General features: G+C 40.9%; 1 protein-coding gene and 1 pseudogene across 4 annotated transcripts; one reads left to right on the forward strand and one right to left on the reverse strand.

Moving 5' to 3' along the window:
• Positions 1-6,731: 6,731 nt before the first annotated feature.
• On the reverse strand, positions 6,732-8,478 carry LOC140195673 (AP-1 complex subunit beta-1-like; annotated as a pseudogene).
• A 4,826-nt stretch (positions 8,479-13,304) lies between these two features.
• On the forward strand, positions 13,305-58,508 carry guf1 (GTP binding elongation factor GUF1). 4 transcript variants are annotated; one of them, XM_072252771.1, is made up of 17 exons: positions 13,305-13,478; positions 15,699-15,810; positions 17,693-17,841; positions 18,608-18,688; positions 19,509-19,584; positions 19,717-19,802; positions 20,423-20,487; positions 22,216-22,419; positions 23,166-23,305; positions 28,260-28,383; positions 31,728-31,860; positions 32,001-32,144; positions 36,489-36,622; positions 43,405-43,506; positions 50,635-50,754; positions 51,755-51,791; positions 58,025-58,508. In XM_072252771.1, exons 1-17 carry the CDS (start codon positions 13,320-13,322, stop codon positions 58,160-58,162), a joined length of 2,004 nt encoding a protein of 667 aa, XP_072108872.1. In that variant the 5' UTR covers positions 13,305-13,319; the 3' UTR covers positions 58,163-58,508. The 4 variants fall into 4 exon arrangements, with proteins under 4 accessions (XP_072108872.1, XP_072108873.1, XP_072108875.1 ...); XM_072252772.1 differs by having other exon boundaries at positions 56,891-58,116; XM_072252773.1 differs by lacking the exon at positions 13,305-13,478 and adding an exon at positions 13,625-13,935.
• Positions 58,509-60,948: the final 2,440 nt, after the last annotated feature.

Genomic DNA, 60,948 nt, shown 5'->3' on the forward strand with positions numbered 1-60,948 from the left:
CATAAGATATAGGAGCAGAATTAGACTATTTGTCCCATCGAGTCTGCTCTGCCATTTCATCATGGCTGATCCAATTTTCCCCTCAACCCCAATCTCCTGCCTTCTCCCCATATCCTTCAAGCCCTGAACAGACAAGAATCTATCAACCTCTGCCTTAAGTATACATAAAGACTTGGCCTCCCCAGCTGCCTGTGGCAACGAATTCCACAGATTCACCACTCTCTGGCTAAAGGAATTCCTCCTCAGCTTCGTTCCAAAAGGATGCCTCCCTATTCTGAGGCTGTGTCCTCTGGTCTGGCTTTCCCACCAGAGGAAGCATCCTCTCCACATCCACTCTATAAAGGCCTTTCACCATTCGATAGGTTTCAATGAGGTCACCACTCATTCTTCTGAATTCTAGTGGGTACAGGCTCAGAGCCATCAAACATTCTTCATATGACAATCCATTCGATCTTAGAAACATTTTCATGAATCTTCTTTGCACCCTGTCCAGTCTCACCACATCCATTCTCAGATAAGGGGCTCAAACCTACTCACAATACTCCATGTGAGGCCTCATCAGTGCTTTATAAAATTTCAACATTACATCCTTGCTTTTATATTCTATTTTATATTCTAACATTGCATTTGCCTTCCTTACCACAGACTCAACCTGTAAATTAACCTTTCGAGAATCCTGCAGAAGCACTCCCAAGTCCAGTTTTTTTTGTATTTTCTCTCCACTTGGTCAACTCTTTAATTTCTTCTCCCAAAGTGTATGACACTTCCCAACACTCTATTCCATTTGACATTTCTTTGCCCATTCTCCTAACCTAAGTCCATCTGTAGCCTACTTCCTCAAAACTACCTGCCCCTCCACCTATTTTCGTATTGTCTGCAAACTTTGCAACAAAGCCATCAATTCCATCATCCAAATCATTGATATACAAGGTAAAAGAATTGGTCCCAAAACAGACCCCTGTGGAACACCACTAGTCACCAGCGGCAAGCCAGAAAAGGCTCCCTGTATTCCCACTCTTTGGCTCCTGCCATCAGCCACTGCTTTGTCTAAGAGAGAATCTTTCCCTTAAACCATGGGTTCATAACTTGTTGTGTGGCTCATGTCTGGCTCCTTGTCAAAGGCCTTCTGAAAATCCAAGTAAATGTAAAAGGCACAATACCACCTCTTTCACCTCAGACGGTTGAGGAAGTTTGCTGTGGGCCCCCAAATCCTAAGAACTTTCTACAGGGGCACAATTGAGAGCATCCTGACTGGCTGCATCACCATCTAGTATGGGAACTGTACCTCCCTTAATCGCAGGACCCTGCAGAGAATGGTGCAGACAGCCCAGTGCATCTGTAGTTGTGAACTTCCCATGATTCAGGACATTTACAAAGACAGGTGTGTAAAAAGGGCCCATAGGATTGTTGGGGACCACGGTCACCCCAACCACAATCTGTTGCAGCTGCTACTATCTGGGAAGCGGTACCACAGCATAAAAGCCAGGACCAATAGGCTGATTTGAGTGTATTCTATATTACACTGACTGCTCTATTTATTATAAATTATTATAAATGACTATGAATGCATATTTAGATGGAGATGTAACTCGTAAATACTTTTACTCCTCACGTAGGTGAAGGATGTGAGAAATAAAGTCAATTCAATTCAATCAACCAATTCTCCTTTGTCTATCCTGCTGTTATTTCTTCAAAGAATTCCAACCAATCTATCAGGCATGATTTTTCCTTGAGGAAACCACACTGACTGTAGCCTATTTTATCATGTGCCTCCAAGTACGCTGAGACCTCATCTCTAACAATCAACTCTAACATCTTCCCAACCATTAAGGTCAGATTAACTGGCCTATGGTTTCCTTTCTTCTGCCCTCTCCCTTCTCAAAGAGTGGAGAGACACTTGCAAATTTCCAATCTTCCAGAACCATTCCAGAATCTAGTGATTCTTGAAAGATCATTACTAATACCTCCATGATGTCTTCAGCCACTTCTTTCATAATGCTGGGTATACACCATCTGGTCCAGGTGACTTACCTACCTTCAGACCTTTTAGTTTACCAAGAATTTTCTCTCTAGTAATGGCAACTCCACACATTTCATGCCCGCTGACACCTGGAACTTCCACTGTACTATTAGTGCCTTCCACAGTGAAGACATATGTGAAATACAATTTCATTGTTCCCCATTACTACCTCTCCAGTATCATTCTCCAGTAGTCCAATATCCACTCTCGCCTCTCTTCTGCGCTTGAAGAAACATTTGGTATCCTCTTTAATATTATTGGCTAGCTTGCTTTTATATTCCATCTTTGCCTTCTTAATGATTTTTTAGTTCCCCTCTGTTGGTATTTGAAAGCTTCCTAATTCTCTAGCTGTCCACTAAATTTTGCTCTATTATATGCCCTCTCTTTAGCTTTTGTGTTGGCTTTGACTTCTCGTTAGTCACTGTTGTGTCATCTTTCCTTCTTCCTCTTTGGGATGTATATATTCTCTGTCTCCTGAATTGCTTCCAGAAATTCCAGTTATTGCTGCTCTGCCATCATCCCTGCCAGTGTTCTTTTCCAATTAACTCTGGCCAACTCCTCCCTCATGCTTCTATAATTCCCTTTACTCCACTGTAATGCTGATACATCTGTACTATACAATGAGTACATAAGCTATCTTATGCATTTATAAATTGCTTTTATTATTATTATTATTATTTATTATTATTGTGTTCTTTGTGATTTGTGGGTATTTTTTGTGCTACATCTGATCTGGAGTAACTATGATTTCATTCTCCTTTACACTTGTGTACACTAAATAATTTTAAACTTGAACTTACATTCAGACAAACCTTAGAAGGAGATAATAGGAAGGATTGTAAAATTGCTTCATCAAAGCAAATGGATTTACAAAGGCCTTAAAGAAAAGGAGAAAAGTGACAAAGAAAGATGTTCCAAGGGGACTGCAGAATTTAGTTTCCAAATAATAGCCAATACACTTTGCAATGATGTGCTAAACAGCCAAAGAACTGGGGAAAGGGGAAGGAAACAGATTATCCAAGTAAGATAGCTTGATGGAGAATATTTGATTTCAGATTCATTGATCTATATGCTCTTTCTCCATTATCTTACAATATACTTGCTTTTAATAAAATTCTATATTTTTTAATTATACTGATTCAATATCATCTCTAGAGAGTTCCTGGATTGTTTTTCAAATAATGGTTTATATATGTTACAAATATGCTGATCAAAATTCAGTGTTTCTAATTATACCAATGACAAATATCAACGGCTTCGAAAATGCTGGAGTGGAGGCAAAGCTGTAACAATCAGTGACGTGTGGAAGCTGACCCCACATCTCATGTGATTTGTCAAAAGCCAGTATATTGATAAGAAGGCGGCTTCTTACAAGGCAAATCCATCTTTAAATTCCAAGCAACTCGGTTCTATTTTTATCTTTATTTTTGATTTGCTGATTTCTCCTGTTTGTGTATAGTTGCCTTGGAGATCTGAAAAGAGCTATTTTTAGTAATGTTGTATATTCACAGATGAAGCCTAAATTAGAATTCCGTGATGTGTTAATGTCACAAATTAGTCATGTAAGGCCCACTATGGAAAAAAAGATTTCATCTGTGTATTCACTGAATACTAACTAACAGTTCAAAGACAATGGTCTAATTCTCAGAATGGCTAGGATTTACTGTTGTGATTTCCCACATTTCTACTTGGCTGACCTGTGATTTCTAAACAATGCATGAAGACACAGCAAACATATATCTAAAGAGGCAGAGGTTTATTTTAAAGTCAGCACATTTATTATTTATATGTTGAGTGATAAGTTGTTAATGTAAATGGAATAATTCAGATTCTCTGAAAGAGTTGTATAGTTTAAGAAGGTACAGCACATGAATCAGTTACACAATATAATGGCAATAGATACGGAGAAAACAGCTGAAAGGTGCATCACACTTTGGTCCGCTTTATATAGCAGCAATGAAACACATTAATATGTACATTTTTATAGCAGGAGATTTACTAGGATGCAGCCTGGACTCGGGGGCATGCTTTATGAAGGTAGGTTGAGCGTGCTAGGGCCTTTCTCTTTGGAATGAAGGAGGATGAGAGTTGGCTTGAAAGAGGTATACAAACTGATAGAAACACAGAAACAGAAAACCTACAGCAGAATACAGGCTCTTTGGCCCACAAAGCTGTGCCGAACATGTCCTAACCTTAGAAATTACGTAGGGTTACCATAGCCCTCTATTTTTCTAAGCTCCATGTACCTATCCAGGAGTCTCTTAAAAGACCCTATAATATCCACACTCCACCACCATCACAGGAAGCCCATCAGCACTCTCTGCATAAAAAACTTACCCCTGACATCTCCTCTGTATCTACTTCCAAGCACCTTAAAACTGTCTTCTCGTGTTAGCCATTTCAGCCCTGGGAATAAACCTCCGACTATCCACACGATAATGCCTCTCATTATCTTGTACACCTCTATCAGGTCATCTCTCATCCTCTATTGCTCCAAGGAGAAAAGGCCGAGTTCATTCAACCTATTCTCTTAACACTTGCTCCACAATCCAGGCAACATCCTTGTAAATCTCCTCTGCACCCTTTCTATAGTTTCCACGTCCCTCCTGTAGTGAGGTGACCAGAAATGAGCACAGTACTCCAAGTGGGGTCTGACCAGTGTCCTATATAGCTGCAACATTACCTCTCGGCTCTTAAATTCAATCCCTTGATTGATGAAGGCCAATGCACCATATGCCTTCTTAACCACAGAGTCAACTTGCGTAGCAGCTTTGAGTGTCCTATGGATTCGGACCCCAAGGTCCCACTGATCCTCCATACTGCCAAGAGTCTTACCATTAATACTATATTCTGCCATCATATTTGACCTACCAAGATGAACCACTTCACACTTATCTGGGTTGAAATCCATCTGCCACTTATCAGCCCAGTTTTGCATCCTATCAATGACCCACTGTAACTTCTGACAGCCCTCAACACCATCCACAACACCCCGAACCTTTCTGTCATCAGCAAATTTACTAACCTACCCTTCCACTTCCTCATCCAGGTCATTTATAACAACTCACGAAGAGTAAGCGTCCCAGAACAAATCCCTGAGGCACTCCACTGGTGACCGACCTCCATGCAAAATATGACCTGTCTACAGCCACTCTTTGCCTTCTGTGGGCAAGCCAGTTCTGAATCCACCAAGCAATGTCCCTTTGGATCCCATGCCTCATTACATTCTCAATAAGCCGTGCATGCATTACCCTGTCAAATGCCCTGCTGAAATCCATATACACTACATCTACTACTCTACTTTCATCGATGTATTTAGTCACATCCTCAAAAAATTCAATCAGGCTCGTAAGGCACGACCTACCTTTGACAAAGCCATGCTGACTATTCCTAATCATATTATGCCTCTCCAAATGTTCATAAATCCTACCTCTCAGGATCTTCTCCATCAACTTACCAACCACTGAAGTATGACTCCGTGGTATATAATTTCCTGGGCTATTTCTGCTCCCTTTCTTGAATAAAGGAGAAACATTCACAACCCTCCAATCCTCCACAACCTCTCCCATCCCCACTGATGATGCAAAGATCATCACCAGAGGCTCAGAAATCTCCTCCCTCGTCTCCCACAGTAGCCTGGGGTACATCTCATCCAGTCCCGGTAACTTATCCAACTTGATGTTTTCCAAAAGCTCCAGCACATCCTCCTCCTTAATATCTACATGCTCAAGCTTTTCAGTCCACTGTAATTCATCCCTACAATCACCAAAATGCTTTTCCACAGTGAATACTGAAGCAAAGTATTCATTAAGTACCTCTGCTATCTCCTCCGGTTCCATACACACTGTTCCACTGTCACACTTGATTGGTCCTATTTTCTCACGTCTTATGCTCTTTCTCTTCACATACTTGTAGTGTAAACTTAAATTCGCCGGACCAATAACCACATCACACAGTTCTTTACTTTATCCTTTCACCAATATTCGTTTGAGCTCAGCCGGCGAGAAGCTCGGAACTGAACATCAAAGAGACAGAAATTCTCTCTCTCTGGCGGCTCGTGACGAGCTTCTGTGTAACACTCAAAAACATGACAATTTATAGAACTGGAGAAACAAAGAACACTCAGTTGAACAGATATTCCTGCCAAGTTAGTTACAGCAAAACTTAATTACTTAGATAAGAGAATCCACTAAATCAAGGTTTTAATTACAGACAGATTCTTGCCTTATCAGTGAGTTCTCCCTCAACAAACCAGGGAACTTAGATTAGAGACGTGAAATTGTAAGGCATGATGTATGCAACCTGTGCGAACTCAGCCCCCATGTCATTCTCAAGGGAAGTCGTCAAGCTGTGAGTCGTTAATCTAAACAAGCTACAAGCAGTACTGCAGTGAAGGACACTATCCAGAACAGAGCACACATAAGTTTGCACTTAAGTTTAACCCATTATTTACATGAGTCCAAGAATCCTTTCTTAAATCCCCCAATATCCTTAAAACTTCATCATTCCCTCTTTTTTATCATTACGTGATAAACTTACACAATAGGTGGTCACTTCTACAACAAGATACAAAACATGGCCAAAGGCATCTTAAAATGCAGACAACAATCAAAATTAATATAATCAGACTTCCGAAATGCAAATCATCACTATCAACCAATACATTTTCCTTTAGTCCAAGAGAGCAAGAGAGTCCTCCTACTCAGTTCCTTCAATAACACGTTTGCAGTCTGTTCGATTGCCCCTCCATAAATGCACTGCGTGGCTTATGGTACACAGGGGCTGGAGTTCCAATATGGCAGATTAATTCATCAAGGAGCACTGCTCAATAAGATCAGTTTCTTCTGAAATCAGAGGTTTTTTTACTAACACAACTTCCTTCGCTGCCACTGAATCTGTAGAAAGTAGACATCAGCATATATAGCCACGGTCCTTCAAGTTAGGGTTGTCGGAATCCTGTGTCGCCAAGCTTAGAACTTACTGCACCAGCTCGTGTCTCAGTCGTTTCTTTTAAAGAATAGTTTCACAATAGCAGTCAAAAGTTGTAGTTGAACCCATGTGCTCTCATCATGGAATTCTTCCAGGAAGCTCTCTAATAGCTCATCAGCATTGTCAATTCTTTCTGCATACTCTCCAACTATCCATATCATTGCTGCTCTTGCTTCTGATTCATCCAATAAGTCCAGATTTTCACAAAGTGTTGCAATAACCCTTTCATACTTGTTTGGGTATTTACGGAAAATGTCCTTTATTACTACAATAGCTCCTTGGACGACATGAATTTACTTTTGTCTGAATGAGGTCAAGTAGCGTACTCACGCAGCGTTCTGCTGATTGCTCAACTTTAATTGCACATCGTCCAATTGCACGCACAGCTTTTTGCACAAAGTCAACATCTACTTCAGTGGCATACTCCTTCAATTCTGCCAAAACCTGTGCAATGTTGGCTTGAGAAGCCAATCGAATCATAATATTTTTCCAGTTTCACTTATATTGGATCACTGTATTTTACAAAGAAAACCTTCGTTTCATGCTTAAGAATCTCAGATCTTTTCTGTATAATGAGGTTGATATTTTGGATGGCAACATATTGGAATTCTGGTTCTGCAGACAACAGCGTTACCAGTGGGGGAGCCAGTTTCTTCAACAAAGTGCCATAGTAATCCAAGCCCTTTGAAAACATTTCAATGAATTTCATCAGATCCTTTACAGCCGACAGGACAACAGTTGAGTTGGTGTGAGATAAACGTAGCGTCACACACTCACAGATGCTTTTAGCTTCTCGGTCATCCTTTGGGCTATAATTGGCCAAACAATCAAGACTAAATATCTGGCCCCATAAAGTACATTCATTTAAGGCTGTTAAAAGCTTGTTGATTGTCTGAAAATTGAGGTCTAACAAGTTGCTGTTTGGATGAGATTTTGTAACGACCATTGGATTAGGGTCAGATACCAGATCCTTTAGAGTGTCCAGAAATCCCTGATCTTCTACCAGCTGTGTATTGATATCATGTAGCTTGGCTACACAGACAGCAGCAGTTTTTCATACACAAAGGTCTTCATCCTTTAGACATTTTCACAGGGGCTCACTCAAATACTCAGTAATTTTATCTACACGGATGCAGCCTATTGTGCTCATGGCCAGCACTCTGATGAGTGGATTGGGATCTTCACAGTCCTTAACAAAAGTGTTGACAGCCATAATTGCCATATCTGGTTGGCTCTTTGCATAATTCATTAGGTAGAGGTACACCAGCTTCTTCAACTCCAAATTGTCTGTCTGCATAGTTTACGACATCAGGAAAGAAGGCACTGACATCTTTGCCAATGGTCATTGACGCAATCACTTTCTTCACTGCTTCTTTCTTTTTCTCCTTCTTGTCACTGTTGAGTTCTGCTTTGAGTTCAAAGATTTCTCCTTTCTTGGTTGTTCTGAAATATTTAGAATCAGTCATGGTGAGTGTATTGCTCTCCATCGAGATCCGAGTTTCCCTCAATCCCAGTTCTTGATCAGGCAAAATCTCTAGGTTCAATCCTGGGGTAGTCACCTTTAGGCTGGGTTTTGTCCTCTCGATAGGCCTGTCATATCTATGAATGCAAGCTTTGGAGAGTTTTAGTTAATTTGTATAAGTATTTTCCCATCTCCTTCCCCAAGGTATGCATACTAATTATGCAGGTAAGCTCTCAGGGAGGAGCAGCAAACAAGGTCGGGTTCCCCATGAGGTTCTCAAAGGATTCCCGTAGATAATTTCTGCAGGTGATAACCCCGTCTTACTTGATGGCATGATTCTCATGTGGAATAGGGCTAAGGGTAAAATCTTCAACCAGGTCAATCCAGTTTCTTGTGTAAGTTTGGCCAGCTTATCTTTCAAGGTACCATTGGTTCATTCCACTATGCCAGCTGCTCTCGGATGATGGGTGCAGTGGAACTACTGTTTTATAGCAAGTTCTTTACAGACTTTCTCATTTATTTTGGTCACAAAACATGGCCCATTGTCCGAATTTAGCATTTCTGGAAGTCCATAGCGAGGAAATTTCTTTTAGCAGTATCTTTACCACGTCGTAGCAGTATTGTCAGTCATGGAGATAGCTTCAATCCATCTAAAAAATACATTTACTATTACTAAACAATGCTTATAACAATGTACTCTAGGTAATTCTATAAAATCAAGTTGCAGACAAGCAAAAGGCCCACCAGGCAAGGGGGTGGTTCCAGAATCACAGGGCATCTCTTTTCCAGCATTTGTCTTTTTACAAATTAAGCATGCTTTAGCTCATTTTTCAGCTGCTTTCTGGAAATCAGAGAGCCACCAAGTTTGTAATAAAGTATTAACCATTCCCTCCTTGCCCAAGTGTGTACAATTACGTACATAATCTACAAACGTATCAAGATAGGTAAGAACACAGAGGGAACACAGACCTGTCCCACAGGGGCATCCATAAATTGCTCTGAAGTTCAAGGTGGCAACCCATTTGGGACTATAGCTTGCGCTCTCCTTCAGGGGCGTCCCCCTGGAAGTTACGTATTTCCCCCATATCTGGCATACCCATCCTTAGATTTCGTCTAATGGGAGCTTGCTGGGTTCTCAAGGGGACTAAACGTGTGGGGTCCAAGGCTGTCTGTTTTGCTGCTGCATCAGCCTGAGCATTACCCTTAAATATCTCATCAGATTCCCCCGTACAGTATGGGCTGCACATCTAATAATAGCCAAAACTCGAGGTAGCTGTAGAACGGTGAGTAAGTTGTTTACAAAGGTAGCATTACTAATGGGGTGGCCAGAGGAAGTCAGGAATCCCCAAAGTTCCGTAGTCAGTGCATAACGGGAGTCTGTGTAAAATTTCGCACTTTAGTCTGTTGCTAGGATACAGGCATGAGTCAGAGCAAGCAGTTCAGTCTTCTGGGCAGAGACAGCTATTTGAAAAGAGGCTTCCTCAATTACTTCACTGTCCGTCATTATCGTATAGCCAGAATATCATTTCCCTGTTGGATCCACAAAAGAGCTTCCATCTTCATAAAACGTTGCCTCAGGCCTGAGGGGGTATTGCGGAAGGGATGGTAGAGTCCCTCCTTCTTTCACGGTGATCCGGACAGGGGTGGGGCAGTTGGTGCGGCCGTCATCATGGCCTGAAATTGCTCAGGGATGTGGTACAATGTCTTGGGTTCCGTCAATATTAAAAGTGTGTCTTACCAGGTGTCCCATCTTCACCTCCGACTCCTTCCAGTATCGGAGTTGGCCCGCGGCCAAGTCTTACCAGTCTCCCTCAGTGCTGGAGGCTTGTTTCGTCAGGCTGTAGGCAAGGAACCCTAGGCTCTTTGGCTTGAACCCAGGGCCAACTCTAACGGTAATATGGGGAACCACCAGTCCTGTCTGTCTGTTCATTCTCATTATGGATTCCCACCTGTAACTCCTGATAGGTTTGGTATCTTAATTCTGCCTTCCATTTCTGCCCCTCATCAGCTGAGAGAATCATGCAGCGGAGACTGAATAAATCTTGTGGTGTCGCATTAAACTGTGCTGGTTTTTCTTTTCTATCTGGGGCCTGATTCATGATCATTATCATTTCTTGAGGCTTCCAGGGTGCATGGTTTTATTGGATTCTTCCCCTCCCCCCACCCCCCATCTCAGAATAATCCTCAGTATTCCCTTCCTGGATCTCAGGGTATAGAGAGCCTCCCCTTCCCTGCCGCCGCTGTTTTACCTGAGCGGCCACCGTATCTGAGCACTGGGAGGATTGGGGTTCAGGCGCACTGGGTGCACTCGGCCCCTGATAAGGTGGGGGATACAGTGGATGCTCAATCCTCATCGCGGTCGCTGTCCTCAAACAGGGTCGGTATGCCAGATCTAAGTTCACAATCCCATATTGGCTCTGGATCTCACGTGCGGCACTACCAATTTAAAACTTCCTGTCTGTCCATATCTGCCCTTGCCTGTTTTCTTTGCTTTTCTCAGTTTCTTAAATGTCCCTTAATGTACCACTAAGCCAGCAGGGCATTCCCCACACCCACCACTTTCTGTGTAAAGAACATATCTCTGACATCCCCCCCCATACTTCCCTCAAATTACCTTAAAATTATGCCCCCAATACTGACTGTTTTCACCCTGGGAAATAGCCTATAGGACCTGATATTTTTGTGGTGTAGACTGAAGTCTTGAAGGGGCAGGATAGTTGGAGGAATTTCTTTAGTCAGAACGTGGTGAACCTGTGGAATTTACTGAATGGTTCTACACCAGTATACTTCAGATTCAGTTTTATAGCCCAAGTCTATGCTACAGTCTCTGACAGTATGGAGGTTGAATTTCTTCATATACCAGCCCACATAAGACTTATCATACAAGGACTGGCAAAATTAAAGGAGAAATTATGTCCATAAGCCAACTACAGATAACATATCTACCCATAAATGAGACAAAAACAAGCCACCAAATTAATTGTAAAAAATGAGTTTTCAGCACTAATCTCCATGATACATTAAACATTACGTTTTATAACCAGAAGACCCATTTACACCTAATCAAACACCTAATCCTATATCAAAGCCAATATCAAACTGAGTTTTTTTTCTGCAATAACCTTTGACAAAGCATGTTATTTGTAAATTTCCTGGTTATCCTTAAGTCACAGCATATTACATCCAAGAAAACAAATACATTGCTTATGTTGATTGGTCATTTGCTTTCACAAATCAATTACCTTGATTTTATTTTTATAAATACTCTGCTAGATCTTTAATGATAGCATCTAATATTTTATCTTTTATAGATGTTAAGCTAACTGGCTGTAATTTCCTGTTATTTGGGAACTCAGTGGGCCCAAACCATTCCTCCCCTTTTGTGGGATATGCAAAACAATCCTTGTTTCAGTCCAATTCAGGCCACTTCCCTCAACTCTCTTGTTGATACAATACTGACTCTATTGGTGTTGCTTCCTATACTCATGCAGATTCTGAGTATTTCTCTGTATTTCCCTGTATTTCCTACCAATTTCCAGCTGAAATGTATGTGCTCTTAAATTTTAAACCTGCACTCTTTTCATACCTCCAAGAGGACCACAATCCTGTCATAGCATTTTAGGCTTGCGTGCCTCAATGACCCAGAGAGCTACGTTGGCTGGAGACAGGGCCTTGTGCTTTGGCTCTTGGCAGGGTCACCCATGCCAAACAGGTCAAAGGGTAGAGGCCAGACTGTGTGGTTCACCAGTCCTCGAGGTTTGGGGGGTTCAGTTTAGGATTAATTCCAACTGATCAAAAAAAAACAATTGTTACAGAAACAGCAATGAAGAATCCTTCTATACAAGCTGAGGTGGGGGACCTTCATTGTTGCCCTAAACACCAGCAGTGTAACAGGCAGTAAGTAATAAGTACTCTTTTCACAGAGGCTGGTCAACAGAGCTTTTTTTTAAAGATATTGTAAAGCTGTTGCAGCACTTGGAGTCATAGCAAGGCAGGATAGTCCCTACCCTGTGGCAGTAAAATTAATGCTGGTAATCCCTTGCAACTGCCCAAGCAAACACAAAATAGCCCCTAGGACCAAATTTGTTCAACTTTACCCACATAATATACAACTAGGAGCATAGTCAGAGAATAAAGGTTCCAGTATCCAGATTCAGCTTTAAATTTTATTCACAGGGTTAGAGATTCCCAAAAAGAGCAAGAATATAGTCACTTGTTTGTTACGTACAGTAGATTAAAATCTCTGACACCAAGAGAAGTCCAGAAAGTCAATGCTCAGCCATAACCTTCTTCAACATAAGGAGCTGCAATTCGGAGTGCAAATCGGTAACACAGCATGGAAATAGACCTTTCAGGCCAACGTATCCATACCAACCAAGGTGCCCACTAACTAATCATATATACCTCCTCCTATCCGGTACTTACCCCAGTATCTTTACAATTTTGTTATTATACCTGCCTCGACCACTTTCTCTAGCAGCGTATTCCATACAAGGGCCAAGCTTTGAGTTTAATTCCCCCTCAGGTCCTTTTTATACCTTTTACTAATGAAGTTCAGTTTTTAGTTAAAATTTCCAAGAGAGGACTATGCACATTCACCCTATCTAAGCCCCGTATTACAAGTATGCAACCTGAAAAGTCTCTAATTCTTACTTCCCAAGTAGTTATATCAGCGGGAAGAAAAAGCAAAGCTTTGTTCAAAGTGGGGAAAATGTATTTCCTTTCCCTTCTGCAAAAACCCAAGCACGCTCAAATCCCGTTCGCGCCAGTTCTAGCCAGGGAATACGCATGCTCAGACGGCTCGGCTCCAGTCAGGTGCCGGGTTAGCCCCGCCCCTTTTGCGCCGCCATGCTGAGCCCGTTCGGCCGGCTGCCGGTTCCAGCTGTTGCTCGCCGTATTCTGCACATTAGCTGGAAGCGGCGGCAGTGCGGACTGAGGGCGGCCTCACGGGACAGTGGAGGTGTCGAAGGTCAGACTCCAGAAAGAAATAATCTACAGCGGGAAAAGGTGACTTTGGGGCGGCCTGCGGTTTAGAAGCAGCCCGGAACGATGATCGTTGTCCTGCTGCACCCCTAGAAACGGCGGCGCGTGCTCCGGAGCCCCACCATCGTCACAGTAACGTCATCCTTTATTGTGACGTCGTCATTCCCGGGGTCCTGTGGTTGTGGGTTCCTCTGCAAGTTTGTTCTCCCTGTTGCAGTTTTCATGAGTAAAATGCCATTCATGACCGTGCATCACTCCGTATTTGAAAATTCATATTTCCTGGGGATTGTTACTATAACAGCAGATAGTATGGAAAAGTATTTATTTGGGTGGAGGACGAATTATGATTCTATTAGGCAGAAATTTGGGAGTGTAAACTGGGAACAAATTATCTCAGAGAAGATAAGGAGGAAGAGTGAGTGGACAACAGAGACTTTTTCCCAGGGTGGAAATGGCTAATATGAGGGGGCATAATTTTAAGGTGAGTGTGAGATGTCATAAAGTGCTAGTTGTATGGAATATACTGCAGGGGTGGTTGTAGAGGTGATATATTAGGAACATTTAAGAGACTATTAGGGAGGCACATGGATGAAAGAAAAATGGAGGGCTATGGGGCAAGGAAGGGTTAGATCAATCTTGAAGTAAGTTAAAAGATTGGCATAATATTGTGAGCCAAAGAGCCTGTACTTTGCTCTACTGTTCTGTGTGCACAAATTGTTGATTACAATGACGGCTCTCCTCCATTGCAGTTATATTTACAGAATGCAAAAAGAGTGAGATAACAGGAGGGAAACTATGATGCATTACAAAGGGCTCAAGGATGAATATGCAGAGAAAGTAAAAATCCATCACACAAGATGCATTTTGAAAGTTCATGCATATTTTGTGAAATGGAGTACATTTTTGCACCTAGGCCTTACAACTTTAAAGCTGCAGCTTCAAGATCTGGTGCTGAACGTTGTGTTAACAGAATCTCCAAATCTATTTATACAGTTTAAGGTATAGATTAGCTGAAGTTGTTAATAATAAAAGGTCAAATGATGCTTTTTTAAAAAATCAATGTACAACAGTTATCCGGATGCAACATTACTCAATGTCTGCTTAAAATTGCGCAGCTTGCATTTACTTTTTCTGTATTGATAGAAAGGCAATGTACATCCATAGTAGTTACGCTTCGGCAGCCTGAGCTACAATATAGGCGCTGGAGTAATAAAATTATTTCCTTCAGTTTCCGTTCCTCCTTTAAGATTTTCTTTAGACCGAGTTAATTATTACCCAAGCATAAAGAAAGACAACTAAAAGAAATCATACTGAAAGGTATTGGTCAGGTCACATTTAGAGTATTGTAGGTTGTATTAGGACACTTCTCTAAGAAAGGATGTGCTGGCATTCCAGAGGAGGTTCATGAGAATGATCCCAGAAATGAAAGGGCTACTGTATGAGGAGTGTTTGATGGCTGAACTTGAGTTAAGCATAATGAGGGGGGATCTCATTGAAACCCACCAAACATTGAATAGCCTGGATAGGATGGATGTGGGGAGGATGTTTTCAATAGTGGGAGAGTCTAGGACCAGAGAGCACTGCCTCAGAAGAGCAGAACATTCCTTTAGGACAGATATGAGGAGGAATTTCTTAAGCCAAAGTGTGGTTGATCTGTGGAGTTCATTGCCACTGACTGCTGTGAAAGCCAAATTATCAGGTATATGTAAAGCAGAGGTTGCTGGGTTCTTGGTTAGTTAAAGTGTCAAAGGTTGTGGAGAGAAGGCAGGAGAATAGGACTTAGAGGGATAATAAATCAGCCTTGATTGAATGCTGGAGCAGGCTCGATGGGCCAAATGGTCTAATTGTGTTCTTGCCTTACAGTCTATATCACAAGACTTCACTTTTTACCTTGTGGTTGCAAAGTAAATTTGTTATCTTTTTCAGCATGTATTCGTTTTGCTTCACATAGTATTTATTGGATATGTTTTCAAAATTTATTCTTGCAACAGGTTGATGATTCCTCTCTTGGTTCAGTAAGATGAGTAACAGTGAGTTTGGGCTGTGGTGTATTTGAACAGCTCAATACAAAATTTTCCATTCCAGCATTATTTTAGTTGAATTTAAATAATCTGAGCCCGTGTAAATAAACGTACTTGTTTTATTAACAATAGAAAACAAGGAAACAACTAATTTTGTATTGTAGGAAGAATGGTTCCCTTTTTAGCTCATACACATAGTCATAATTGCCATAATCTTTTCCAGGAAAACTACGACCTGTCTAAATTTCCAGTAGAAAATATTAGAAATTTCAGCATCATTGCTCATGTAGACCATGGAAAAAGTACACTCGCAGATAGACTCCTGGAAATAACAGGTACTTCTTTTTTAGTAATACATACAGCAGTGAAATCCACTTCATAACCTTTTTTGAAAGCACATGGAATCATGGTGTACATTTCATTTTCCTTTGTTGTTCTCTGATCTTTTATAATTATTTTAACCAATTGTTCCCTGCATTGTGGGCAACAGGTTGCTTTTGCACCCTGTATTTATTGAAAAGTGGCTCTTGCTGTCTGTATGATCTCTAATGATTTCAAGGAGGGGATATGTCCTGTGTGAAGGAGTCAACTACTCCTGTAAGTGAACAAAATAATATAAAAGTAGGTTTAATACTGGAATAAATGCATAGAAAGCAAACATCTTTAAAAGTAAGCATTTTGCGTGTGTTGCTTCTATTTCCAGCACCTGCAAATTTTCTCGTGTTTATCTTTAAAAATAAAATTGACAAAAATAAACTTCAGTATGAGGGCTGGTCACTTTATTGAAATGTTTGAAGCTTTAACCTGAAGTTGAGTCATAGAGCACTACAGCACAGAAGCAGACCCTGTGACCCTTCTAGTCCATGCAAACTATTAATGTGCCTAGTCAGATTGACCTGTACCTGGACCATAGCCCTCTGTATCCCTCCCATCCACGTAGCTATGCACTTTTTTTTTAATGTGGAAGTCGAACCTGAATCCTCCACTTCCACTGTAGTTCGTTCCACGTTCCCACCACCTTCTGAGTTAAGAAGTTATCCCTCGTTCCCGTTAAATAATTCACCTTTCACCCTTAACTTATGACCTCTAGCTCTTGTCTCACCCAGCCTCAGTGGAAAATGTCTGCTTGCATTTACTCTACCTATACCCCTCATAATTTTGTATGCCTCTGTCAAATCTCCCTTCATTCTTCTATGCTGTAGGGAATGAAGTCCTAATTTGTTCAACCTTTTCCTTTAACTCAGGTCCTCAAGTCCCAGCAACATCCTTGTAAATTTTCTCTGCACTCTTTCAATCTTATTGGTATCTTTCCTGTAGATAGGTGACTAAGACTGCACGCAATACTCCAAATTAGGCCTCACCAATATCCTATACAACTTCAACATAACTTCCCAACTCCTGTACTCATATCAACACACATCAAAGTTGCTGGTGAACGCAGCACGCCAGGCAGCATCTCTAGGAAGAGGTACAGTCGATGTCTCAGGCCGAAACCCTTCGTCAAGTCCTGACAAAGGGTCTCGGCCTGAAACGTCGACTGTACATCTTCCTAGAGATGCTGTCTGGCCTGCTGCGTTCACCAGCAACTTTGATGTGTGTTGCTTGAATTTCCAACATCTGCAGAATTCCTGTTGTTTGGTTCTGTACTCGTATGTTCTGTTTTATGAAGGCCAATGTGCCAAAAGCTCTCCTTATGACCCTGTCTACCTGTGATGCCACTTCCAAGGAATTTTGGATCTGCATCCTTCTGTTCCACTGCACTCCTCATTACCCTACTGCTTAGCACTCAAGTCCTACCCTAGTTTGTCCTCCCAAAGTGCAACACCTCACACTTGTCTGAGTTAAATTCTATCTGCCATTTTTTCCCAACTGGTCTAGATCCCACTTCAAGCTTTGATGGTCTTCCTTGCTGTCCACTATACCTCCAATCTTGGTGTATTCTGCAAATTTGTTGATCCAATAATAAGCACATTTTAGTTGAATAAGTACATTTTGACTCATTTAAGGTATGTTGGCAAAATTATATATTGAATTGCGTTTACTGCGTCTTGAAATGTACTCTATGCTTTTTGTTCGTAAAAATTTTTTCCTTCTCTCTAAAGTAGGCCAAATTGAAAACAGTAGCATTTTTATCTCTTCATTTTCTATAGTATGGTATTTGAAATACGTCTGATTGGGGAAGAACATGTCTTAATATTTTAACTGATACATTTTCAGGGGCAATTATCAAATCTGGACACAACAAACAAGTACTAGATAAACTGCAGGTGGAGCGTGAACGAGGTATTACAGTGAAAGCGCAGACAGCAACTCTGTTTTATAGTCATGCAGGAAGGACCTACCTCTTAAACCTGATTGACACACCAGTAAGTTCAGTACAACTCTCTTTGTTATTATCTTCTTCTTGAGGCCTGGAAGTTAACTGACCTTAAGCTGATAATATATGAGCAATTTTGATGAAAACTGTCCTGTTGTTTAAAAGTGTTCAGAAAGTTGCCCATAATCCTGACTTTCCATTGCTCTGTTATTGTTGGAATCTCAGATGCTTCAAATCAGTTGAAGTCTTTTGCTATATTCCCAGTTCAGAGAAAGATACTGTGAGCTTTGGTAGATTTTTATTTTTCAAGTGGGACATATTGGCAATAATGTACATTGACTTGGGTTTACCATATCTTGAAATTGTGCTTTATATTACTCTTTGTTCATAAATAAAAACTATACTGTATATTTACACTCTAAAGTGAGTCTGGTGTTGGCGTGTGGCCAAGTGGTTAAGGCGTTCGTCTAGTGATTTGAAGGTTGCTAATTCGAGCCTTGGCTGAGGCAGCGTGTGTGTCCTTGAGCAAGGCACTTAACCACACATTGCTCTGCGACGACACCGGTGCCAAGCTGTATAGGTCCTAATGCCCTTCCCTTCGCCAACATCGATGGCGTGGAGGGGGGAGACTTGTAGCATGGGCAACTGCTGGTTTTCCATATAACCTTGCCCAGGCCTGCGCCCTGAAAACGTTCCAAGGAGCAAATCCATGGTCTCATGAGACTAACGGATACCTATTTAAAAAAAAAAAATTTAATGTTTTGAAAGTGAGTCTTTACTCAAAAAGAAGTTTTTCATCTCTGCATTTTTCACAGGGTCATGTGGATTTCAGCTATGAAGTTTCTCGTTCATTGTCTGCTTGTCAGGGTGTGCTGTTGATTGTCGATGCCAATGAGGTAAATTAACCTGGTGGACCTTTGATATTTATTACTCTCTTATTGGTGCAGAATAATTTAAAAAATCTAATATGCAAATATTGTACAATGGGAATGAAGTGACCTGGCCTCCACAACCTTCTAGGGTAGGGAACTTGAGAGCGGATAGTGAGGTCAGCTGAGAAGATTATCAGGGTCTCTCTTCCTACCATTACAGACATTTACACCACATGCTGCATCTGTAAAGCAAACAGCATTATGAAGGACCCCACGCACCCCTCATACAAACTTTTCTCCCTCCTGCCATCTGGCAAAAGGCACCGAAGCATTTGGGCTCTCACGACCAGACTATGTAACAGTTTCTTCCCCCAAGCCATCAGACTCCTCAATACCCAGAACCTGGACTGACAACAACCTACTGCCCTCTACTGTGCATATTGTCTTGTTTATTATTTATCGTAATGCCTGCACTGTTTTGCGCACTTCATGCAGTCCTGGCTAGGTCTGTAGTCTGGTGTAGTTTTGTATTGTTTTACGTAGTTCAGTGTAGTTTTTGTATTGTTTCATGTAGCACCATGGTCCTAAAAAAAACGCTGTCTCGTTTTTACTGTGTACTGTACCAGCAGTTATGGTCAAAATGACAATAAAAAATGACTTGACTTGACTTGAAATTCATCAGCCTGTGTGAGAACAACTTCCTGTGCACCTCGGTTCAGTGACTGCCCCACAATCTTATGCCCATTAATCCTGGTTCGAGATTTAACTGCTACTGGAAATATCTCAATATGAACTCTGTCATCCTCTTGTATATTTGTTTTAAATGTATTTTTATCCCCCTTAGGGCATTCAAGCGCAGACTGTGGCAAACTTCTTCCTTGCCTTTGAAGCTCAGCTCATGATAATTCCAGTGATAAACAAGGAAAGTGTTTATTTTTCTCTTTGTGTTTGTTTTGTTGTATTGTCCCTTAATAATTTCAAATGCAGCTTGCTTTTGTTCTCAACACAGTGCCAATTAAAATCATGCAAAATATTCGTCTGATTACCTCTATAGATTGATCTCAAGCATGCAGAACCTGACAGGGTTGAAAAACAGATTGAAAAGGTCTTTGATATTCCCAAAGAAGAATGTATCAGGGTACGAATCTTGCTTGTATTCTTTTGTGTAGTTGTTCAATTACCCTACTTAATGAGAAACTGCAGTTTACCTACATTAATCTCATCACAACATGTCTATTAATGTTTCTCCCCAAGGTGTCTGAGTGTTTCAATACATATTGTAACTGTTTAGTAGCTGTTCCATTAATCAATTGTTCATATTTTACAGACCAAGGATGTTTATATAAAAACAGATGCATTCAAAATTTATAGTAAAGTAACATTTATTTGTTCCTCATGTTACCGAAGTAAACTTCTAAGGTATGGTGATACTGATCATCATAAACATTTTCACATTTAAAATGTTATTTTGTTTAAGTGTTCCAAAATAGAATTCAATTTATGCTACAACCCTGTGACAATATAATAATTATTGATATTGAAAGTCAACACCATTGCTCACATAAGCTAAAATAGAGATCAGAATTTGTCTTGTTCTATGAACTGTACCGTAATCTACGTTACACAAAAAATAGCTATAGACTCCAGTTGATTGTATTTAAAACTAAGAGTTTGATTCGACTGTGAGAAGCACAGAGTTCAGGAACTCTGAAAGTGGTTTGTGATATCTTTAGTGAATATTGTAACTTTTTTTTACAGATTTCAGCCAAACTAGGAACAAATGTTGATCAGATTTTGAAAGCAGTTGTTGAAAAAATTCCGCCGTAAGTATGGCTTAAGCCATTTCATTTATAATAGTTCACTTTCCGTGTCCTTATTGCTGAAGTGAAAATGGGTCTCTCATCATGATAATAAACCCGATGTGGATTCTCAGCAGCAGGATTGCTTTCAGAATGTCTCCACATTGAAATCTCGAACCTGAATCTGCTGTGACCATATTTTAATAGCATTGTACAATTTGATACTGATTTGATATTTCAGCAGACTGTGTTCCTTGTAATCAGTATGACTACACCAATTTTCATAAATGTAGCAAAACTATCAGTGAGAGCAGCAATGTGCTCCTCCCAGAAGCTATAATGATGTATTGTAAACTTCATGTACTCGCAACTTGCATGAAATAGCTTAGTTCAATTAAGAAAAGGTTGAGCTGTTACTGTCATAATTATCAATGGACAATCTCATTGGAAAACTACTTAGAGCAGGGTTTCCCAACCTGGGGTCCATGGATCCCTCGGCTAATGGTAGGGGCCCATGGCATAACAGAGGTTGGGAGCCTTTCAGCCTTAAAGTCTCATACCCACAATAGGAAAAAAATTAAATGGTAGAACTTTAATAAAACTAAAAAAATTCTTATTCTGATATTTTTGCTTTTTGTTAACATTAGGATTGAAAAGATCTGTATTCCCTTCTCTGTATGCTTTGCCCTCAGTAATATTTTTTTAATTTGATTGGCTGATTAGCATGTCTTTCTTGTTACTGAATGTCACAGGTTATTTCTAGAAAACTGCACTTGAAAACATTGGAAAAGATCTATGCACCCAGCACCCAACAATATTTTGTGTATACCTTCGATCAAGGTTTGCAGCAAGCCTCATTCCTATACTGCTGATAATAAAACTTAGATTATTCTTTGTCAAGTGATCTGATGCATTGTGTGGTTTAACAACAGGAAAACCTCATTCAACAGCTCTGAGTCTGTGGCTATCCTAGTTTTGTATGTCTATGATTGTTATAAATATGTTTCTTATTTTAGCATTTGAATCAAAATTGTCTGAATAAAATAACTAAGAAGCAGACTGGGAGACCGCTTTGCTGAACATCTATGCTCTGTCCGCCAGAGAAAGCAGAATCTCCCAGTGGCTACACATTTTAATTCCACATCCCATTCCCATTCTGACATGTCCATCCACGGCCTCCTCTACTGTAAAGATGAAGCCACACTCAGGTTGGAGGAACAACACCTTATATTCTGTCTGGGTAGCCTCCAACCTGATGGCATGAACATCGACTTCTCTAACTTCCGCTAAGGCCCCACCTCCCCCTCGTATCCCATCTGTTACTCATTTTTATGCACACATTCTTGCTCTCACTCTCCTTTTTCTCCCTCTGTCCCTCTGAATATACCTCTTGCCCATCCTCTGGGTCCCCCCCCCCCTTGTCTTTCTTCCCGGACCTCCTGTCCCATGATCCTCTCGTATCCCCTTTTGCCTATCACCTGTCCAGTTCTTGGCTCTATCCCTCCCCCTCCTGTCTTCTCCTATCATTTTGGATCTCCGCCTCCCCCTCCAACTTTCAAATCCCTTACTCACTCTTCCTTCAGTTAGTCCTGACGAAGGGTCTCGGCCTGAAACGTCGACTGCACCTCTTCCTACAGATGCTGCCTGGCCTGCTGCGTTCACCAGCAACTTTGATGTGTGTTGCTTGAATTTCCAGCATCTGCACAATTCCTGTTGTTTGAACTAAAAAGTTTGTTCTTTTTTGCATTTCAGGCCACGTGCAAACGTTTCAGATCCAATGAGGGCGTTGGTGTTCGACTCTACCTATGACCATTACAGAGGAGTCATAGCCAACATTGCACTCTTTGATGGATGGGTGCAAAAGGGAGACAAAATTATGTCGTCTTACACAAAGAAAGTGTATGAAGTCAATGAAGTTGGAATTCTGAGGCCTGATCAATACCCGGTAGAAAAGCTGTAAGTAATTTACTGTATCAGTTTCATGTTTATAAATATTGGTAATTTTATAATTAGGACTAGATGGGGTGGATGTGGAGAGGGTGTTTCCTATGGTGGGGGTATCAAGAACTAGGGGGCATTGCCTCACAGTTGAGGGGTGACCTTTCAGGATAGAGGTAAGGAGAAATTTTTTTAGTCAGGGAGTAGTGAATCTGTGGAATGCTTTGCCACAGACTGCAGTGGAGGCCAAGTCCATGGGTATATTTAAGGCAGAAGTTGATCGTTTCCTGATCGGTCAGGGCATCAAAGGATACGGCAAGAAGGTCAGTGTACAGTGTTGAGTAGGATCACTGTACACTGTGTAGGAGCAGGTACACTTCTCCTATGTCTTGTGATCGTATAAAAAGATTAGCTTTATGTTGTGCCTGTTACAACCTTGAGGTGTTGTAATGTAGGGGTTGAAGTCCCTTCAATGGTAGTAAAGTGATCATTGTCAGTTGATGACTTGTAATGAAGTTAACTACGGTATTAATGTTGGCTGGGGCATGGAGGGTATCCCTTGCCCTTTTTTGTAATGCTGCCACTGGATCAGATTTGCCTGAAGGAGCAAAAATCTTTAAAGTCACATCTAAAAGTCTTTCTCAAATAAAGGTTCACCTGAGTAACTATACTGGAATGTGGTTTTGATAAACTTTGCAACTCAGTTGCCAGAATGCTACCAACAGATCCACAGTTCTGTAATCATGCTTTATTGTAACTTGAAGGTGTGCTGGACAAGTGGGCTATTTGGTAGCTGGAATGAAAGAGGTAAAGGAGGCAGAGATCGGAGATACCCTTCACTTACAGAAACAACCTGTGGAGCCACTAGCAGGGTTCAAACCTGCCAAACCAATGGTCTTTGCAGGTATGAAAAGTGATATTTCTGCATCATAGCCAAGAAGGTTTAAATGCAACAAATGCATAAACTTCCATTGTAGAATCTCTTATTAGAATCAATAGCTCTTCTTGCTCATTAAAAGAGTCAGTTGTACTATGCATTTGATTATATTTTTTTAAAACATTAAAACATAAAGTTGTGGTGGTAGGGGATTTTAATTTTCCGTACATTGATTGGGACTCCCATACTGTTAGGGGTCTAGATGGTTTAGAGTTTGTAAAATGTGTTCAGGATAGTTTTCTAAATCAGTATATAGAGGGACCAACTAGAGGGGATGCAATATTGGATCTCCTGTTAGGAAACGAATTAGGGCAAGTGACAGAAGTCTGTGCAGGGGAGCACTTTGGTTCCAGTGATCATAACGCCATTAGTTTCAATTTGATCATGGACAAGGATAGATCTGGTCCTAGGGTTGAGGATCTGAACTGGAAGAAGGCCAAATTTGAAGAAATGAGAAAGGATCTAAAAAGCGTGGATTGGGACAGGTTGTTCTCTGGCAAAGATGTGATTGGTAGGTGGGAAGCCTTCAAAGGGGAAATTTTGAGAGTGCAGAGTTTGTATGTTCCTGTCAGGATTAAAGGCAAATTGAATAGGAATAAGGAACCTTGGTTCTCAAGGGATATTGCAACTCTGATAAAGAAGAAGAGGGAGTTGTATGAAATGTATAGGAAACAGGGGGTAAATCAGGTGCTTGAGGAGTATAAGAAGTGCAAGAAAATACTTAAGAAAGAAATCAGGAGGGCAAAAAGAAGACATGAGGTTGCCTTGGCAGTCAAAGTGAAGGATAATCCTAAGAGCTTTTACAAGTATATTAAGAGCAAAAGGATTGTAAGAGATAAAATTGGTCCTCTTGAAGATCAGAGTGGTCGGCTTTGTGCAGAACCAAAGGAAATGGGGGAGATCTTAAATAGGTTTTTTGCATCTGTATTTACTAAGGAAGCTGGCATGAAATCTATGGAATTGAGGGAATCAAGTAGTGAGACCATGGAAACTGTACAGATTGAAAAAGAGGAGGTGCTTGCTGTCTTGAGGAAAATTAAAGTGGATAAATCCCCGGGACCTGACAGAGTGTTCCCTCGGACCTTGAAGGAGACTAGCGTTGAAATTGCGGGGGCCCTGGCAGAAATATTTAAAATGTCGCTGTCTACGGGTGAAGTGCCGGAGGATTGGAGAGTGGCTCATGTTGTTCCGTTGTTTGAAAAAGGATCGAAAAGTAATCCGGGAAATTATAGGCCGGTGAGTTTAACGTCAGTAGTAGGTAAGTTATTGGAGGGAGTACTAAGAGACAGAATCTACAAGCATTTGGATAGACAGGGGCTTATTAGGGAGAGTCAACATGGCTTTGCGCGTGGTAGGTCATGTTTGACCAATCTGTTGGAGTTTTTCGAGGAGGTTACCAGGAAAGTGGATGAAGGGAAGGCAGTGGATATTGTCTACATGGACTTCAGTAAGGCCTTTGACAAGGTCCCGCATGGGAGGTTCGTTAGGAAAATTCAGTCACTAGGTATACATGGAGAGGTGGTAAATTGGATTAGACATTGGCTCGATGGAAGAAGCCAGAGAGTGGTGGTAGAGAATTGCTTCTCTGAGTGGAGGCCTGTGACTAGTGGTGTGCCACAGGGATCAGTGCTGGGTCCATTGTTATTTGTCATCTATATCAATGATCTGGATGATAATGTGGTAAATTGGATCAGCAAGTTTGCTGATGATACAAAGATTGGAGGTGTAGTAGACAGTGAGGAAGGTTTTCAGAGCCTGCAGAGGGACTTGGACCAGCTGGAAAAATGGGCTGAAAAATGGCAGATGGAGTTTAATACTGACAAGTGTGAGGTATTGCACGTTGGAAGGACAAACCAACGTAGAACATACAGGGTTAATGGTAAGGCACTGAGGAGTGCAGTGGAACAGAGGGATCTGGGAATACAGATACAAAATTCCCTAAAAGTGTCGTCACAGGTAGATAGGGTCGCAAAGAGAGCTTTTGGTACCTTGGCCTTTATTAATCGAAGTATTGAGTATAAGAGCTGGAATGTTATGACGAGGTTGTATAAGGCATTGGTGAGGCCCAATCTGGAGTATTGTGTTCAGTTTTGGTCACCAAATTACAGGAAGGATATAAATAAGGTTGAAAGAGTGCAGAGAAGGTTTACAAGGATGTTGCCGGGACTTGAGAAACTCAGTTACAGAGAAAGGTTGAATAGGTTAGGACTTTATTCCCTGGAGCGTAGAAGAATGAGGGGAGATTTGATAGAGGTATATAAAATTATGATGGGTATAGATAGAGTGAATGCAAACAGGCTTTTTCCACTGAGGCAAGGGGAGAAAAAAACCAGAGGACATGGGTTAAGGGTGAGGGGGGAAAAGTTTAAAGGGAACATTAGGGGGGGCTTCTTCACACAGAGAGTGGTGGGAGTATGGAATGAGCTGCCAGACGAGGTGGTAAATGCGGGTTCTTTTTTAACATTTAAGAATAAATTGGACAGATACATGGATGGGAGGTGTATGGAGGGATATGGTCCGTGTGCAGGTCAGTGGGACTAGGCAGAAAATGGTTCGGCACAGACAAGAAGGGCCAAAGGGCCTGTTTCTGTGCTGTAGTTTCTATGGTTCTATGGTTAATATTTTCAAACTACTTTAACTAGTCACTGAGTGTAAATGTTAAGCACAATAACTGACACCTTGAAAGCCAATGAACCTCGGGTAATGGACTTCTCCAGCATTCAAATAATTCTGAGAATGCATCAGACTGGCCATGTTGTTCTGGGTAACTGAAGTACTAGAGCCATGCTGAAACAACAACACAGCAATTGACCAACAGTTGTAAACTAATGGAAGTTCTGCTGCAGTATATTTCACCCAGGATTTTGCTTTGATATATGATGGTCAGAAATAATGTTCAGGTACTTTGTTCAGCTGGGTCTCCCAATTGACAGACACTAAGATCATTTTAAAGAAACAAAATAGTATACGACACTTGTGTTTGGACTTCTGAATGTATTAATTAAAAGTTACCAAATGCTATATGTTGGTCAGCAACTGATTCTCTAAAGCACAACAAAACCTACATTTTTGTACCAAACATTGGTTGGGCCACATTTAGAGTATTATGTATTGTTCTGGTTGCCATACTACAGGAATGATCTGATAGTAACAGAGAGCATACAAAAGGGATCCACCAGAATAATACCTGGAATAGAGAGCTCTCATTGTAAGGAAAGACTGATTAGGCTGGGTTTATTCTCACTGGTATGTAGGAGGTCGAAGAATGACCTTATAGAGATTTATAAAATTATGAGAGGCATAGATAGGATCAGTACTCCTGATGAAGTGTCTCAGCCTCAAACATAGTCTCTTTATTCCTCTCTGTAGATGCCTAACCTACTGAGTTCCTCCTGCATCTGTAGAATCTTTTGTATGTATCAATAGTCATATTTTTTTGTTTGCAGTGTAGGGGAATTTAGAACTGGAACATACCAGTTTAAAGAGAGGTGAAAATTTAAAGGAGAACTACACCCAAGTCAAAGTTCATTTTATTGTTATATGTACAATAAGGGTCAAGTTCAATTTTCATTCAACTATATATATATATATCTATCTCTAAATGAAACAGTGTTCCTCCAGGACCAAGGTGCAAACATATTACTAGTAGCGCACAGCACACAGCACACAGCACACTGTACACTGCGCACAGCACAAATAGCACATATGGTTACAATTTCAGAAAAACTTAACAGACACAAAGAAAAAAAACTGAATATAACCCAGGTCTCTGAGTGGTGTGACCTGTAGAATTGATGTTAAGTTGGCCTGGTCCTGCTTGTTCTTCCACTGAGCGAACACCAGAGAGCAGCATCAACAGAAGAGGCCAGCCTCCAACTCAAGTACAGGTTCCAGTGTGCCCCACAGCGACTCTCCCACACTGCCTCGGTGTGTCCTCTCCTGGTCGACTGCAACAGATGACCTTGCGGCCTCGGCCTAGTCCTCGCCACAGCCAAGGCGATGTAGTTCCCCCACTGTCAGTCTCGCTAATGAACCAGTGAGCCGGACTTGCAGTATTCTATGTTACCAATGTCCAACAGGGTCTTGTGATCACAATAAAAATGGCCAAGACAATCACTCACACTGCTTACCACCCAATGGGATAGGGTAAGTCCAGGCAACAACACAACAACGCTTTGCAGTATGTCCAGCTCCATCGCTTTCAGCAGCTCACTGATGGGACAGTCCTGCAGTACTTGATGTTGTTAGTATCCAGTAGTGACTTGCAACATAATAAAGGCAAACAGGACGAGCAAATACACCTTTGATTGGACCCGGAGTGCTCTGTCATTTTACTGTGTACGCACAGGTGCAATGAAAAACATACCTGCAGCAGCTCACAGGCATACTGTATCATATAAGCAACATTCACAAGAGACAGTCAGAGCTAGTGGGGACTGATACAATCACAAAATTGTAAAATCACTTGGATAGGAAAAGCATAGACTGTGGAGGAATATAGGTCTATTGTGGGCAAATGGAATTACCATAGATAGGCATCACAGTCGGCAGGGTGAAGCTGGACTTACAGGGCCTGTTACTGTGCTGTATGTTTCAGTAATTATATTGAGAAACATTAGTATGTGATTCAGCTTTATGCATTTGTTCTTTTTTCCTTTACCTGTAGATGGAAGTGGTATTCTGTTCCAAGAGAATGATGCAAATCTTTATCAAGTGTTTATGCTTTAATATCTGATTTTTGCTGCTGTAGAGAGAAGTTATGGGATTTAATAGCACTTTTTTTTCCGAATTACTGTGTTGACTGTTGAGGTGACATTTATTACAAAAAATGTGTACCTACTGTACCTCTTAAATAAATTCAAGTCATTTGAGTGCAGAATTGAGTTAAGTATTTTTACCCTGTAACGGTTTAATTTCCAAGGCATGTACCCTACTGACCAATCTGAGTATACCAACTTAAGGAAAGCTGTAGAGAAATTGACACTGAATGATTCCAGTGTGACAGTTCACCGGGACAGCAGTCCAGCCCTGGGTGCTGGCTGGAGGTAAGTGACAAGACTATATGCCAATCATTAGTTTTCATGATTTTCAGTTCAGTGGTGTTCTCTTCATTTTTTTGTGTATGAGTTCCAATATTTACTTAGGCAGAAAGTGCTTATCAATACTAAGAAATGAAGAACTCATTTTGGGTAAATTGAAAATGAACAGAATTTTGCACTAAAGCATTTAGGATTTTTAGGATTTTTGTTTTCAAAGCATCCTCTTAATATTCCATTTATTGGACAGTCTCTTTCTCATTCATTAAGGACAGTAATTATGATTTGAAGAAAAAATGACTTAGTATTATGGTTCTTATTCAAATTTTATAGAATGAGCAGTTTCTCCCAGGCCCAAATCATTATTTTATTTCAATTGAATTGCGGGACCGGATGGCATCCCAGGGCAAGTACTCAGGATGCACATGGCACAACTGGCAGGTGTGTTTACATTTTTAATCTCTCCCCCACCCAGTATAGAGTGCCCTCCTGCTTCAAAACATCCACTATTGTCCCTGTACTTAAAAAGAAAAAGGTAACATCTCTGAACAACTGGTGTCCTGTTGCACTCACTTCAATAATAAGTAAATGCTTTGAGAGGCTGGTTAAGGACTACACCTGCAACATGCTGCCATCCACACTGGACCCCCTACAATTCCCCTACCGACACAACCGAACGACAGAAGACACAATAGCCACAGCTCTACACACCGTCCTTACACACCTGGAGAAGAGGGATGCTTATGTGAGAATGCTGTTCTTGGACTACAGTTCAGCATTCAACACCATAATCCCGTCCAGGCTCGACAAGAAGCTCAGAGACCTCAGCCATCACCCTACCTTGTGTAGCTGGATCCTGGACTTCCTGTCAAATCGCTGGCAGGTGGTAAGAGTGGGCACCCTCACCTCTGCCCCTTTGACCCTCAAAACAGGTGCCCCTCAGGGCTGTGTCCTAACCCCCTCCTTGACTCTCTGTACACCTATGACTGTGTCGCCACCCACAGCTCCATCTGCTAATTTGCTGATGACACTACACTGATTGGCCTAATCTCTAATAATAATGAGGCAGCCTACAGAGAGGGAGTCATCACCCTGACACAGTGGTGTCAAGAAAACAACCTCTCCCTCAACGTCGCAAAAACAAAGGAGCTGGTTGTGGAGTACAGGAGAAATGGAGACAGGTTAAACCCTGGGATTGAGAGGGTGAACAGCTTTAAGTTCCTCGGCATAAACATCACGGACGATCTCATATGGTCTCTGCATACCGGCTGTGTGGTGAAAAGGGCACAACAGCGCCTCTTTCACCTTAGACGGTTGAAGCAGTTTGGTATGGCCCCCCAAATTCTAAGAACATTCAATAGGGGCACAATTGAGAGCATCCTGACTGGCTGCATCACTGCCTGGTATGGGAACTGTACTTCTCCCAATCGCAGGACTCTGCAGAGAGTGGTGCAGACAGCCCAGCGCATCTGTAGATGTGAACTTCCCACTATTCAGGACATTTCCAGAGACAGGTGTGTAAAACAGGCCCGAAGGATCACTGGAGGCCCAAGTCACCCCAACCACAAACTGTCCCAGCTGGTACCATCCGGGAAACGGTTCTGCAGCATAAAAGCCAGGACCAGCAGGCTCCTGGACAGCTTCTTCCACCAGGCCATCAGACTGCTTAATTCATGCTGACACAACTGTATTTCTGTTATATTGACTAGCCTGTTGTACATAATATTTATAAATTACTATAATTGCACATTGCACATTTGAATGGAGACATAACGTAACGATTTCTACTCCTCATGTATATGAAGGATGTAAGTAATAAAGTCGATTCAATTCAGTGCTACAAATAGCAAAACTAGTTTTCACTCGCTATTTAGTACCTGTTCTTTCTGATCAGTTACGTTTTTTTTGTTGTCATTAATTATAATACTGTGGAGATATGGTTGCCATATTGATCTATTTTTGTTTGTTTTCTGACTAATGTACAAAGTCAACTTAAGGATGTTTGTAAAAAGAACAGGGAAAGGCCTGTATTGCCGAAGCAGTGAGACATTGTAAATTATTGTTGCTCAGAGGGATCTGAGTGTTCTTGCATACATAAATCACTAAAAACCAACACATAGGTACAGCATGCATATAGAATGGTGGCCTTTATTACAAATTGATTTCAGTACAAAAGTAAAGATTTGTTACTATAATTACCTAGTATGTTTTTTACAGTTTTGTCTCCATACCTAAAATACTATATATTTGTTATAAAGAAGAATAGCAAAGATTCAACAGACTGGTTCTGGGGTTTTTGGGGTGGTACATAGAGCAGAGACAGAGTAGGCTCAGCTTCTTTAGAGTTTAGAATAGGGAGAGATGATCATATTGAAATGTGTTTGTTACAGATAGGACTGGAATGATGTTACCCTGGCTGAGGAGTATAGAACTTGGGCCTTTGTCTCAAAATTAGTATTTAGGACAGAAATGAGAACATTCTTTCGGTGGTGAATCCTACCAATTTTCTAGTACACAGAAATTTGCTGATTGTATTCATAACTGAGATCAATAGATTTTGAAATATTAGGTGAATCATGAGATAGAGAGATAGAACAAGATTGCTTTTTCCTTCATTATGGAAAAGGTCCAATTTCTTCACAGTCATTAAATGTCAGAAATGTTAAATGTCTTATGGCAAGCATGGAACAGAAGGATTACCTCTTTTCTAGTGTCTATGACCATTGAAGTAACTTGCTGGTGCAAAACTACCATCAAATTTATATTTCCACACTGCTCAAAAAACTTAATGTGAATTATTATATATTTTCCTGTATTTTGGAGAAGAAAAATGTTTTGTTTCCCTTTGTAACTTCTAAGTAAGCTACAACATACTGATCTGATCTTGTTGTTACTTAGGTCAACATTAAACCAGTTATAGTTATTGTGGAATTCATTTAACATCAATAGCACTGCATGTATGAAGCTGGATAGCCACATATTAGTAATATGTGGCAGGATAAGGCAGGAACTGGATACCGATTGTGGATGATCAGCCATGATCACAGTGAATGGCGGTGCTGGCTCTAAGGGCCGAATGGCCTACTCCTGCACCTATTGTCTATTTTTTCAGGGAAACATTGCTGGGAAAAAACCATGGATTAAAGCACAGAGTTCATACCCATAGGATCCTACCAGTTCAATGGTTTATTTAGTTAAAAACTAAATGTAAAGTGCCTTGATTCATGGCTATCTTTTTTTTCTAGGTAATTAGCTAAAGGTCATACAAATCCTAATATTTGTATTTTGCAAATATGGTTATATCAATGGATATTACACTAAAGTTAAAGGTAAATTAATGTTCTAATTGCCAGGTTAGGTTTTCTGGGACTTCTGCACATGGAGGTATTCAATCAACGTTTGGAACAAGAATATAATGCATCAGTCATTCTCACTGCCCCTACTGTTCCATATAAGGCGATTCTATTGTCCAGCAAATTAATTAAGGTAGTGTGTCTATAAATCATTTTTCACATTGAATACTTTGAAGTTTGAGACCACTGTGAAATTATCTATGACTGGTTTGCTTTTATTAATAACATTTCTGAAAAGCAAAAGCAATTGATGCAATATTGTTTCCATTTTAGCAATATGGAAAAGAAGAAATTACAATTTTAAATCCATGCCAATTTCCTGATAAGCACCAAGTTAAAGAATATTTGGAACCAATAGTCATCGGCACTATCCTCAGCCCTGCTGATTACATTGGGGAAATAATGTCCCTTTGTCAGGTACAATCAATCTTTTGGAAAACAATAATCTTTTTTTTATTTAATATAACATAATATATTTGTAATCAACACATTGTTCAGAACTGTTATCAGTTGTTTATGTCGTCATAATAGGCCCAAAAAAGAAAATACTGGCTTTGAGAAATTGCAAATGGTAGTAATGTTGAAACGTAGAATAAACTTAAATTTGTATGCTCATTGTGAGGTCCTTTCTACTGAGTTCTAATTATTCTGTGGTGAACTGGTGAATGCCAATGGAATTCACAGCTGAAATTTTTGTACTCTGATAGCAGCTTGCTCTTGTAATTTTCCACATCTAAGGTCATCTGTAGTTTTTTTCCACTTCTTCCACAGAAGTATCTCAAGCACTGTTTTGTGCCTTCCTTTGGACCTGTGCCTTCAGATCAGCTCAGTTTATTGGTATAAATGAAGTCTCAAGATGTCTACAGAGTCCACTGCAGGCATAAGTAGAATGAGATTGAAGAGGTTAAACTTAGTGCAGTTAGAAAATCAATCAACAGGAATCTGGTGAAATAGCAGCAATAGGCATAGAAAGAAGCTTGGAATGTAGAAAAATAAGGATGTTATGGGAAAAATTATGAATGCTAATAGGGAGAAAAATGATAAGTTAATTGTAAAAATGTTGGACAGGAAATTTGTGAGACACAATCGCTGATATGTGAATGATTTGCAGAAGAAGAATGGAAGGCTACAGTTTGCTACAAAAATGAAAAGTTTGTTGCTAGGGCAGACCTGAGAATTTTTCATATCACTGGGTAAACAATGCCTCATCCAGATACATGTTCATTTTCGATATCAGCAACTGGTTTCACTGCTCTTCATTAGCAAGGGGCCCAGAGGTTAGATAGTAATATCCCTCCAAAAAATCCTGGAACAACTACAATTGTTCCCTTCCTTCTGCATGTGAATATAAGACCATAACATATAGGAGCAGAAGTAGGCCATTTGGCCCATCGAGTCTGCTCTGCCAATCATGGGCTGATCCAATTCTTCCAGTCATCCCAGCTCCCCTGTCTTCTCCCCATATCCTTTGATGCCCTGGCTAATCAAGAACCTATCTATCTCTGCCTTAAATACACCCAATGACTTGGCCTCCACAACTGTTCGTGGCAACAAATTTCACAGATCCACCACCCTCTGACTAAAGTAATTTCTCTGCATCTCTGTTCTAAATGGACGTTCTTCAATCCTGAAATCATGCGCTCTTATCCTAGATTCCCCTACCATGGGAAATAACTTTGCCATATCTAATCTGTTCAGGCCTTTTAACATTCAGAATGTTTCTATCAGATCCCCCCTCATTCTTCTGAACTCCAGGGAATACAGCCCAAGAGCTGTCAGATGTTCCTCATACAGTAACCCTTTCATTCCTGGAATCATTCTCATGAATCTTCTCTGAACCCCCTCCAATGTAAGTATATCCTTTCTAAAATAAGGAGCCCAAAACTGCACACAATACTCCAAGTGTGGTCTCATGAGTGCCTTATAGAGCCTCAACATTGCATTCACCTTCTTCACCACCATCTCAACCTGGAGGTTAACCTTTAGGTTATCCTGCACAAGGACTCTCAAGTCCCTTTGCATCTCTGCATTTTGAATTCTCTCCCCATCTAAATAATAGTCTGCCTGTTTATTTCTTCTACCGAAGTACATGACCATACACTTTCCAACATTGTATTTCATTTGCCACTTCTTTGCCCATTCCTCTAAACTATCTAAGTCTGCAGGCTCTCTGTTTCCTCAACACTACCCGCTCCTCCCCCTATCTTTGTATCATTGGCAAATTTAGCCACAAATCCATTACTTCCATAGTCCAAATCATTGACATACATCGTAAAAAGCAGCAGTCCCAACACTGCCCCTGTGGAACTCCACTGGTAACCGCGGCCAGACAGAATAGGATCCCTTTATTCCCACTCTCTTGTTTTCAGCTGATCAGCCAATGCTCCACCCAGGCTATTAACTCCCCTGTAATTCCATAGGCTCTTATCTTGCCAAGCAGCCTCATGTGCAGCACCTTGTCAAAGGCTTTATGAAAATCCAAGTACACCACATCTATTTCATCTCTTTTGTCTACCCTGCTTGTAATTTTCTCGGAGAATTGCAGTAGGTTTGTCAGGCAGGATCTTCCTTTCAGGAAACCGTGCTGGCTTTGGCCCATCTTGTCATGTGCCTCCAGGTACTCCATAATCACATCCCTAACAATCGATTCCAACAACTTTCCAACCACTGATGTCAAGCTAACAGGTCTATAGTTTCGTTTCTGCTGCCTCCCACCCTTCTTAAATAGTGGAGTAACATTTGCAATTTTCCAGTCATCCGATACAATGCCGGAATCTATCAATTCTTGAAAGATCATTGTTAATGCCTCCGCAATCTCTCCAGCTACAGGTACTTCCTTCAGAACCTGATGGTGTATTCCTTCAGGTCCAGATGATTTATCCACCCTCAGACCATTAAGCTTCCTGAACACCTTCTCAGTCGTTATTTTCACTGCAGACGTCTTCCACTGTGAAGACTGATGCAAAATACGCATTCAGTTTCTCTACCATCCCTGCGTCTCTCATTACAATATCTCCAGCATCATTTTCTATTGGTCCTATATCTACCCTCAACTCTCTGTTACCCTTTATATACTTAAAAAAGCTTTTAGTATCTTTGATATTAGTCGCTAGCTTCCTTTCATAATTCATCTTTCCCTTCCTAATGACCTTCTTAGTTTCCTTCTGCAAGTTTTTGAAAGCTTCCCAATCCTCTATCTTCCCACTAGCTTTGGCTTCCTTGTGTGTCCTCTCTTTTGCTTTTACTTTAGCTCTGACTTCACTGGTCAGCCACGGTAGTGTTCTTCTTCCATTCGAAAATTTCTTCTTATTTGGAATATATCTGTCTTGCACCTTCCTCATTTTTCACAGAAACTATAGCCATTGCTGCTCTGCTGTCCTTCCTGCTGGTGTCCCTTTCCAGTCAACCTTGGCCAGTTCCCCCCTCATGCCATTGTAATTTCCTTTATTCCACTGAAGTAACAACATTGGATTTAATTTTTTCCCTCTCAAATTTCAATGTGAACTCAATCATATTGTGATCACTGTTTCCTAAGGGTTCCTTAACCTTAAGCTCCCTTATCACCTCCAGATCATTGCACAACACCCAATCCAGCACAGCCGATCCCCAAGTGGGCTCAACAACAAGCTGTTCTAAAAAGCCATCCCTTAGACATTCAACAAATTCTTTCTCTTGAGGTCCATTACTGGCCTGGTTTTCCCAATCCACTTTCATGTTAAAATCCCCAACGATTATCATGACATTGCCTTCTGAGACGTCTTTTCTATCTCCTGCTGTAAATTGTAATCCACATCCCGGCTGCTGTTTGGAGGCCTGTATACAACTATATAACAGTCCCCTGACCTAAACATCATGGAGAAGCTGTGGATAGACCTCAAAGGAGCAGTGCATGCAAGACAGCCCAAGAATCTCACAGAACTAGAAGCCCTTTGCAAGGAAGAATGGGCGAAGATCCCCCAAACAAGAATTGAAAGACTCTTAGCTGGCTACAAATAGCGTTTACAAGCTGTAATACTTGCCAAATGGGGTGTTACTAAGTACTGCCATGCAGGGTTCCCAAACTTTTGCTTTGGGCCTTTTTCCTTTTTTGTTATTTTGAAACTGTAAAAGATGGAAATAAAGAAGTTTTCTTGCTTAAAATATTAAAGAAATGTGTCATCTTTAACTTTATGCCTTTTGGAAATGGGTTCATCTTTTACTCGCTTAGCTATTCACAGTAACAGAAATTTTGACCAGGGGTGCCCAAACTTTTGCATGCCACTGTATAAAACCATAAAAACATTAAATGTTTATTGGATTTTACCTATACATGGCAGAAGTTGAATTATATGGCATATAAGTTAAGTTTGTGATTTCCAAATAATGGTGACCCCGCACTCCATCACAGAGGCACTTCTGATTTAGTATTGTTACTCACACAGGAAATGTTCCTCTAGAATTCATTGAGTGAAATTTGGTTTTCCAGGCGTCTTTTGTATTTAGTACATCAGTATTTTAAAACTCCAATTCAAATGTATTGCAATATGGCAGATGGTAGCATCAAGCAATGTATTCTAGATTTTTCAAATTTATTGCACTGCAACAATTCTCCTATGTGATAATGTGGTTCCATAAATATTATTTTTAAGATGTGAATTATTCTTTATAAATAGTAAAAATGAATGCAGACATTTTAAACTAAACTTTCTTTGAGGGTATTTCAGATCCAATTCATGAGCTTTGAAATGTAATGCTTGCTTACTGATCACTGATTTGTTTTAGGGTCGAAGAGGTGCTCAGAAGAATATGACTTACATTGATGATCAGAGAGTTATGATGCAATACCAATTTCCATTAAATGAAATTGTGGTAGACTTTTACGACAGTCTAAAATCTCTTTCTTCGGGATATGCCAGGTAAGACTATATAATACTCATTTTCTCTCTACGAAGTAGAAACAAAAATCTAAGGAGGAATTATTAGTTAAGTGGAAAGGACGTGTGCGTATCAGTTGAAGGCAATGCTGGGAGAATGAGGAATAGAATGCAGATATGACTGATTTCTCAGCAAATTGAAGACATTGCTGAGCAATCATGAGTAAAACAGATGTAGTAAAAGTTTAAACTGAGCTAAAAAGTGAATTAATTATGAAATTCCATTCATTTCTTCATATACATGCCCACTAGATTTTAATGAGTATTGGATTAAAGTCCAAAATTGTTGTTCTCATCCACATCCCATAACCTCTTGCAGTTCAGAAAATAATCTTGTGTTTTTTTTTATTAGTTCACCAATACACAGTCTCACAGTTTCCTATATTCCACTGCCAGATTTTCCTGTTCACTGATTTTTTGCTGCTTTCTGTTCCCAGCTTCATTTACTGCAGCGGTAAATTTGGTACTTAAAGAACAGCGCAATATGTCGAGCCTTGTTGAATGCCTCTTGGAAATAGATACAATATCGATTGGCATTCCTTTATTTATAAAATCTATCAGCTTCTCAAGTATCCAATTGTTCCCGCTGCTGCCTGTAAGGAGGTTATACGTTCTTCCCACGAACGCATGGGTCTCCTCTGGGTGCTCTGGTTTCCTCCCACAGTTCAAAGCCATACTGGTTGGTAGGTCATTGTAAATTCTGCCGTGGTTAGGCTCAGATTAAATCACGGGATTGCTGGGTGGCACAGCTCGAAGAGCTGGAAGGGCCTATTCTGCACTGTATCTCAATAAATAAATGTCTGTTCAACGTGCCCTTTAGAAATCCATGCCAGCTCTTTCTGATTGGATTATTTGGAGCAATATGTAAATTAAGTTTGTTCTCCGTGAATATCATTTGATCACAGTTTTAAAATTAGAAAATACCTAGTTAATGTAAACCACTGGAAACTACTTTTGAAAAAATGAGAACCAGAGTACACTGCTTGAAAGTAACAAATTAAAAATGTATCTATAGAAGTAATATTTCACTGTGAAGTGGGGCAGGTGGAGTTGCTCTGATAGGAGATGGCCTGGACCCATTAGGCTGAATGACTTGCTTTTGTACTGTAATAAATAAACAAATACTTAGAGAATCTCCCCATGGAGATCCTGGGAAGAAATTGTGTTGAATTATTTGAATGGAATTATAAACACAAGAGATTCTGCAGATGCTGGAAATCCAGAGCAACACACACAAAATGCTGGAGGGACTCAGCAGATCAGCAGGTCAGGCAACGTCTACGGAAATGAATAAACAGTCGACATTTTGGACCAACTTTGATTTTGGACCAGCAGCTTTGATGTGTGTTGCTTGAATTTCCAGCATCTGCAGAACCAGCAACTTTGATGTGTGTTGCTTGAATTTCCAGCATCTGCAGAATTCCTGTTGTTTGCGTTCTTAAATTCACTACTGCGAAGTCCCTTCCGGTGATGCCTACACCGAAGAAGTTTAGATCCTCTCTTCGACGGGAGTTTAGTGAAACCATCTCTCACTGCTCCCCATCTGAATTTCTTCGGCTCTTCAACTTTTCAACCACATTTTGACTCAGACTCGCTATCACAGCCATATATCCTTTCTTGGAACGTGCCTCCGTCGCCAAGTTACTCCAGTCGGCTTTAGGATTCGTTTCCAAGCCTCTCAATTTGGACCTTCTGAGGATCCCACGTACTCACGTTTTATTGACTCTGCCTCTCGCCGCTTCTCCCGTCAAGCTCTGAAGGCGACTCTCTCTGCCATGAGGAGGTACTTGGTGTCCCTATCCCAGACCCTTCCACACCTTCGGGACACTTTCTTCGCTGTCTGTAATGGTCCTACCCGTTATTTTTTCCTCCGTCGGATTCACACCTGCAATCGCAGTTTTTTTGACTTTGTCATGTTAGGCAAAGATCGCAAGATCCTACATCTACGGACTCCAGAGCCTGCTGGCCATGAAACTAGCAGGCATGAACTTCAGATTGCCTCTGCCATTGATCTCGCCGGCTCCAACACCTCAGGGCATATTCAAAACCCGGACTCCAGCAACGACCATGGACACCTTCACAGCGATTGCGCAACCACCAACTGCAGCTCCAGCCTTGAACTCCAGGCCGGGTCTTTATGTGCCGCTATTGTGACTCCCATCTCCCCTTCCCCCACCAATAATCTGCAATCCCGTCTCCCTCAGATCCCATAGTCAGCTCCTGGGTACCCAGGGGCTCCATCTTCCTCTCACCCCAACCATCCCCTCTCCACTGACATCCCCAGCCTCCCCCCTCCCCCCTCTGATCCCAGCTCTCATCCGTGCCGGGTCTTTACCATCCCCTCCGACCTTCAACTGTCGGAGGCAGAACGCTCTGTCCTCAGTAAGGGCCTCACCTTTGTCCCCCTTCGCCCACACTTCAGCGAGTTTTGCATTCGCCATGATGCGGAACTCTTCTTCTAACGTCTCCGAGCCTACTTCTTCGGCAAGGACTCTTCCACCCCCACCAATGACCCCTTCTCCCATCTTCAACCCCCCTCCTCTTCATGGACACCCTGCTCTGGTCTTCTGCCTGCTCTGGATCTCTTTATTGCTAACTGCCGATGGGACATCAACCATCTCGACTTCACCGCACCTTGTCCCCATTCCAACCTCACTCCTTCGGAACGCTCTGCTCTCCACTCCCTCCGCACTAACCCTAACCTTATTATTAAACCCGCTGATAAGGGGGGTGCTGTTGTAGTCTGGCGTACTGACCTCTACCTTGCCAAGGCACAGCGACAACTCGCGGATACCTCTTCTTATTTACCCCTTGATCGTGACCCCACTAAGGAGCACCAGGCCATTGTCTCCCACACCATCACTGACTTTATCCGCCCAGGGGATCTCCCATCCACTGCTACCAACCTCATAGTTCCCACACCCCGCACTTCCTGTTTCTACCTCCAACCCAAGATCCACAAATCTGCCTGTCCTGGCCGACCTATTGTCTCAGCTTGCTCCTGCCCCACTGAACCCGTTTCTGCATACCTCGACACGGTTTTATCCCTGCTTGTTCAATCCCTTCCTATCTATGTTCGTGACACTTCTCACGCTCTTAAACTTTTCAATGATTTTAAGTTCCCTGGCCCCCACTGCTTTATTTTCACCATGGGTGTCCAGTCCCTATATTCTTCCATCCCCCATCAGGAAGGTCTCAAAGCTGTACGCTTCTTTTTGGATTCCAGACCTAATCAGTTCCCCTCTACCACCACCCTGCTCCGTCTAGTGGAATTAGTCCTTACTCTTAATAATTTCTCCTTTGGCTCCTCCCACTTCCTCCAAACTAAAGGTGTAGCTATGGGCACCCGCATGGGTCCGAGCTATGCCTGCCTTTTTGTTGGCTTTGTGGAACAATCTATGTTCTGTGCTTATTCTGGTATCTGTTCCCCACTTTTCCTTCGCTACATCGACAACTGTATTGGCGCTGCTTCCTGCACGCATGCGGAGCTCATTGACTTTATTAACTTTGCCTCCAACTTTCACCCTGCCCTCAAGTTTACCTGGTCCATTTCCGACACCTCCCTCCCTTTTCTAGATCTTTCTGTCTCTGTCTCTGGAGACAGCTTATCCACTGATGTCTACTATAAGCCTACTGACTCTCACAGCTATCTGGACTATTCCTCTTCTCACCTTGTCTCTTGCAAAAACGCCATCCCCTTCTCGCAATTCCTCCGTCTCCGCCGCATCTGCTCTCAGGATGAGGCTTTTCATTCTAGGATGAGGGAGATGTCTTCCTTTTTTAAAGAAAGGGGCTTCCCTTCCTCCACTATCAACTCTGCTCTTAAACGCATCTCCCCCATTTCACGTACATCTGCTCTCACTCCATCCTCCTGCCACCCCACTAGGAATAGGGGTTCCCCTGGTCCTCACCTACCTCCCCACCAGCCTCCGGGTCCAACGTATTATTATCCGTAACTTCCGCCACCTCCAATGGGATCCCACCACTAAGCACATCTTTCCCTCCCCCCCCCCCCGCTTTCCGCAGGGATTGCTCCCTACACGACTCCCTTGTCCATTCGTCCCCCCCATCCCTCCCCACTGATCTCCCTCCTGGCACTTATCTGTGTAAGCGGAACAAGTGCTACACATGCCCTTACACTTCCTCCCTTACCACCATTCAGGGCCCCAAACAGTCCTTCCAGGTGAGGCGACACTTCACCTGTGAGTCGGCTGGGGTGATATACTGCGTCTGGTGCTCCCGATGTGGCCTTTTATATATTGGCGAGACCCGACACAGACTGGGAGACCGCTTTGCTGAACACTATGCTCTGTCTGCCAGAGAAAGCAGGATCTCCCACTGGCCACACATTTTAACTCCACATCCCATTCCCATTCTGACATGTCTGTCCACGGCCTCCTCTACTGTAAAGATGGAGCCACACTCAGGTTGGAGGAACAACACCTTATATTCCGCCTGGGTAGCCTCCAACCTGATGGCATGAACATCGACTTCTCTAACTTCCGCTAATGCCCCACCTCCCCCTGGTACCCCATCTGTTACTTATTTTTATGCACACATTCTTTCTCTCACTCTCCTTTTTCTCCCTCTGTCCCTCTGAATATACCCCTTGCCCATCCTCTGGGTTCCCCGCCCCCCTTGTTTTTCATCCCGGACCTCCTGTCCCATGATCCTCTCGTATCCCTTTTGCCAATCTCCTGTCCAGCTCTTGGCTCCATCCCTCCCCCTCCTGTCTTCTCCTATCATTTTGGATCTCCCCCTCCCCCTCCAACTTTCAAATCTCTTACTCACTCTTCCTTCAGTTAGTCCTGACGAAGGGTCTCAGCCTGAAACGTCGACTGCACCTCTTCCTAGAGATGCTGCCTGGCCTGCTGCATTCACCAGCAACTTTGATGTGTGTTGCTTGAATTTCCAGCATCTGCAGAATTCCTGTTGTTGACATTTTGGACCAAGAGCCTTCATCAGGACTGGAAAGTAAGGGTGAAGATGGCAGGATAAAATGGTTGTTGGGAGGGAAAGGAGAACAAGCTGGAGGTGATGGGTGAAGCCAGGTTGATGGGAGAGAGGGGGATGAAGTAAGAAGCTGGGAGGTGGTAGGTAGAGAAGGCAAAATACTGGTGAAGAAATCTTATAGGAGAGGAGTGTGAACCATGGGAGGGAGGGAGGAGAAAGAGGAGCAGGGGATAACCCCTTGAGGTAAAACACATGCAATTGTGATAAGATGCAGCATGCATGCTGGGGCGTGTAAATCCCTGTATACACATGCTGTGTTTTATCATCATGTTTTCCTCTTAATTATTAATCTCTGTTGTTTCCCCTTTCATAGTATACAAGCCTTTTGTATGCTAATTGATCTGGATTTGATAGCTCTTTCATTGTGTTATACCAGTTCCACAAAGTAGGCATTGTTTTACACAGATTTAAACAGACCAGTTTAGGGGAAGTTAAACTATTTTTTCCTTACAACCCTTCTATTCTTACACCTATCTATGATTTCCTCTCATTCCTGCTGATGGTTGGGACATTTATAAGTATTCACCTTTTTTTTTGTTTCTAAATTCCACACATATGGCCTGAGATTACAACTCAAAGGGCCCACACTTAGCTATTTGCTTTAATACCTACTGTATGTTCACTTTGCAGGAGCTCATCTTTCATCCTGCTTAAGGATAATGATCTCTGGCTGCACCCACACCATCTTGGAGCCTCGTTCATACCCACAGAAACTGTTTCCCTGGCTACCGAGTTTCCTATTGCTACCGGCCATCAAGACTTTTTCCCTTCCTGTTAGTGCCACTGATCTGGCTGTTGCTGGTGCTTTCTTCTGCAGTGAACTCCTGTAGTATCTGCCTGTTTCAGCCCTCTTCCATAGTCATGTATAGTTTTGCTGAATTTGCACTTTTAACTCCTGCTGAGCTTCTTATCTAATCATCTAATGCCTCCCTTGACATTGAGTCCAACTGCCACAATACGGTGCATTGGACTTCATCAGTGATAGGATTGAGTTTAGGAACCGAGAGGTAATGTTGCAGCTATATAAGACCCCGGACAGACCCCACGTACTGTGCTCAGTTCTGGTGGCGTCACTACAGGAAGGATGTGGAAACCATAGAAAGGGTGCAGAGGAGATTTACAAGGATGTTGCCTGGATTGGGGAGCATGCCTTATGAGAATAGGTTGAGTGAACTTAGCCTTTTCTCCTTGGAGCAACAGAGGATGAGAGGTGACCTGATAGAGGCGTATAAGCTGACGAAAATATTGATCATGTAGCTAGAGACTTTTCCCAGGGCTGGAATGGCTAGCACCATTAGGGTATAGTTTTAAGGTGCTTGGAAGTAGTTACAGAGGAGATGTCAGGGGTAAGTTTTTTATGCAGAGAGTGGTGGGTGCATGGAATGGACTGCTGGCGACGGTGGTGGAGGATAAGGTGTTTTAAGAGACTCCTGGATAGGTACACAGAGCTTAGAAAAATAGAGGGTTATTGGTAACCCTAGGTAATTAGGTAAGGACATGTTCGGCACAGTTTTGTGGGCCGAAGGGCCTGTATTGTGCTGTAGGTTTTCAGTGTTTCTGTGTTTCACTTCAATTGATCTTTGTGATCTGGGTGAAGCTATGGCTGGACTCAGTTCACCAGAGATAACTGACTTCTCAATAAACATTTCATACCATGAATAAAATATTTGGTTTTCAGCTGTGAATAAAAGTATTGTTTTGCAAGACGGGTTTATTTAAACCACCTCTTTAAATTTTGTCTTATGCTGTAGCTTTGACTATGAAGATGCAGGATACCAGGCTGCTGACCTAACTAAGTTGGATATTTATTTAAATGGAAAATGTGTGGAGGAGCTCACAACAGTTGTGCACAGGTTTGTCATTGTTTGTAGATGTTGTAATGCATGCATTTTTCTCTGTAAAATGAGATTTCTAGATCTATAAATTTATAGATAGGAATAACAGAAAATAAGTTGAATAGCTTTTCACTTTTTCAGATCATAGGCCTAAAGTGTGGTGGATGGACCATTATTTTTAAGTTGCAAAGCATCAGGGTACAAAGTCAGCAGAAAATAAGAGGGTTCATACATGGAAATATCAATAAACCATCACATTTTACAATTGCAATACAGTTAATTCAGTTAAGATTTCATAACACATCTCGAGATAGAAAATTATCCAGAATCACAGATTAGTAAACTAATAAACTGCATTTCCTAAAGCTAAAAAAAGTTCAAAAGTAAAATTCATTATCAGTGTACATACATGTCACCATGTACTACTCTGAGATTCCTTTTCCTGTGGGCATAGTTAGCAAATCTATAGAACAGTAACTAAACAGGATCAATGAATAACAAACTTTGTAAATGCAAATATAAATAAATATCAATAAATAATGAATATGAAATAACATGAAATGAAAGAGCTTGAAATAACAAGAGTTCTGAAAGAGAAACCATCGGTTGTGGGAACACCAGAAATAGAGTGAGTGCAGTTATTCCCCTTTTTTCACAAGCCTGATGGTTGAGGGGCAGTAACTGTTCTTAAACTTGGTAGTACGATTCCTGAGGCGCTTGTACCTTCTACCTGATGGCAGCAGTGAGAAAAGAGCATGGCCTTGGGGGAGAGGATTTTTTGGTGATGGATACTGCTTTTTTAAAGCAGCATTTCATGTAGATGTGCTCAATGGTTTGGAGGTTTTAACCCATGATGTATGGGACTGAATCCACTACCTTTTGTAGGATTTTTCGCTCAAAGACATTGGTGATCCCATAACAGGCCATAATGCAGACAGTCGGCACACTTTCCACCACACATCTATAGAAGTTTGTCAAGGTTGTTGATGACATGCCAAATCTTTGCAGACTCCTGAGGAAGTAGATGCGCTGTTGTGCTTTCTTTGCAATAATATTTATGTGATGGGTCAAGTACAGGTCCTCTGAGATAGTGACACTCAGGAATTCAAAGTTACTGACCCTCTCCACCTCTGATCCTCCGATGAGTACTGGCTTATGGAAATCTGGTTTCCCTCTTTTGAAGTCTACAATCAGTTCTTAGGTCTTATTGACATTGAGTGAGAGGTTGTTGTTATCACACCACACAGCCAAATTTTCTGTCTCCGTCCTTTATGCTGATTGAACACCACCTTTGAAACAGCCCACAACAGTGGTGTCATCAGCAAACTTGTATATGGTGGTGGAGCTGTACTTGGCCGCACAGTCATAGAAGTAATGCGAGTAGAAGCAGGGGGCTAAGCACACATCCCTGCGGTGCTCCTAGGCTGATGGAGATTGTGGAGAAGGTGTTGTTGTCAATCCAAACTGACTGGGGTCTGCAAGTGAGGATATCCAGGATCCAATTGCACAAGGGTGTGTTGAGTCCCAGGTCTTGGAGTTTACTGATTAGTTTTGAGGGGATGGTGGTATTAAATGCTGAGCTGTAATTGATAAAGAGCATCCTGATGCATGCATCGTTGCTGTCCAGATAGTCCAGGGTTGTGTGAAAAGCCAATGAGATGGCATGTGCTGTGGACCTTTTGCTTCGGTAAGCAAATTGGAGTGGATCCAAGTCACCACTCAGACAGGAGCTAATGTTTCAACACCAGCCTCTCGAAACACTTCATCACTGTGAATATAAGGGCCACTGGGCGATAGTTATTGAGGCAAGTTACCACTATGATTGAAGCCTGCTTGAAGCAGGTGGGTACCACACACTGCCAGAGCAAGAAGCCGAAGATAGCAGTGAATGCACCAGCTATTTGGTCGGCACAGGTCTTCAGTACTCGGTCATGTTCGCCATCCAGACTGGATGCTTTCCTTGGATTGATTCTTGAAGGCAGCTCGCAATCATCATCAGATACTGAGACCAAAGGATAATGGGGAAACATGGGAGTGCGTGATGGTTCCTCCCTGTTCTGATGGTCAAAGTGAGCATAGAAGTCACTGAGCTCATCTGGAAGTGAAGCTCTGCTGTCCCCTATGTCACAAGGTTTAACTTCATAGGAGATTATGGCATTCAAACCCTGCCTCAGCTGTCAAGCATCCTTCATTGATTCCACTCTAGTCTACTTCACCCTTGAGATGGCTTTCCGGAGATCATACCTGCACTTCTTGTAGCATTCTTGATCTCCAGACTTGAATTCCTGTAATTGGGCTTTCAGCAAATTCCAGATTTCATGATTCACGCAGGGCTTCTGATTGGAGTAAACCATGAATGATTTTGTGGGGACACACTCATCCACGGCTGTTTTAATAAAGTCTGTTATGGCCCTGGTGTAGTCATTCAGGTCCTTCAACTGGGTCCAGTTCACTAACTCTAGGTAATCTTGTAACCGTTCCTCTGCCTCCCACAGAGTTGTCTTGATCTCTGCAGCCTTGCTTTTCAAGCTGTGTATGCAGATAGTAGGAGTACAGCCAGATGGTCCAATTTGCCAACATGTGGTCTCGAAAAGGAAAGATAGGCATTCCTTATCATAGTGTAGCAGTGATCTAGTATGTTAGGACCTCTGGTGCAAGAGGTTATGGGTTGGTGAGATTGGGCAGGGTTTTCTTCAAACCAGCCTGGTTAAAGTCACCGACTATAATTTAAAATGCATCAGGATGGGCTGTTTCTTGCCTGCAGATGACATCGTGCAGTTTCACAAGTATTTGCTTATAATCGCCTGCTGGTGGTACATAAACTGTGGTCAGAATCATGTATGAGAACTCCCGAGGCAAACAGAATGGTCTACATTTAATTGTTAGGTGTTTTAGGTCAGGGGAGTACGTAAATGGTTGACATAACCCCAATTCCATATACCAGCGAGAATTCACTAAAATTTGCATGTGACCGCCTTTTTCCTTACCAGAGCTCGCAGTTCAATCCATTCTGAAAATCATAAAACCTTCCAGTTGGATAACTCCATATGGCATATTCACTTTTAACTAAGTTTCAGTGCAACAAACTATTGAGATCTGCCTCTGCTACAGCAGCCTTGCCCTGAGATCATCAGTCTTATTTTCCAGCAACTGCACATTTACCAACAAGATGTTGGGTAGAGGAGGCCTCATCCCTCTCTGCTTCAGCCTGATTTGAATACCGCCTCTCCTGACACATTTTTGACCGTGGCATTGACCCTTAAAGAAGGAGTCACGCTTAACTACTCCACTGGAGCTCATGGCTTCTGTGCCACATTCAATTGATCGTGAGATTTGAAAATCACTGATGTAAGTTTGTAATCTTTTTAAGTGGAAGTTTACGTGCTACAAGTTGTAGCGAAAGTAATTCAAAGGGAATATATTTAAGAGGAAAACTGGTACAATTTTCTGCAGCCCACAGTGAGTCACTGATGTACACTGGTGCCATCTTAAGAACTGGTTGATCTGTAATGTGTTAAACATTAAGTAGCTTTCCTATGTAAGTTCAAAGTAAAGTTGATTACCGGAGTACATACATGTCACCTTATGGAACCACAAGTCTTATTAGCCATGCAAGCAAAGTGATGTTGAAAGTCATCTAGAACAGAATGAAACCACAGGCAGAAAAAATAATCGCCAAAGAGCAGGCTGGATTCAGAAGTGGAAGAAGTACAACAGAACAGATATTCAACCTCTTGAATACTGTGCGAGAAATACAACCAACATCAAGAGTACATCTTCATGTTCATAGAATTCAAGAAGGCATTCAGTAGGGTGAGCCACAATGAAGAGTCACAACCTGGGCCAGCAGCTGAAACAAGCCATCAAGCAGCTCTACACCAAATCTAGCAGTGTGGTACTTGTTGAAGGCACAGATGGAGGATGGTTCCGCACATCAGTTGGAGTCCGACAAGGCTGCCTCCTTTCACCCACACTGTTCAACGTTTTCCTGGAGCAAATAATGACAGATGCCCTGGAAGACAACATCGCCGCAGTCAGTGTCGGAGGGCAGATCATAACCAACCTCAGGTTCACCGATGACATTGGCAGGAAGTGAGGTGAACTGGCCTGCCTTGTGAACCATCTGGACAGTACATCTACCAGATATAGCAAGGAGATCAGCACAGAGAAAACTAAGCTGATGAGAAGCAGTGAGGAGCCAATCACAACAAAAAATCACAGTCAGTGGATAAGAAAAAGAGACTGTCTTTTTGCTGTTTTAGCACTGGACTGCATTCATTTTTGTATCCCTGTGGGTCTTTACTTCATATAACAAGCAAAAGAGGATCATTTCTAGAAACATTACAGGATGCTCCTTTCTAAACTCTGAAAAGTAAACAGCCGAACGCAAGTAAAAATGTTGATATCTCCAAAACACATCGTCCAGTTTTGTCTCAGTCTGGTACAATGAAAGAAAATAACAGTAGAGAAGGTTTTTCATCCAACTGAAATGACTAGTTCCTCTATGGCCTTAACCAAATTCCTGAGGCTTTATTTTAATAGTTAAACATTGGACCCAATTTTGCTGAGCAGTCATAACATGTGAATGGCACCTGCCATTCTTATTGGTACAAATTGCTCAGCCACTTTCATTGAGGAAGTAGCAACCTATTTTATTGCAATTCACTGCAGGTTGCTGGTCAAATTCTAGCAGTTCACTGTGCAAAATCACCTTGTGATGTTCACAAAGCTACTGCATTTACCACTTTACTGCCCTTTAAAATAATACTAGCAAAACAAGTTTAATCGTCAGCATAACTGTACTTAAGTAATATTTGTAATTGTCTGGTGGTTAGCTTCTCTTCAAAAGGATACCACTATAGTTATAGTGATACAGCCCTTCAAGTTATGTATTCTTTTAGGATATTGTTTCAGCCAGTGAATTGGACCTAGGATGGAAGTGACTGAATGCACAACTGTACAGTAACCTGAACCAACTTACTCAGAAAACAATGTTTATTTAAAGAGCTTAGGAAACAGAATATATGGTAGCAAGTTTTCCTATTGAAAGCAGAGAGATATCCCCAGTAAAATGTAATGAGTGTCATATCATTGCATATAGATTATGCACATAAAATCATTTCACTAGTTTGATTGATAAAGGAATTGTCCAATCATCTTACTGCCATCTGGGAATAGTATTATCACAATGTGTCTTTTATAAATGCAGAGTTATTAATATTTACACATTTTCTTACTTTACCTTTGTTTCCTCACTTTTGCACTTGATTTGACATTCAATTCATTTGCTCTAATCCAAGAATCCCCAACCTTTTTTGCACCACGGACTGGTTTAATATTGACAATATTCTTGCAGACCCGCCGAAGGGGTGGGGGGGGGGGGGGTGTTAAACACAACCGGAATATAGGTGGTAAGTCAGCTATAAGTCACTTATTAAGTGGCTAATACACTCAATTTCATTTCTAAAGGGGTTTATCTAACGAATTTAATATTAAACACACAGTGCATATTTTCCTCGCGTGAATATAGTGATAAATCAATTATAACAGTGGTCCTAAACCTCTGGGCTGCGGACCGATACGTTGCCACAAAGAATGCAGCGGTACAGCGGTATCCGGAACGCACCCAGCACATCTTTAAGAAAAAAGCCAAAATAAACAAGCTAATTGATTAGGTGCTGCCCGGCACGTAAATGTGGGCCCAGATAAGAGGCGACGCAATTGGCAATCACCTCTGATCTGGGCCGACATTTACGTGCCAAGTGGCACGTAATCAATTAGCTTGTTTATTTCGGCTTTTTTCTTAAAGATGTGCTGGGTGCGTTCCGGGTACCGCTGCATTCTTTGCGGCCCGGAGGTTGGGGACTACTGAATTATAAGTAATTTATAAGTCAATAGCATCATAACATTTTAAGTAACGTTTGGATATTAAACACACAGCGCATATTTTCCTCGTATGAACATATAAAATCATTGCAACACACCAATATCGCTGAATCAGTGGGAGCCCTGGGCTTGTTTCCCTGCAACAAGACAGTCCCATCAAGGGGTCATGGGAGACAGCCATACTCAAAGGGAGTTCCTTATGTCCAGTCTATTCCGCAATTTAGTTTTCATTGCATTCATTGCAGAAAAATCCGCTTCGCAGCAATATGATGTTGGAAATGGAAGCAACGTTTTCAGTGCTTTCGTAGCTATCTCAGGATATTCAGCCTTGACTTTGATGCAGAATGCCGGCAGAGATGTTATGTCAAACATACTTTTCAGCCCACCGTCATTTGCAAGGAGTTGATCTTCTTCCCACGCTGACATGGATGATCCACTGGAAACATTCACTAATGGGTCACGGACCCATTCCTTTGCCCGACTTGGGTCGCTGATGACCTTGCGTGCGTTAAAGTTGAACAGTGCGCGTGGCAGGGAATGAGGAAAGGTGCAGCTGACTTATATCGTTTCATATCGCCAAATCATATCGTTTCCTCGCGGCCCGGTAGCACATGCTTTGCAGCCCGGTACCGATCCGCAGCCCAGTGGTTGGGGACCGCTGCTGTAATCCATCCTCCTCAGTCCATTGTTTATTTCTCAGACTATTGATTCAGGTGATAGATACTCCCATAGTTCACCAATATGATGTTTTGTCAATCGCATCATTATCAGGTACCACTTCCAGCAAATTTTTGTGTAAAAAATTTTATGGTATGAATATACTCAAAACTCTAATGCCTCAAAACAAGGCATTGCTTCAGATATAATCATTCTTAAAAAAAACCTAGCCTAGTTTTCTCATTTTATTCTTTAATTAGACATTGCAAAGCGTAAAACTTTGAATTGGATGCATGAAATATGCACTTGATGTAATATCTTTTGTACATTAATTGTAAGACTACTGGTGGTGCAATTAACAATGTGAACCCTACAGATTAGGCCAAAGAAAATTTAGTTTGAATCCAAATTTGACTCATTCTGACAGTTGTTTTTTTAATAAAAGCACCCTATGTCTTTGTTGAAGTTCATTAATCTGATCTCTCTGCCTATCCCTCCACCCAGATGCCTTCTGACCTTCTGAGTATTTCCAGTATTTTCTATTTTTATTCTCAATATTATTTAAGTTTTGCATTTTATGAATTACTTCATTGTTTCTTTCAGGGAGAAAGCTTATTCTTCTGGAAAAGCAATAGCTGAACGTTTAAAAGAAACAATACCACAGCAACTTTTTGAAATCGCCATTCAGGCAGCTGTAGGTAGTAAAGTTATAGCAAGAGAAACGTGAGTATCAAAATCATTTGCTGCGGTGGTCCTTTTTGTCAAATGATGATAAATTAGAGGATCATTCATTATATTAATCTTTCATGAAGTAAAGAATGAGAAGTTTCACTCTTAAAAAAAATCCTTTAACCTGTTAACTAGTCACAATATGCTTTACGGTAATTCTTCAGCACTTTATATTGTTCACTAATACCAATACAAAATAAAACTAGTTATTTTGGAATTGGCTTTCCAAAGTAGTGAGTTTCTTTAGATTTATTATAATTTTAAAGAACCAATATTTGTTTTAAATTGGCTTTTCTTGGAATCCCTATAGCTAAAGTAAAGAAATAAATAAAAAATATATAATATGAAAGAAACACTCACCAGGGCAGACAGCATTTGTTTAAAGAGAAACGGAGTGAAATGTTTTGGGTCAGAACATTCAAATGACAAAGGGTCATTCATGTGAAACATTAAATTTGTTTCTCTTTACACCAACATTGCATAACCTGCTGAGTTTGTATATCATTTTCTGTTTTTGATTCAGACTTTCAACATCTGCAGTTTATTGATTTCCATTTACTAAAGCAACAAAAGATCTTTTATAAGTTGCATTTATATTTTACTTCTGTGCAATGTAAATTTTAATCATTAAGCATTCTGGAGTAGGTAATTTTCATAAGTTTTACATGATGAATTCTAGATAGCAATAAATCAGCAAGCTGCTGTCAGTGAAGCAATTATAACTGTTCATAAAAAGTTCTTTTTTTCAGATGCAAATTCATAGTCTTACTACTTTCAAACACATCATTGGCTCAGATTCCCAATGTGTATCTAGGATGTCTTTGCCAGACACTTGTTAATTGATAATGTAACTACTTGAAGTTGATCTGTAGTTTTTAATCCATTTTTTGTATTCTGTTGTCGCTCACGTTGAATGAATTATTTAACACAGATTCTCAAGTATTTCTGTTACTTTACATCATATATTTATGCAAAAACATTTTTCCTCTTACAGAATTAAAGCAGTGAGAAAAAATGTATTGGCAAAATGTGTAAGTAATTACAATTTTCCTATGTAAGAAAATCATTTTTATGCAATTGAACTCTTCTTGTCTATCCTATTTCTCTGAAATATTTGTTGATACGTACATTTCAGAATTGTGTAATACACTGTGGTGATGATGTGAGAGAAGCTGCATTCTTGGCACATGGTAAATCCTTTAGCAGAATCAAAATGGCTATGATGGGAATCATCAAATGATCCCATTCAGAACTACTACAGCTGAAATTCACAGTCACAGCCATGGGTATATCAGTAGTCCACATTGTTTAAAGACATTTTAAAAAATCTATTGATTAAAAAGGATGACATTTGACTGCTAGATGTTCTAGGTCGGGTGAACAGGACTAAGACATTGTGGCAGTCAAATGTCGTCCTTTTTATCTGCCGAGGGAATTTTCCATCATCATCCTGGTAGCTAAGCTCCGTAATCAGCAGGTACAAAATAGCGCACTCTGATGCCTTTCCCTATTATTGGGGGGGAGGGTGGGGATTTCAACCAGGCCAGCTTGAAGAAGTCTCTGAACAACTACCACCAACATATCTATGGAACCAGAGGAACCAACACATTTGACCACTGTTATACCACCATCAAGAATGCTTACTGTGCTATCCCACGCCCAGAAGTCCAGTCACCTGTCCCAGCATACAGGCAGAAACAAAAGACCTTAGCACGAGTAGTGAGGACCAAGAAGGTATGGCCAAGGGAGGCCGAGAAGTGCTTTGAGTCAGTGGATTGGACAATACTTAGGGATTCATTTTTGAATCTGAATGAAAATGTCACAGTTGGCATCGACTTTATCATGGCTGTGTGGATGAGTGTGTACCTTTGAGAACATACCGGACAACCCCAAACCAGAACCCTGGATGAACCACGAGATTCATAGTCTGCTGAGTACTACATCTGTGGCATTCAGAACTGGTTATACAAGAAATTAAGATACTATTTTAACAGCAAAAAAGAATAATTCCATTTGAGGTTAGAGATGGAGTGGGTGCATGTCAGCTCTAGCAGGGTCTGCAGGTCATTACTTCCTACAAAGCAAAACCTAACGTCATGAATGGTTGTGATGTTTCACTCCCAGATGAGCTCAATGCCTGTTATGCATGCTTTGAAAGGAAGAACAAAACTACACCTGTGCAAATCCCTGTAGCATCTGGTGACCCTGTGATGTCTGTCTTGGATGCCAATGTCAGAACACCTATCAGAAGGGTGAATCCTCACAAGGTGTCAGGCCCTGATGGTGTACAGGTAGGGTTCTGAAAACCTGTGGCAACCAACTGGCGGGAATGTTCAATGACATCTTCAATTTCTCACTGCTGCATTCGGAGGTTCCCACCCTCTTCAAAAGGATGACAACCGTACCAGTGCCCAAGAAGAGCTGGGTGAGTTGCTTCAATAACTATCACCCAATGGCACTCATATCTACTATGATGAAGTACTTTGAGAGGTTGGTCATGGCTAGAATCCACTCCTACCTAAGCAGGGATCTGGACCCACTGCAATTTGCCCACGTTACAACTGGTCCACAGCAGATGCCATCTCACTGGCTCTTCACTCAGCCTTGGATTGCCTGGAGAATAGCAATACTTATGTCAAGCTGCTGTATGTTGATTACAGCTCTGTTGTAATCAACAAGCTCCAAAACCTGGGTCTCTCTACCTCCCTCTGCAACAGGATCTTTGACTTCCTCACCGGGAAACCACAGTCAGTGCAGATCGGAAATAATATCTCCTCACTGGCACACTTCAAGGATTCGTGCTTTGCCCACTGCTCTACTCTCTTTACACCCGCAGCTATGTGGCTAGGCACAGCAGAAACATCAGCCATAAATTTACTGATGATAACTATTGTTGGCCGAATTTCAGATGAGAAGGTGTACAGGAGTGAGTTAGATCTTGCACAGTCTTGCACTCAACATCAGTAAGACCAAGGAATTGATAGTGAACTTCAGAAAGGGGAAGTCGAGGGAACAATCACCAGTCCTCATCAAGGGATCAGCAATGGAAAGGCTGAGCAGTTTCGGGTTCCTGGAAGTCAGCACCTCTGAAGATGTATCCTGGTCCCAACATATTGATGCTATATTTCATTAGGAGTTTAAGGAGACTTGGTATATCAACAATGACACTTGCAAATTTCTACAAATGTACCATGGAGAGCCTTCTAACTGGTTGCAACACTGGTATGGAGGGGCCAGTGCACAGTATCTGAAAAAGCTGCAGAAATTTGTAAACGCAGCCTGCTTCATCGTGGGCGCTAGTCCCCCCCAGCACTGAGGACCTTCAAAAGGCGATACCTCAAAAAGGCGGCATCCATCATTAAAGACCCTCATCACCCAGGATGTGCCCTCTTCTCATTGCTACCATAACAAAGGAAGTAGAGGAGCCTGAAGGCACACACTCAACATGTCAGGAACAGCTTCTTCCCCTCTGCCATCTCACTTTTTTTCTCTATTTTTGTACTATATATTTAATTAAATTTTTATCTATATATACACAATGGATTCTGGTTAATTGGGACACATCAGGACCACATAGGGCACATTTTGGACCAATTATCCAAAGTTCCTTGGAAATAGTTAAAAGGTATAAAAGAGACAAGCTACCATTTAACTGAGTCACAAATAATGTATTAAATGAAATACAGAACAAATTAGAATACTACCAATATTAGCACTACAGTGCTGTAAAACTATGTATTAGTTTATAATGGTTACCGATGAAGAAATTCATTGAGTGTACGCTAGCATGTTCTTTTGATTGACTGTAAACGAACAAAATCAGGGCAGACACCTTGAGCAGATAATGGACTGCCTTCGTTGCCTTACTGCATGAAGTAATAACGTAATCCAGCAATACATTTCCTGATTCCATATCCATTGGCTGCATCAAGGATGTTGTACTGGCAGACAGGAATTCCAGCTGGATATTTCTCATCAACATTAGGGTGTGCTGCACAATTGTCAGCAAGCTGAAGAGTTTTGTCTGATTTCTGCTGTAGCTGCATATCCCAGCTCATCAGCCATTTCTTAAAAATTTCAGAAGTCGTCCACATATTCTTATTAGCATATTGCTCGATTGGTAAACTATCCATTCTTCGCCCCTTCATGTATCGAGGTTTAATGCTTTTCTTAATAACCAACAATTTCTTTTTATCAGTTCCTGATGTACTTGGACAACATAACAGTTATGCTATCCATTGCTGTCTTTGAACCCGATAGTGTTTAGTGTTTGTCGCAAAGGAAATCATCTGGCATGTCATGATTTTTTAAAAAAGCACTGTTTCATTGGCATTGTCCTTGTAGATGTTATCTGCACAAAATTTTGTAGCAAGTCCAAACTGTGTTGATTTACATGTTTCTGCACTTACAGCAACAGCATTACCTTTCATGCCATGTGCTTTCTTGAATTTAATGTGCTACCCACATTTCCACTGAGCAACCACCTGTTGCTTTCTTTGTGACCCAGCTTCTCAGTTAGCTCCTCTGACTTGTCTTAATCAATTTTCTACTGGCACGCACATTTCATCCATTTACAATGGAAAACCATTGATTGAGGGCCTCTTCAACAGCTGGATCCTTACCTTAAAGCTTTTGTTTATTGAATGTTTCCTGTTGACCCTTACATAATGCCCACTCTTATCACAGTTAATCTTGCTGATCTATCAAGCATGCAATTGTAGATTTCAGCACTCCAGTCATCTCTACCAGTTGACAATGTGTGGTGTTAGGTGGATGACTTTTGATTTGGTCCATTAGGATAATTTTTTGTGGCTAGCATCAAAGCTTCCCATGACATCTTGGCAAAGGTCTCAAAAAAAAATTTAAGCCAAAATAAAAAAAGAAAACTATCAAAAATCACTGCCTTTTGAATTGGCATCTGTCAGCCGAAAAAAATATAGCACAAGCGCACACAACTGATACAACTGTTCACTCTATGCATGGGGTAGTGCCTAACAGCCACACAAGTGCACATGTTGACCAACTGTCTCCTGTCCCAATTAAGCAGTATTGTGTACTAAATAAACAAAGGGAATCCCAGGTATTTTCTCAGCTTTTGTTCTTCAAGAGTTGTCCCAAATAATTTATTGTAATTTATAGTTTTTTAATTATGTATTGTAATATACTGCTGCAAAAATAAAGGTTTATGACATATGGCAATGATATTAAACCTGATTTTAATACTGTTTCTGCTCTGCATCTCTACATTGTGGCACAGAAGGCATTGCTTAATATGGCACAATTAGTTTAACATACTGCAAAAGTTTAGATGAAAGTTTCAAATATATCATTTGAAAAATGGAATTAGAGCAGTAAATTTATAGGGTTATGTGTTCAAAAATACTTTGGTTTAACTCCTGCAAATGTATTTTGAAGACTGCAATTCATAAAAATTCCACAAGGAGACACCTGTGCTATTTAAATAATTTTTAATCAAACTGGCTCACTTCCACAGAGGGACTGTAAATAAATACTAGTGAAATACCAACCTCAGTTATCAGTGCATGCATGCAGTTCTATATGGAAATGTAAGCATTCACCCTTGTAAGTTGCAGTTAGTATAACGTTCCCATGAGAATGAGGAGTTTAGAGTTTATTAGCTGACCTCCACCAGTAATTTCTTGGCCATGCTTTGCCAGTAAATTCATAAAGAGTTCAGCTTTGGAGAAGGAACTTGCTGGAACACCCCAAAATTTCCCCTGGGAAACCTGTACACAAGTTCTATACTGATTTAGAATAAAGCAAGTTCATTCAGGTCATTGGAGATTTTATGTCTGCCAAAAAAATTAACTTTTCTTCCTGTATTTTGCAGTAAGATTTTTATATATGTAAGTACGTCTCAAGGTTATTATTTTTATTTTAAAGTTGTAATGTTTTAAAAATTATTTTTTTAAATTCTGCTTATGTCAATTCAGAGAATTTGAAAGATATTGGAAGTTTTAAAGGAATTTCCAAAGGTTAACATAGCTAGAAATTCTTTCATGTGTTTTTTTTCCTTGAATTTTCATTGTTATAAAAACAATGAATATTCTGTCCAAAGTATTGCTTTTGAATGTGTTAAAATATTTTGGGTTTTTTTATTTGCATTTAGCATTTCTTACAAACTATACTGAAACAATAAGGATCATTCCGCAAACAAACAAATGAGTCCTGACGCAGGGTCTTGGCCTGAAACGTCGACTGCACCTCTTCCTAGAGACGCTGCCTGGCCTGCTGCGTTCACCAGCAACTTTTATGTGTGTTGCGAGGATCATTCGGCATTCTTTTTTGCTGAAAGGGAAATTATTATGTTGAATTTGTGTATAGACATCATAGTTACATGTACAAATGCTGTTATTTCTCCATCTTGCCTTGTTACTTTTTTGTGTTTGGAGACTGTTGACTGGCATACAAGCAAAAAACAGGTTCTTCAGTTTATCTCTGCAGATATAAATGGAAAGAATGCACTGTTCATTCCATTACACTTAAGAAAGCACATTTTCCTATTATGGGAAGTTTACAGCCCAAGGAGTACAACTTATCTGTGCCAATTGAAAAGAGATCCCCAGCTTAATCACACATTTCATTGCTATATCTGTAGCCCCAGTAATCATGGCTCATCAAAAGCACATCTATGTGCTGATTGGGTACACTGGAGGTGTTTGCCTCCAACTTCCTTTCTGGCAGAAGGCTAATTCTTCTACCAGTTAATTTAAATCTGCTTCTTCCACCCTTTTCAGTGAAATAGGTGCTTCTTATTTATTCTATCTGAAGTTTCATATTATTATGTATTGCTTTTTTATGCATCAAAATTAACACTCAGCTCAGACTACTGAAACAAAAAAAAACTAAGGAAAACAATTCCGATAAATGTAGTGTCTCCTCAGCACCCTGTCAGTGCAGTAACATGTTTGCTGTAAAATGGTGACCAGAATTATATGCATTACTCTCACTAGTGTTGTATAGAGTTCTAACATAACCTACCTGCAGTTTTACTTTCTCTTGGCCACTGAAGGAGAACTGCTACATGTCCCTAGAATTATTTAGTTGATTGGTCCTATGTCTTTTAAGGATCTGTGGATTTGCATTTCAATGTACTACCTCTCCTTTGCACCTCTCAGCATCCTCCCCTCAACTTTCATTTGCCCCTGATCAGTCCATTGATGTCTTGCAGCCTAAAACTTGTCTCCTATTGTCAGCCATATTTCTTTGCTTCATGTGTGCTCAAAATCCTTCTTGTTTTCAGTATGGTGGGGACATTACCCGTAAAATGAAGCTTCTAAAGAGACAAGCTGAAGGTAAGAGAAGAATGAGAAAGATCGGCAATGTGGAAGTACCAAAGGATGCATTCATAAATGTACTAAAAAGACAAAAGGACAAATAAAGTAGTTAAGATGTTTTTCGGCACATGCAGCGAAAAGTTAAAAAGCCAAGCTTGTCAAGTGAGGTGGATTCTCTACGTATTTCTTACCAGTCTCTGTGCTTCAAAATCAACATAATTTTGATACATAGGTATAATGGTATGCATAATCACTGATGTTGTAATTTGAAATATACTTAGTTAAAAGCAGTAAAAGCATTATTTATTTGGAATTTTCCTATTGTTAATATCTTCTGGGACTCACTGAAGTATTTGAAATCATTGTCAATAATTAACACCATTCAGAAAAAATATTATGATGTATAACTCTCAATGTCAATTCTGTAATAAGGATGAATTTTTCAAAAATATTTATTTATTGTAAATACTTTTGTTACATGGAATTAAATATGCTTTGTTACATAAATCGAGTTTTAGTGATTTGATTGGGGATGACTTGCTTCCACTCCAGTTCTAAGCTGCCTGATGAAGCCAGTGTCGGACCTAAGTGTTTTGTTACAACTGGGATAGGAGGTGCTGAATGAGATGGGCAGTAATTTGGGAGGTAGGCTGCTGCTTCTGCAGATAAGGCTGGTCTACTTGTGTTCCTAGCGTGTGGACATAAGGTTCTCAATGCCATCCTAAAATGTTTTCTCCACATTGAATGGTTATGGGCCAGGGATTTTCAAGGGTCAGTGGGGACCTGGCATTTTTCATGGAAGCTTTGAAAGCATCCTTCAAGCTTGCAGTTCGATATGAAGTATATGATTGATGTGGCCTGCTCAAAAGAGCTTACTGAGTCCACTTAAGACCTCAGTCGTGCAGATGTTGCTCCATTTGTCCTGCCAATGGATTTTAAGATTTTCCAGGAAATGGATCAGTGTTATCTCTCCTATGAAATCTCTGCTGGAGGCAGTCCAGGTCTTAGAAATGTAGGAGAGCAGGATTCAGTGCCAAGTAATCATGATTTCCATGCTAAGGTTGATGATGATTTTTGAACAGCCTTTTTCAAGGCTACTTACATGATGAAGATGATGGTGAATTTCATTGATGACACCTGCCTTCTCTGAGAAATGAATAGTGGTCCACGTTTTTCTAAGTCTGTCGAAGCCCTTTGGAGGAAAGTGTATACTGGGGTAGAATACTTCTGATCTATGAATGTTAAATTTAAAACCACCAAGACCATGTAAGGTGATTGGTGCCATTCCCTCAATTTCTCTTAGAGATGTTGCACAGTGATCAAGTCCAAATTGATCCCAATAGACAGAATCCAAACTTTGTTTCAGTTACTGGAGGAAGGCAATGAGGACTGCTCTGGTGATGATTTTGTCTGTAGGAACAGTAGGGAGACTCCTCCATAAACACTGCAGTTGGATTTGCCTTTTTTATGAGCTCTGCTGCTGCATTCTTCCTCAGCCCAGAAGTGGGGTGGTGTGGATTGTGGCTCAATTTTATCATCATGAAGTTTTGAAGCTTATCCCTGGATACCACCTGCATTTGCAGTCTTGTTTCCTTTTAGTTGGCAATGACTATTTTGACTTGTAAAGACACTCCACCTCTGATGGTCCAGATAGGCTGCTATGGGATGTCAGAGAGAGAGTCATGGTTGAGTGTTCCTGCCACTGAGTATTGATTGCTGTCTGTCTTCAGTATCATGTTAGCACAGGAGTGGCAGAAGAAAAGTTATGAAAACTCTAGAAATTAGTAAAATATCCTGCTGAATGAAAAAGGATACACAGGGGCTCAAAAATTGAGAGAACAGGGACTAGTTAGGCCAATTAGGCTTTTTAATTTGTATTTGTTATATTTTTAAAGCCATCATGAACATTTGAACAAATATAACTCAATATAAGCAGAGGACAGGGAAATAGCTCTTAATATATTGCTGTTTTTAAGGGAAATAGTAAAAATGTAATCATATGATTCTGTTGCATGGCAATGTATCAGTTATGCAAACATACTTGCCATATTTTGCATGACTGAAAATAATTTGCAATAGACAAGGCTTTCAACTGAGGAGGTTGAAAACAAATTGAAAAAATAGCTGATCTTTTGGAGATTTACATCCACTGCTATAACTGAATTTCAAAAAAATGTTCAAACAAATAACTTTTCGTTTGAATTCTTCGGACTAAAACTATCCTGGTCTTGCTGCACACCATTTCTTCCATTGATGGAATACTTAATAAGCAACTTTTGTTAATTAAATCCTAGAATCAATACTTAAAATTGCAAAGAAATTTTGGCTTGTAACTCAAAAGTTTTAATTTCAGATAAGTTAGGGTACCGCTGATGTGTTGGCAAATTAGCCATGATGGTATCCATGCCCAACTCACTTTGAGACTCGAAGGATGGTATTTTAAAACTTTAATTTATCTTATGTAGTTAAATTAATTGAATCATATACTTCAAAACCCAAGATACAGTAATTGTCCCATTCTTTGCAGTTGGGAATGAAAGCACACTCCTTTCCACAAACAAAGATACACATGAAAATTTACAATCCCATTGAGAGACTGCTAATGTATGCCAGTAAAGTGCAGTGATGATCGGTTATTAACCTAAGATTAATTTCTTTATATGCATTGGGTATAAATAGCAGTCCTGGAGGAGATCACTCAACAAAAAATTTTGAGAATATTTAAACAAATAGTTAAGAAACCGAACAGCCTTGCAGTTGAGGGGATTATGAACAGAAGCATCGCACTTCTTTAACGATTCAATATTCTTTCTTGAAATAAATTCTTATGAGTCCTCCCCACTGTCTAGATCATCCCTCTTCTTACTGCTGCCGTCAAGAAGGTAGTAAA

Source organism: Mobula birostris, chromosome 3, assembly GCF_030028105.1.
Source record: "Mobula birostris isolate sMobBir1 chromosome 3, sMobBir1.hap1, whole genome shotgun sequence".
In the NCBI taxonomy this organism is placed as follows: Eukaryota; Metazoa; Chordata; class Chondrichthyes; order Myliobatiformes; family Myliobatidae; genus Mobula; species Mobula birostris.

What these genes read in the sequence shown, in the direction of transcription:
- guf1 (XM_072252771.1), top strand. Translation starts at nt 13,320, where the DNA reads ATGCTGAGCCCGTTCGGCCGGCTGCCGGTTCCAGCTGTTGCTCGCCGT. An exon ending in TGATTGTCGATGCCAATGAG is followed by an intron (nt 18,689 to 19,508) that starts GTAAATTAACCT and finishes TATCCCCCTTAG; the next exon opens with GGCATTCAAGCGCAGACTGT. An exon ending in AAAGTTATAGCAAGAGAAAC is followed by an intron (nt 50,755 to 51,754) that starts GTGAGTATCAAA and finishes TTCCTCTTACAG; the next exon opens with AATTAAAGCAGTGAGAAAAA.